This window comes from Papio anubis, chromosome 18 (genome assembly GCF_008728515.1).
Source record: "Papio anubis isolate 15944 chromosome 18, Panubis1.0, whole genome shotgun sequence".
Lineage (NCBI taxonomy): Eukaryota > Metazoa > Chordata > Mammalia > Primates > Cercopithecidae > Papio > Papio anubis.
Genome location: NC_044993.1, coordinates 54,963,262 through 55,035,350, shown reverse-complemented (window position 1 = coordinate 55,035,350; position 72,089 = coordinate 54,963,262). Strand labels below are relative to the sequence as shown.

The 72,089-nt window shown below is 43.5% G+C and overlaps 1 protein-coding gene across 1 annotated transcript; it reads right to left on the bottom strand.

Annotated features, from left to right (window-relative positions):
• Positions 1-12,210: 12,210 nt before the first annotated feature.
• Positions 12,211-54,351, bottom strand: GPR139 (G protein-coupled receptor 139). Its single transcript, XM_003916618.5, has 2 exons — positions 54,114-54,351; positions 12,211-13,407 (listed from the first exon to the last, which is right to left on the bottom strand). The coding sequence occupies exons 1-2, from the start codon at positions 54,238-54,240 to the stop codon at positions 12,473-12,475; spliced, it is 1,062 nt and encodes a 353-aa protein (XP_003916667.1). The 5' UTR covers positions 54,241-54,351; the 3' UTR covers positions 12,211-12,472.
• Positions 54,352-72,089: the final 17,738 nt, after the last annotated feature.

The window sequence follows — 72,089 nt, the reverse complement described above, 5'->3', positions numbered from 1 at the left end:
GTTAGTCATAGCATTGTTAAGTTTTCATGGGTATTTGTAAGCTAAAATATTGTTCCACAAATTTTGGGAGAGAATTGACAGTGGTTCTGAAGGATGTGTTCATAAGTGGTTAGTTAGGGAAGGGCAATGGAAGGAGGGACATTTCTCTGGGGTCTTTTCCAGCCACTTAGGAAAGTGACACATGGCTAGTCAATCTTGAAATCCAATGACCAAGAGTCACTGGATACATTTGGTAAAGCTTATCCATCTCAGAAGTATTTAAAAACTCTGTAAGATAATTCTCTCACTCTTGAGAGAGATAAGCCATTACATCTAAGGGTGCTCACAGGTAGAACCTTTTGAGGAAAGAGTGATGGCACCGTGGGGTCTAACCCTGTGCTGGATTCACTTTCCCTTTTGGGGGGTTCCCACTCCAAGGTTGTTTTGGTTTTGGTTGGGGATACCCTCTTATTTAATATTTCAGTTCAACCAGTAGAAGATGGATTTTTTTTTTTTTTGAGACAGAGTCTTGCTCAGTCACCCAAGCTGGAATACAGTGGAGCAATCACAGCTCACTGTGGCCTCGACTTCCTGGGCTCAGAGATCATCCTGCCTCTGCCTCTTGAGTATCTGGGACTACAGGCATGCACCACCATGCCCAGCCATTTAAAAAATATTTTAATTTCTTTCTGTAGAGACAGGGTCTTGCTATGTTTCCCAGGCTCGTCTTGAACTCCTTACCTTGAGCAATGCTCCTGCTGCTCCCAGCAAAATGCTGGGACTACAGATGTGAGTCACCACACCTGGCCCAAGATGGAATGTTTAAATAGGACTTTACTAAAGCTCTGGGTCTATGGCAGAAAACCAACAAAGAGAACCTTAAGGAGGCAGTCAAATGTAAAGTTGGGTTACCTCATCAGTAGGGTTTCAAGAAAAACAGTCAGTTTTCTTTCAGCACCACCTTTGTCTTATCCTCCCTAGGAAAACTGAAAGAAGCACAGCCCTCTCTCCTACCTTCCAAGGCTCATTTTCCTTTCCCTGTTTGATGACCTGCCTTTTCTCTTGATGACAGATGCTATGATGACCTCATTCTCTGGAAAAGACCCTGTACTTTCCCTCAGGGAGATGGCCTTTCCCTTGCAGACCTGGCTGGGACAGCCATGTCAGAGCATATCACCATGCCCCAGACAATCAAATATGCTGAGGCACACACATTTAGCAACAGGGGGTCATTTCCTTACAGCTTCTTAGAAATCAGATATTTACAAGATTAATTTACAATAACAAGAAGCCCTTGTCTGCAGCTGCAGAATATTTGTGGCCTCTCTCAGAGCCCTAGAGACACACTTGACATAGTGGGGACAGGTCACCTGTATCAACCCTCCCCCACCATTAGGTTGCTATTAGTTGACTCCAGGGATATCACTTAGCTCTATCTGATGAGATGGGCAAGTGGCCTTTATGCAGCTGCCATCACATCACCCTGAAGGCTGAAGTTTAGCTCCAGAGACTAGCAGTGGATGGAAATGGAGAGAGAGAACTAAGGTAAAATGGGGAACCACATTTCATAGTATTGAAATTGAATATGGAGTGACTGATGGTCTGCCTTCTTTATTCCAAATTCTTGATGTTCTGTCTTTTTCAGGGACTCTTACTAGATGACTGAAATGAGTGATATGCTTTCTCTACTTTGGAAAAGAGAGACAGCTGTGAGCATGACATTGCTAAACTCTTTCTTTCTGGGAGTGGTCTCATCATCTCAAAGTGGATGCAGTTTCTCAGAGAAATCCCAGAAGAGGCAAAGTTCTTCTTGCCCCTATTACAGAGAACCAAATAGTAAGAGAGTTTATTAATGTTTCAGATACTTAAAATTATTATAAATAATTCCCACCACCCTGTTTTGAAGTCAGTACTATTGTTACCTCCATTTTACAGATGATGCAATAGTAGCTCAGAGACTGGAAGTGACTTGTCCAACATCACTCAGGTGAAGAGTGGTGGCGTCAGGATTTGAACTCAGACCTGCATGACCCACATCCTTTTCATACCAGGAGCCTGGTTTCAGGAGCTGCAGTGCTTTGAATGTGTAACTACTTTGATTTTGGCACCAATTTTTTCACTTTTGGAAGTGCTATTTGGTGTCTGTATTTAGTCAGTTACAATTATTATTATTATTTTTTATTTCAGAGCCTTTAGAGAACTGTGTGACAGCTGGAAGAGATGAGTAGGCCAGGGCTGAAAATCTCTGATCCTGAAGATAGAAATATGCTTTTACAGGCACTCAACACCCCTACTTTGAGGACAGTGAGGTGCTGAGAGGACCAGGAGGATCTTTCCTTGCCTTGCTTCTTTAAGTATTTTAGTCGTACAGCACACCTGACTGTTTGCCTCCATGCAGGTTATAGAATTCCCTGAGCCACTTTTACAGATTCCCTAGGTCATGAGGAGGTGAATGTAGGGGGAACCATATTCTTTCTAGTAGTTCTATGTTAGTCCATTACTTAGGAATTCTTGTTCTTAATCTTTCAGAAGCATTTGGAAGGTAACTTCTCTCAACTTTCCTCTTTTACTGCACTCCCAATGGAGAATGAAGGTCTTGACTGATTTGTAGAATTGGGAGAAGGTACAGAATATATGTGAATAAGCCTCCCTCCCTCCCTATTTCTCAGGCCAGCCTGACCCTAGGAGGCCGGAAGTCTTCCTATGCTCCCATCTTCCCTGTAGGACCCCCTAAGTGGGTTGTGGTCCATGCCTGGCTTCCAAAGGAAGGTCTAGATGCCCATCGCTAACTGCCTTCACCAACAAGTCTTGACTTGGAGGCAGAAAATCTGCTTGCAACAGTCTGCACAACTTTTTTCTGTGAAGTCCCAGACTATCTCATGGGTGCCTGGCCGAAGACTGAAACTCATTGGGTGGGAAATCTGTTGGCCCTTGGTCAAGTTGAAGTTCTCCAATCCACCCTTACAGTAATAGAGCTTATAACTGATATTCACTAGCCAATTCCTTCATTTTATTCCTCAACTTGTTCCAAAGCCAGAGTGGGGGATAGATGGGTAGGATTTATCAGCACCCTAAAACCTCAACAGTGAGATGTGCACACACTGTGGACTCTCAAGCAATTGTGAAGAGTCTGAATTTGTGAAATGGCCAAATGACGATTATTTTGGAGAGCTGTATTGTATTTTCCCAGTTAACCAAGTGTTACCAAGTAGCCAAGTGGTTCTCAATCCTGGCTGTGTGTCAGAATCACCTGGGAATGTTTTTTAAAATTATGATGACTTGGGTTCATTCCTGGAGGTTCTGACTTCCTTCATCTGGGAATAGTGTCTGAATATAGGTTTTGATAAAAACTCCAGGTGAGTCTAAAGTGCAGATAAGAGCTTCTGAAGCCTCCTTATTTAACAGATCAGTGTTTCCCAAAGTATAACGCTTGTAACACTGAGTGTGTGAGTCGGCTTAGATAGCACAAAGTTTGACTTTGATAACACTAAAACATGTTGTGAAAAAGTTTGCCTTTCTAATTTTCTATTAATTCTTCTGATTAGATTAAAAAGAATGTCTCAATGTGGTGGTAGTAGATGCCTAACACCTATCTTTTAGAAGAGAGTAGATATCAAGTTCACACAATAGTATGTATTGAGAATTATTGATAGTCTTTAATCTTTTTGTACAATTTCTGTCTATTTATGGTAGGTGATACTGGCTTTCCATTTATGGTAAGGATGTGAAGTTTTCTTTAAAAAAAATCAGTGGCTCTCCATCTTGACTTCACATTGAAATCATTTTAGGAGCTTTAAAACATAACGATACCTAGATTTCATCTTGGGCATTGGGATTTTCAAAAGCTCCCGAAAGGTGTAAAACTACAATTTTAAAGTGCATCAGTTTAGTGCTCCCCAAACTTTAATATGCATATGAATCACCTGAAGATCTTGTTAAAATTCAGATTCTGGTTCAGCAGGCTGGGGTGGGCACTGTGATTCTACATTTCTTGCAAGCTCCCAGGTGATGCTGATGCTGCTGATAGATGGGCCATGATTTGAGGAGCAAGGCCCTCGTGGAACTTGCTTCTGTACCTTAAATATTTTCATAAAGTAAACAATGCTGTCGCAATTTATTTTTTGTGGGAGGAGTGCAAATCTTCTTAAAATGGGTGTTAGTCTTCTTGTTCAGAAGTCATGGTCAAATAGTTTCAGCACCTTGGACAGAAGCACAGGCAATTATTTTAAAGAGCCAGTGCCTAAGCTGGAGAAGGAACAAGAGTTAAAAATCTCTTGTGTATTAAAAGCATTTGTAAAATAATGATGTTGAAAATATTATTGAAGATTGTGAAAGAAAGTTAAAAAATAATTATGCATCTTTTTAATGTCAACGCTGCTGGTAGACCCTGTATTATTTTATCTGCCATCTTGTAGGGCTAATGCTCTGCCAGATATCATCAGACACATGAGTTGGGTTATGAAATAGAACCATACAGTATTATGCACTGATGATTTCTGACTCCTCATTAATGGAACTAGAAGATGACTTTAGCCTAAATATCAAGCTTGGATGATGAAAAGGCTAATGGGGCCAAATTGCAAATTCAGGAGAGAGAGTGTGGAATGTCAACAACAGCATGTCAAAGTGGCCTGAACTGAAGTGGCTCTTGGAGTCAGACAGAACTGAACTTGAATACCAACTCATGAATCACTCACTGTGACCTTGAGTATATTTAATTTAATCCCCATGAGATTCAGTTTTCTCATCTGGGTAATGGAGGTAACAACACTGTCTTTAAAGAATTGTGAAGATTAAGTGATGTAAGACGATCACATCAGTTTCTTACTTCAAACTTTTCAATGGCTTCCCACCAAATTCCTTTTTAGAGACCACAAAGCTCTACATGTGATATGGTTTGGCTCTGTGTCCCCATTCGAATCTCATCTTGTAGCTCCCATAATTCTCGTATGTCATGGGAGGAACCCAGTGGGAGATGACTGAATTATGGGGCAAGTCTTTCCCATGCTGTTCTCATGATAGTGAATGGGTCCCACGAGACACAATGGTTTTAAAAACAGGAGTTGCCCTGCACAAGCTCTCTTTTTGCCTGCCACCATCCATGTAAGGTGTGACTTGCTCCTCCTTGCCTTCTGCCATGATTGTGAGGCTTCCCCAGCCATGTGGAACTGTGAGTTCTCTGTTAAACTTCTTTCCTTTGTAAATTGCCTAGTGTCAGATATGTCTTTATCAGTAGCATGAAAACTGACTAACACAACATGATTCAGCTCCTCCCTATCCCTTCCTTCTTTTGTTCCATACCACTCTATCCCTGGATCACTAGGTTTCAGCAATATTAATCTTCTAACTGTTCCATGGGCACCCAAGTTTATTCCAATCTCAAGGCTTTTGTACTCTCTGACCCCCTTGCCTAGCATGCTCTTTTTATGACTGTCTCCTTTTCATTTGGATTCCAGTTCTGTCATCACCTTCTCAAATAAACCTTCCTTGACGCATGTATCTAGGGTCATTTCTGCCTGACCTTAGTCACTTACAATTATTTATTTCCAGCACTTATCACTCCCTGAAATTATCTTATTTGCTTTCTTATGTACTATCTTTCTCATTACAATGTAAGCGCCAAAAGATCAGGGGTCTTATCTGTCTTGTTCATTAATGAATCACTATGCCTAGAATAGATCTTGACACATAGTGTATTTCAATAAATATTAGTCAAATAAATAAATGACTAGAGAAGTGCCTGGGACTTGTTAAATGAGTGCCTACTCTCTTGACTCTTTTCATCTCCACCCCTAAAGATGTTCAAGGTGACAGCCTGGTCATTGGAGATGCTAAGGAATAATATAAGAAACTTCTGGCCAGGTGCAGCGGCTCATGCCTGTAACCCTAGCACTTTGGGAGCTGAGATGGGTGGATCACTTGAGGTCAGGAGCTGGACACCAGCCTGGCCAATATGGTGAAACCCTGTCTCTACTAAAAAAAAAAAAAAATCAGCCGGGCGTGATGACACATGTCTGTAGTCCCAGCTACTTGGGAGGCTGAGGCAGGAGAATTGCTTGAACCTGGGAGGTGGAGGTTGCAGTGAGCTGTGAGCTGAGATCATGCCACTGCCCTCTAGCCTAGGCAACAGAGCAAGACTCTGTCTCAAAAATAATAATAATAAAAAAGAATAATATAAGAAGTTTCTAACCATGAAGGTTTAGAGCAAGCTTGCAGAGGTATATAATCTATTCTATATCTCTGGGAACTGTACAGAAAGATCATTGGAAAGAGGATCTACTAATGACTAGGTTGTGTAGCTTTGGATGAGGGGTTCTTTCGGGCCTTAGCTTTCTTTTTTGATCTTTGAGTGAAATAGTCTCTAAGATCCTCTGTGGCTTTCTAATGGTTCTGTGATAGTAAAAGAAGAATTTAACCTTTGTGGTTATTCTGCGATTGCTTCCTGTCTCACTTCATTATTCTTCACTGGCTTGTGCCCTGGGGTCTTCCCACTGTGGACTGCACCACCTGCTGTCTTTTACTGACTGGCTTCTGTTTGAACTTGACCAGTGGGCAGCATCAGCATGATATCAGAGGTAAGGAAGAGAGAGGCATTCCTTCCACTCTGGCATCGTATCTCTGACTGTAGTGTGGCCCCTTCTTGCTGGAAGGTCCCTCCTCCAAGGCTGTAGACCTCACTGAGGTCCACTAACATCCTTTCCTCTCATTGCTTCATTAGGAGAGGTAAAGCTTCCTGTTATTTCTAGTTCGAAGGTACATCAACAGCTAATGGAAAGCTTCCTCACAGGAAGCTTCACCTCTCACAAGTTCCGCTAATCTTGCTCAAGCCATTGTTAGCAGATTTTTTGTTAAAGTCAGTTCATGAAACCATCTGATTGAGATTTGGTTCCATGTAAGACTCTGATCGACAACCCATTTTGAAATATGTCCAGAAAAGCAGATTCTAAGAACTTCCACTGAAAATCATTTGTGGTGTTAATAGACATTTCCATAATGATTTCTTCTTTGGGTTTAATCTGGAACTCTCATACTGCAGTTGAAGTCTTACATTCTCTTGTTCCATCTCCAGTGGAGAGAAATGTCATTCTGCCATTCTCTCGGTAACAAAGCTCCAAAGGCATGGCAACTCCTCATGCAGAGTTGATGAGAAGACATCTCTCTTCCCTGTGGCCCTATTTACTCATTTTAAATCAGAACATTCCCCTCCTCTGCTTTTTTTTTTTTTTTTTTTTTTTTTGGCATGACAGTGGCACATTCTGCCAATAAGCCCAGGAAATTCACAGTATCTATCCCAGTAGACACGAGCCTCTTATCCCCCTTGTTGTGTCTGGCAAGTACATGGGATTAATTGCACAGTCTCCAAAGAGGCCGGACTATCACATTTAGCTGAGTGCACTAATAAAAGGATTATTATTTAATGGTTCAACCTCCTTCAACTCTCCTTTATCCTGCCTCCCTGAATTGGAGGACAAAATTAATGAGGCTGCTGTGACCATGCCCAACAGCTTCTGTTTGCCACCCTTTCAGCAAATTCTTTGCTTTTCTGCACTTCCCCCTCAACTCCGAAGTCACTTTTATTCTCCAAGTTGATGCAAAGATGGATTGTGACAATAGTTTGTGGGTGGCTGTCAGAATTGATGGTGGTTTGTGTGGGAAAATGCATAGCAAGTTTGAGAGCTATGGTTAGGATTCCACATAGAGTCAATTAAAAAAAAGTTCTACTCACAAGGAAAGGTCAAGCTGAGAGTTTTAATTATGAGGCTGTTATAATATATATATCATGCTTGAATGATCTGGGTTTGAAGAGTTGCAAAATTATGCAATATACTCAACTCTAAAATGGGCATAAAAACAATGTGATGTTTTGAGGGAATGACTTAGAATTTTGCAAAGAAGGTAATGAGGTGAAGTGAAAAGGATGGAGTGTTGAGTGTCCTGGGTTCCACTCAGGCCCAGCTCATTCACCTCTTTGGGCCTAGCATCCTCACCTGTAAAATAATGTACAATTGGAGGCTTTTAAAAAAACTCTGCTACTAATAATCACTTTATAAGTTACCTACTGGAATTGTAATTAGCTCCATTTTATGGAGAGAAAATTGAGACTCAGAGAGAGAGATTGAGAACATTGCTTAAGTTCACACAGCCAGCAAAGTTATAGCCTGTAATAACTGACTCCAATTCTTGGGTTCCAGACTATCAGAGTTTCTACATACCTTGAAGACAACTGGAAAAAATTTAAATTGTGCACCATTTTCTAGATGAGGATAGTCCTTAGGAAATCTCCAAGGACTTGCTCAAGGCCATTCATCTAGTAAATGGTGGAATGGGACATGAACTCGTGACTGTCTGACATCAAAGCCTAAGCTCTTAGACATGGTGCTGGATTTCCAGTTATGATTATTAATACATCCATCACTGTCTCAAAGATGTACAGAGGATATGATCAGAAGCGAATTCAGATTTATACCCAGTAAACTACCTAATTTAGGATTATAGGGAACAACGTTCAGTGGTCTTAAATTCTGAAGTATATCTGCTAACCAGGAGGCAGGTGGAACTCTGGTTTTATTCTAGCACCCAGCACAATGTATAAGAAAGATGTCCACTTAAATGTTAAATGTGTTAACCAGCATTGTGCAATTTGGAGGATATCATGCTTAGTGAAATGAACCAGGCACAGAAGGAAAAAATACTATATGATTTCACTTATATGTGGAATCCAAAAGAGTCAAACTCATAGAAGTAGAGAGTAAAATGATGGTTGCCAGAGGCTGGAAGTAGGTGAGAAGCAGGGAATGGGAGATGTTTGTCAAACGGCACAAAGTCTGTTAGATGGAAGAAATAAATTTTGAGATCTATTGCATAGCAGGGTGAGTGAGTCAGTAACAACGTATATTTCAAAATAACTAAGGTAATAAATTTCAAATTTCTCACCACAAAAAATGATAAGTGAAGTGACAGATGTGTTAATTTAGCATGATTTAATTATTCCACATTGTATACATATATCAAAACATCACATTGTATCCCATAAATGTATACAATTATGATTTATCAATTAAAAATAATAGTAATAAAAATCAGCATACTGCAATTGCTTGAACATAGATGCAAATACCAAACACCAAGTGCGCACCATATTAGAATTTATTATAATACAAACAAGTCCAAACACAATATATAATCTAATTAAGAAAATATGAACATTTGCTTTTTTTCTATGGTAACTTTCTATTCCATTCTTTGAACTGGAATAGCCAACATTAGAGTCTTTTATTCACGTCTGGTAGGCTCCCCATGTTGAACCAGGAGGTACCAACTGTGCAAAGTGATCTTTTCCAATAGCAGGGTGTTCGCAACACACAAGTTCATGCCCACTCCGGTCTGTCTTTTATGGTTTGTCTGTCATTCCCCTCATTTCCTTCCCCATGAGACATTTCAGCCATCAAGTTGTTCAATAAAAAGACACAGCATGGTGGTGCGTATCATCATTGCAATGTCCAACCAAGGACACAAATCATGTAGCAAGAGAGAAGCTAGTTAACCGTCTTTGAAAGAGGCACCACAAAAACCCAGGATAAGGCAATTGCTTTAGTGCCACCAGCAGCAGCCATTTACATGACAGGCTTCAAAATTCAAGGCTTTATTGTTAAAACTGGCCTGAAAGAAAAGGCTTACAGGTTTTTAAAGTTTTAAAGTCAAAAAAACCCATTACATGATGTCCAAAATTATTACTATAAATAATAACAAATTAAAAGTCCTTAGATAATTTGAAATAAATTTTAAGAGATATGTATCAACCTAACCCAATGGGCATTCATTTGCATTTTAAGCAGAAGACAGCAATTCACTAGAGTGCCTTCGAGAATTGGACCTCTTTTAAATATCATTTAGCAAAATATAAAACATATTCAGAGGAAAAGAGATCACAATACTACGTGGTAGAGCCTCTCTCGTCAAAAGAAGTAATAAATTAAAGTGTCAGAGGAAAATGTTCCCAATGCACACCCAGTTTCTACACATCAACAATTAATTGTTACATACAATTAAAAACATGGAGCAGAGAGCATGGAGAGTCACATACATAAATTTCATTTTATGTACGTTCTCAAAAAGGAATTGCTTAACCTTTGTAGATATTGCACTTTGACTCATTCATGTATAGCTCAGACTAGCATTTTTCAGAGCTAGGTGTTTAAAAAATAAATAAATAAATATATTTATATATATCTATATATATTCAGTATAGGTAGCCTTTGGTCAATGTCCATTCATGAGGGGGTGTGGTGGAATTGCATCATACACACATTTAATGAACACATGTCCAATTACACGTGCTTGGCAAAAAAGAGACAGAGAGAAATGCAATTTAAGGGAGGTGAGAGAATCTGCTTACCATTCCACTCAATGAGCATACGCCCTGGGGAGCGTGGGAGATGGGAGATCTGTCCCTCAGTCAGACGACTTCCATGAACTTCTTTCAGTGGAAGCATCTTGATGCACCAGGGTGGTCCTAATGTTCTCAGATACATTAGAATCACACAATATGGTCCCTAAATGAGAGCCAATTTTGCCTTGTCATCAACCAGATAAACAACAACTTGTTCCAGTGCTAGAGAAAAACTTAGCTGTGTTAGGTTTTGAAAGCAATGGAATATAATCTCCAACATGGCTGTTTTTTGAGGATCTTTTGCAAAGGTAACTTTGGCTCTGTAAGGTTTTATCTTTTGCACTGACTTTAGAATCTAATCCTTGGCTCTGATGAGATTCTATTGCAATCCTTTAAAAGGGGTAAGAATTAGGATCATCAGGACTAATATAACCTAAGTTTATATTGAACTAGTATTGACAGCATTGGCTGAAGTTTAGGGTCTGTGTTGCCATGGGGCCTTTTCTTACCCCATTCATTTATTGAAAATTCCCTTAAAAAAGATAGACATGTCTTTCAACTTAGGGACAAAATGCAGTAAAAATCCAGCCTGAGGAACTAAATATTTCAGGTGGACTGTCTGCTGTTTGTTTGGTCACCAAAAATATCATGTAATTTCAAAGTCATTTTGGCAGATTTATTCCAAAACAGGGATGAATTCGAATACTGGGAGTCAGAGAGAAGTTAAAAAAAAAAAAAAAAAAAAAAAGAAAAGCTAAATAAGAGGAATATAATCGTGTGCGTGCGTGTGTGTGTGTGTGTGTGTGTGTGTGGTGCACACATAAGTAGCAATTTCCAGGGATGCCCCTATTTATTACATCCTAGAAGTGTTCTTGCCTTGGACAGGCAAGGGTAGAATAAATAAACACACTTATATTTTATCATTTTACAAAGGATCTGGGTTAAATAGCTTTACCAAGAACTGGCACCACCCTTTTAAGCCATGTGCGTCAAAGGGCAGACTAGGCGTCAGCATGGGCACCTTTTGTGTCTGTGTTTGTGGCGAAATGGCAATGCCAGCTGGGCTGTGAGGCAGAGCTGAGAACACCTCCTCTCATACCCGCAGAGCTGCAGTTCCTGACCCTTGAATATTAAATTCAGTTCGGAAGTCACTTCAAATAAAACAATTTGGTGAGGGCCTCAGCAAGCAAGGAGGCAGGGTTGGCAACTCGACAGGCTTGAGCTTCTCTAGGAAGCTTGAGTGATACCATAACAAGAAGCAATTTTGAGTAACGGGATTGTATGCAGCTGACACAGGAATGGGTTGAAACAATGGCAAGTGTGGGCTTATTTTTTTGTTTTTCTGGGCTCAAGAATTCCTCCTTTCCCCCTGCGCACCAGGCAGGGTCTTTGTTTTGGAGGAGATAGAGAAAATCTATACATAATGATAAATAGAAAACTGCCTCTTAGACCCCAGGTTTGAGGTCACAGCTATGTGGGTTTGGAGATTTCCTGAAGCAGCTCTGGCCAGAGTTTGGGTGGGATCCAATACTCTTCTATTCCCACAGTGTCATTCTGAAGCTAGGAGTGCCAGGGCCACTTCAAGACCACAACCCTCTCTAGGACAAAGGGCACCTTGAAAAAAATCCTGAAACGGTCATTATTGTTAGCTCCTGGGAACAGCACAGGGAAGTGATGAATGACCTCAGCTCTTGGAAGAAGAGTGCAGGCTCAGCTATGTGCTACTGGGGTTTGGTAAGTCACATAAATGAAGGGTTCCCAGTGACTGTGGATGGTACCAGTGCAAAATCACAGACTATTTCTCTACTTTGTGTCCTAACTGGTCACAGGATGATGACACAAGCTCCAATGGCATCTTCAAACTGGTAGGAACTTTCGCTGTCAATGCGAATCTGTGGAAATAAATGCATAAGTAAAAACAAGCTTTATGCTCTCCTTTCTTCTCTTCCATCTCTTCTCATCTACCAGTCTGAGAATTGCCCAGTCTGCCAGAGACAGGAAATCGGATTAGCACTCTTAAGGAGAGCTGCTCAGCCGTAGGATGGGATACCTTCCCATCTGGAAATGGATTAGACAGAGGCAGTAGTTGCCACACCTAGGGAATCACGGGGATACTTTTATAGGTTTTCCATTTTTGTCATACTGGTACACCAGCATCTTGATGCAGTGTGAGTTTGCCGGTGAGATCCAGGGGCTACTTGTTATGGAAAAGTTATGATTGGTGTAGAACTGTACAGGTTGCTTCTGGCACTTGAAGAAGGCCTTGAGCGTGGCGGCTGCCATGGTGCGGAACCGCTTGCTGATGAAGCAATAGAGGAAGAAGTTGATGGCTGTGTTCAGAAGGGCTAGCATGTTGGCAATGTCGGACATGATGTGCACCAGCCAGCGGTTCTGGATGGGCGCCCCATACAGGTGGTAAAGAATCATGATGATGCGGGGGGCCCAAAGTGTGGCAAAGATGGAGGTAATGGTGAACAAGATGGCAGTGGTCTTCCCCGTGGAGTAGCCACGGAGACGAAAATTGCTCTTCCTCCTGAGCTTGTACACAATGATTGAGTTCAAGATGAAGAAGATGGAGCAGGGCACCAGGTAGACGGTGAAGCAGTGGATCCAGATGAGGACGTGATGCACAGAGGTGCTGATGTAGTCTTCAGTCCAGATGTTGGGCCACCAGTAATAGGGGATGCTGGTCAGGAAGCAGGTGATGTAAACACTTACAATGACTTTCCGGGTGCGTGCTGGGTATGAGACCGTGTGGTACTTGAGTGGGTGGCAGACAGCGATATACCTGTCAATGGTCAATGGAACAGTAATCCATATGGAGGTGTGGATGGATGAGAATTCCAGCACTTCTATGATCTTGTCGGGGACTTGAGGCATCTGCATGTTCAAGATGAAATCTTCCAACAGGAAGTCCACAAACACTATGAAAAAGAGGACCAAGATGTCGGCAGCAGCGAGTGCCAAGAGATAGTTGTAGGAGGATTTCTGCCTTCTTGCCACCAGCTGGGAGAGGATAATCACTGTCAAGATATTTGCTGTGGAGAGAAGAAAAACTGGTTTAGGTCTGAAGCAAAGATGACTTCATTGGCTCCTATTGGGGCCCTAGGCATATGTTTATTGTTCACTCCCATGGAAGTCAAAATGATTGAATCAATGCTTTTGAGGGACAACCTCGGCATTACAAATAGCACCTCATACAAACACGTGGATACTATTTTAAAGTTGTGCTTATATTCTAACACAACCATGAGAGGAGGTGCCCCCATTCCCCTCATCTTAGAAATGAAACTGGGGCTCTGAGAGCCTCACACAGCCATGAGAGGAGGTGCCGCCATTCTCCTCACACAGCCATGAGTGGTGTTGCCGCCATTTTCCTCACACAACAATGGGAGGTGGTGCCACCATTCTCTTCACACGACTGTGAGAGGTGGTGCTGCCATTATCCTCATCTTAGGAATGAAGCTGGGGCTCTGAGAGACTCACACAACCATGAGAGGTGGTGTTGCCATTCTCCTCACACAACCATGAGAGGTGGAGTCGCCATTCTCCTCACACAACCATGAGAGGTGATGCTGGAGTTCTCTTTACGCAACCGTGAGAGGTGAAGCCGCCATTCTCTTCACACAACCGTGAGAGGTGGTGCCGCCATTATCCTCATCTTAGGAATGAAACTGGGGCTCTGAGAGTTTAAGCAACTTGCTTAGAACCACACAGTTGATAATTCATGGTAATAGGATCTCCTGATCCCACATCTCATGCTCTTTCTTGTGTTCAGTTGCATGAAGAATTTGGGGCTGAGGTGGCATTTCTTGCTATATGTGTTCGGGAAACAGACTGGACCATATAACCTCTTAAGAACCTCTTCAGAGCTTGGATTTTAGGATCTTTCCTTTTTAAGTAGATTTAAAATTGGAGGTGCAGAGAAGATTGTGACCTTCAGATTAATTTAAAAATAAATTGCATTTATTTTTGGAATAGGTAATCTACATACACACACATAATCAAAAGTAATAACAAGGAAAAGTACATCTTCCTTCTACTCTTGTTCTCCAATCATCAAAATTCCCCTCCCTCAGGGAAACTACAGTTAATAAATAATCTATGCTTATATATGTCCATACAATGTGCATGTATCAGGTTGGTGCAAAAGTAACGGGCAAAACCGCAATTACTTTTGCAAACCTCATATATAGTTTTTGCACAAAGAGCAGCAATGTATTATTTTTTGTGGGGTCATATTTGTTTTGAAAATACATCTATATAGTTTCTGATCAGTTTTTTAAAAAAAGTCTCCCTGAATTAAGCATGTTTAGAAAGTCATTAGGGACTCACTCCAAAATGATATTCCAATGAATAATATCTAGAAGTCATTCTACACATTTATTTTCATTCATTCTCACAATCAACCCTGAAATTTGAACACTGATAATGCTATTTTGCAAGCTAAGTTCTCAGAAAGCTTATATTCCTTGTCTGAAGTCCAATGGCAGAGCTAGAATCCAGATCTTTCTCTCAGTCTCTCTCTGTCTCTCTTCCTTTCTTGGTAGCCGTTTAAAATGTTATACAATGGTTCCCATGTAAAAATGTCTTATAATAAACACACCTGCAAAACCTGGTGTACTCATCACTCAGATTTAACAAATTTTAACATTTTGCCATATTTACTTCAGCTTTCTTTAAAGAAAGAAATGACACTATAGATACAGTCGAAGTCTCCTCTGAAGAAGCTCTGTTCTCATTCTTTTCCATCTTCTTTCTCTAGATGCAACCACCATGCTGCAGGCTGTGTGCAGTGACCAGTGCCACGTCTACATAGTCTTTCTTTCTTTCTTTTTTAGATACAGGGTCTTGCTATGTTGCCCAGATTGGAGTGCAGTGGCTATTCACAGGTGCAATCATGGTGCTTTACAGCTTTGAACTCCAGGGCTCAAGTGACTCTCGCACCTTAACCTCCTAAGTAGCTGGGACTACAGGTGCACATCACTGTGCCCAGCCTTTTGCTTTCTTTTATACTGAAACTGCCATTCTATACACTGATTTTGTCATTCAACATTGTATTTCTGAGACCCATTTTTGTTGCTACATGAAGAACTAGTTCACCCATTTGAATGCCTACATAGCATTCTGCTGTAGGAACTTACTGATTGATTTATTTATTTATAATTTATTATATTAAATATGTTCATTCTTTTAAATTGGTTACAGGATTTTGCTGTTATAAACCAAAGTTAATGTCTTGACATGACTTTCCATGAGAAGTACTTATATATGAAAGTTTATCTGGGGGAATGTATACATGGAAGTGTATTTATTATGTGTTAGAGTATGTGCCTCCTCATCTTTAACAGATACTGATGAATTGCTTTGTAAAATTTTACTAATTTAGATTCCCAACAGCAGAATATGAGAATTCTAGTTGCTCCATATCCTCTCAGTATTACCAGTTTTTTTTTTTTTAAAGTCTATGCTGTTCTCATTCTTGTCCAAAGCACTTTGAAACAACATTTTGAAGTGGTAGAGAGTTAAGATACTGATTATATTAATTAGCCAGGATTCAAACCCAGGACCAACATCCATGCTCAAAATCAATCTGCAGTATTGGTACTTATTCCCAGTGGGGTGGGGGTACCATGAAGATATGCTATACTGCACACAATGTAGAGAAAAATGGTGAATATGTCCTACTTAAGTCACTACTTAAGAAAAAATGCCCACTAAAGCAAAGGTCCTTATATTTGTAAACTTGATATTTCAAAACTGCATTCATGCATTATGTACCTATTCTGAGCTGTGTCCTGGAAGGGGATGGTGAACAAAATAGACATGGTCTGTTTAGCCTGCATGGAGCTTAGATTCTGTTAGGCAAGAAGAACATCAGCTGAAGAACCATGGAAGAAAATGCATTAACTGCAAGCTCTAGTGAATGCTATGAAGGAATGTCTTGGAGTAGGAATCAGAAAAATCTTTACTGAGATTTGGAAGACCAGGAAGAGGTTAAAAGGCAGAAAGCTTGGAAGGAGCAAGTGTTTCAAGCAAAGGAAACAGCAAGTGCAAAGGTTCTGAGGGGGAGAAATATGAAGAGTTTGGTTTATTAAGACAAAGAATATTTATATTGAATTCTGCTTGCTTTGTAAGCATTCTTGCATTTTATAGCTCTCTTTTATTAAACAGCCTTGCTGTGTTCTGTTGAAAAGCATTTCAAAATGTTTTATTCATCCAGAACTTTTTCCAAAAAGTATTTAGCATCTACTTTCTGTGGGCAAATGCCTGTACATAGGCCTAAGGTGGATATACATTAGGTACTCTGGTGGATACCCGTAAAGTCTCTACTCAGAGAGTGGAGAAACATCATATAAGTGGTAAGTATTAAAGAGATAAATGAGAACACAGTATACAGGAGCTGCTGGTGAATAGATAAAGAAAGGACAAAAGCTTTGGTGAAGGGTTCTGATTAAAGGCTTGGCTTGCAATCCCTGCTCCTCTGACCTAATCATATATAGTCAGAGCTTCATGGAACCCAAGCTGTAAAGAGGTTGAGGTCTAAAGATCTATTGTATCAAGGGTATGGGAATCCAGTTGCTAAGAGTGTGGGATCTGGGGCTGGGCTGCCTGGGTATTATTACCACCTTGTCTTTAGACAAGTTTATTCAATATTTCTGTGCCTCAGTTCCCTTCTTTATGAAATGGAGTGTATTAGTCTGTTCTTACACTGCCAATAAAGACATTTCCAAGACTGGATAATTTGCAAAGGAAAGGGGTTTAATTGACTCACAGTTCCACCTGGCTGGGGAGGCTTCACAATCATGGCAGAAGGCTCATGAGGAGCAAAGTCACATCTGACATGGTGGCCAGCAAGAGCTTGTGCAGGGGAACTCCCCATTATAAAACCATCAGATCTCATGAGACTTATTCACTATCATGAGAACAGCATGGCAAAGACACAGCCCCATGATTCAACTACCTCCCACTGGGTCCCTTCTATGATACATGGGGATTATGGGAGCTACATTTCAAGATGAGATTTGGGTGGGAATACAGTCAAACCATATCATGGGGTTAATAAGACTATCCACCTCATAGGATTGTTCTGAGGGTTAAGTGAGATAATTTCAATAAAGTGGTTAAAACAGTGTCTGGCATGTGGGAAGTGCTTAATGGATGGTAGCTATTGCCTGAGAGCCCATTCATGCAGCAAATATCAACTGGGCATTGACTATGCCAGGCATTGGATGAGGCATTGGAGATACAGGTATTAACAAAGTGGACAGATTCCCTTTTGCCATGGAGTTTATAGTACAATGAGGGAGACAGACAATAAATAAACACACACACAAATGCACAACAGAATGTCAGATGTGATACTAGGAAGAATAACATCAAGGGATGAGACAGATTCATGGGGTAGTAACTTTTAGATTAAAAGCAACATTTCAGTCCAATCAAGGATGAAGAGAAGGGAGGCGAGATGCTGTGGCTCATGCCTGTAATCCTAGCACTTTGGGAGGCCGAGGGTGGTGGATCGCTTGAGGTCAGTAGTTCCAGACCAGCCTGGCCAACATGGTGAAACCCCATCTCTACTAAAAATACAAAAATTAGCCAGATGCGGTGGTGGGTGCCTATAATCGCAGCTACTCGGGAGGCTGAGGCAGGAGAATCACTTGGATTAGGGAGGCGGAGGTTACAGTGAGCCGAGATCGCACCACTGCACTCCAGCCTGGATTACAGAGTGACATTCTGTCTCAGAAAAAAAAAAAAAAAGAAAGAAAAGGAAAAAAGGGATCTAGGGATCTGTCATACAAATACTTGTGGGAAAAAGATTCTAGGCAGTGGGATTGGCAAGTGCAACAGCCTTGTGGTGAGAATCAGCTTGTTATATTCATAGAACAGAGAGACATGAGAATGATTTCCCATTTTAGAGATGAGGAAACCAAGGCTGGCATTTTTAGATAATTTGTTCAAAGTCACAAACAGAACAAGTAAGGGAGGCAGAGAAAAATGAAAATGGAGACCCCCAGCTCTGTCTGACTTTCTGGCTTATTAGATTCTGCTTTGTTTATTTTTGGTCATAGAAAAGGGTTCTCAACATAAATAATGCGATTCCTGTTCCTTAGGTTGCCCCTGACTTAGAAAAGTGCCATAATTTCTTGCAACCTCTTTTTTTCTTTTTGTTGAGACTGAGTTTTGCTCTTGTCTGCCAGGCTAGAGTGCAGTGATGCGATCTCGGCTCACTGCAACCTCCGCCTCCCAGGTTCAAGCGATTCTCCTGCCTCAGCCTCCCGAGTAGCTGGGATTAGAGGCACGTGCCACCATGCCCAGCTAATTTTTTTTTTTTTTTTTAAGTAGAGATGGGGTTTCACCATGTTGGCCAGGCTGGTCTTGAACTCTTGACCCCACGTGATCCACCGGCCTCAGCCTCCCAAAGTGCTGTACTTACAGGCGTGAGTCATCATGCTCAGCCACAACCTCTTTTTTCCGCCCCCATCCATTAAACAATGCCTGCTTTCCCTTTCACATCCCTGCTTCCCAAGGAGGCAGGATGTATAAATGGCAGGGTGTCCCCAGAAAAAGTGCTATATATATATAATCTATATATATATATTCTATATATATGTAAAAGTGCTATATATATATATATATTCTATGAAAAGTGACTCTCCCACTTTTTCTTCCTCCCCAGCTGAACCCTGTTTGAAGTGTGGTGCTAAAAATTCTCCATATTGAAGCTCTTTAAAAGTATTCCAGCCCCATCTAATTAATGCTTTAAGTCAGGCAAGTCATCAACTCCAAGTGAAATTGCTAGGTATTCATATTTGACATTTCCTTAAGTTTCTAGTGATTGCCTCTCTTGAGAAACTAACCCGCAGACAGTGAGTTTCCCATTTCTTTTGTACAGGTAGATTTTCCCCCAAGGCAACATCAAGAACATGTAGGAGATCTTTGGGGTGGGAGAAAGAAGTGTGAGCTGAGGAGACCCAGAGGGGAATGGTGCGGTGCCTGTGTATTGATTTTCTGAAAAAGAAATGAAAAGGTAGAGTCTTCAACTCTTAAAAGCTTGACATTTGCTGTAACTCTCCATATTTAAAAATTCTTTCATTTCTACAGTGGCACATTTTCCCCAAAGGGAAAGAGTGGTGTTGACAGGGTCTGTGTGTATTTATAAGGAGTGAGTAAATGAAGAAACCGAAGTTCTCACTGCCTGAAATTCCATTTCTGAGCTTTCCTGTCAAACTGAGCCAGTGATTCCATTGTTGAGGAAACCCAACCAATCCCATCCAAGCAAGCCCCGCTGAACTTCACCACCAAAATGTCAATGCTTCTAAAAAGCAAATCCTTTCTGTCAATGGTGTCGTCGGACAGGTTTAAGTTCCTGGATAATAAAAAGCCCATGTTTTGTGACTGCAAAGCTTCTTGGTTATATTCTTGAGGGAATTCATTTCCCGTATTTTGCAGCTTACTGTGCTCAAGCTTGGGAGGATTGGGGGAGTGGCTGAGAGAACAACGCAGGTTTTGTCGTCAGACCACACCACTGAATTGTCTGCTGGCCCAGAGGGAAAGGGTCAAGGTCTTCTAGAGGTATTTTCTGTGTCTGTGATGACTAAGGGGTCTCTGCAGGTTCCTTGGAAGAAGCAGCTCAACTGGGAGTTCTGAGTTTATATCTTTTAGTTCTGCTACATTGCCTTTTTCTTGTCTTTAAAAACTATTTTTTCAATTACAAAAGTAATATGCGCCTGTCAAAAATTAAACATTATATCAGTGTCTAATAATAATAGTAATAGAATTTGGCTACTTTTATTGTGTATCCACTGTGCTCAGGGCACTTCTAAGCATCTTACATACAATATCTCACTTAATCTTCACAACTACCTTGTGTAGTGTAGTGGGTACCATGATTTAAAAGCCCTGAGGTTCAGAGAGGTTAAGTAACTTGTTTGAGATCACACAGCTAGGTGGTGAGCCAGGACATTAAACCAAACTGTTAAATGTATAAACTCTCCTGAGTTTATACATTTAATGACTACATTAGAAATTAGAAGGGGAAAGTCTGTCAAAACCCCATCTTGCATGGATAATGTGTCAGCTAGCCTCATAGGCGGACCCTTGTGTACCATGCCCCCGGTAGACATTCCTCTATGTAGTCTCCATGCCTTGAGTTGGAGCTGGCACTGTAATTTACTTTTGACCAATACATTATGTCAGGACTGATACTGCGTGATTTCTGAGGCTAGGTCATAAGTGGGTCTTTTGAACACATGCTCTCGGTATGCTCCTTCTTGGAACCCAGTCGCCTTTCTGTGAGAGGCACATGCCACTTAGGCCATGTGTAGGGCCTCTGGTTGAAAGCCTCAGTAAAGCTCATGGCCAATATTGAGCATCCACTGTCATCCATGGGAATGAGCCATCATGGATATCCAGCTCAATAAAGTTCCTAAGTGAGTATAGTCCCACTGCTCACTGGCTGCAAATGCATGAGAGGCCAGAAGCAAGAACCACCCAGCAGAGCCCAGTCAGCCCAGGAACAATGACAAATAATCATAAATTGTTGCTTCTAGCCTCTTAAGTTTTGGGGTTTGCCATGCTGCAATAGATAACCAGAAGTTTGTTGGACGCTTGGTGTTTATATCTCCAGGATGCTTATATGCCCACAATAATAGCACAACTAGTAATAATAATTATCCCCACAAAATCAGATTTTACAATAATGTTGTGCAACTTGATTTTTTCACTTAGACATAAATAATAGATTTTTCCATATGTCAATGATATTCATGAAATATTCACCTATTGCTGGACATTACTTATTATGACTATTTTTGTTACTATAAGCATTAAGTTCATGAAGCATTTTTGTGCATTTCTTTTGGATAAATTCCCAAAAGTAGAAATGCTGGTTTAAAGAGTAACACACTTTTCTTCCCTCTTTCCCTCCTTTCTTCCACTTTCCTCGTATTCTCACTCCCTCTCTCCCTCCCTCCTAAAGGCAGCTAAAAGAATTTGCAAGATGGAAAAGAGCTCAAGTTGGAGGCTACAAAAGGATTTAAGTTAGATATCAAGAAGAACTTTTTTGATTGCAATGGCAGTTATGTGAAGAAGAGCAGGCCACTCTTGAGCACAGTTGCTCAGTCCACAGGGGTCTTAAGAATAGGAAAGAGAATTGCCTCTTTGGGATCATTAGATTCCTGGAGTGACCTTTTACAAATCCTAGTTCTCTGCATCCTAAATTTCCAAAAAAAGAAGCCACTCACCCCTTTCAGTCACCATCCCCTGTGACTTAAAAGCATCTCTTCCTTTGCTTGAACCAGGGAGGCAGAGGTTGCAGTGAGCCGAGATCATGCCCCTGCACTCCAGCCTGGGCGACAGAGTGAGACTCTGACTCGAAAAGAAAAGAAAGAAAAGAGGAAAGAGAAGAAAAGAAAAGAAAAGCATCTCTCTCTGACAAAGTTGCCATCTTTTGCATCAGAAGAGTCAGCGCTCATGTTAGGCAGACTCCTGGCATTGTGGACAATTGCAGCGGTGTTATTTTACCTGCTTCTGGGAGGTGCTCCAAGGATGGATTTTTAGGAAGATCAATTTCTAAGACTCCTACATAAGAAGTCAGCAATGCCCTTATTTGGATCAGCTGAGGGGTAGAGACCGAATCGTATGATGGGGCACTGCCTCTGGTGGCTGCCACCTCCCTCACTGTTACCTGCCCCACTCTGGACCCTGGGATGGAAGAAGGGTAAATAAAAAGATGATGCTGACAAGACTTGGTAGTCAGTCTTTTAGCTTCTGAAAAAGGTGCTGGGAGGTCTCCAGGAGGTTCGGTGTTGAGTGGTCCCCTAGGAGAGAAGCAGGAAAAAGTTCCCCAGGGCTGCTGTCCCACCATATGTCTCCAGTATCAGGCACTGACAGCTGGCCAGTGGCCATCCTTGTTTCCTGTTGTTCCCCTTGCCCCAAGGCAGAAAACTGGGAATGTGGAGCTTTCTTCCCGCAGTTGGTTAGTAGAGGCATGAAACTGGTTGTAGACTAGGGAGGTGGAGGTTAGGCAGTGGCACCCTCCTACCATAGGAAAGACAACCCCTTGGGGGGATGGCTTTCTGGTTCCCCAAAGGGCTATTTTTACTTTTTTGCAGGCTGACTCTTACCCAAAATATTTGGGTACCAAAGAACCTATCCTAGTTGGGAGCATAGTGGTTAAGAGTAGACTCTCTGGAGGCAGCCAGCCCAGGTTCAAATCCCAAGACAGCCATTTACTACCTGTGTGATGGTAAGCAAGTGAGCTAATGTCTCTGAGCCTCAGTGCTTACATCTGTGAAATGGGCATCGCAATAAATAGTACCCACATAGGATATTATGAGAATATATAAAATAATATAGGCACAATACTTAGCACAGTTCCTGGCCCATAGCACTCAGAAAACATTAGCTATTTTTACGTGTTAACATTTGGCTAGTTCAGCTCAGCAGACAATTACTGAGCATCTTCTGGAGGTGGGAACCTGCACTAGAAGCAAAGATGAGTGAGAGAGAGTCAAGCTCTCAAGGAATGCCAGCAAAGATTCTAGCTTCTCCCCATGAATCATCCCAGGCACTAACAACCCTGTTAACCTATCAGGAAATGCTTCATTGCTTCTACCGTAAGCCCTCTAGTTGCAGTTGTATTCCAAACCTTACCCTCAACTTTGTTTCTCTGCTTGGTGGAGAATAACATTGGTCATTATCTGTAGAATCAAACCCTTAAAAGCCATTATTGCATGATGATTCAGTTGTCTCTTGCATCCTCTGAAATAGCCTTGGTTCTCTTAAAATTTTAGTTCCCATTTTGATAGCTCTTTAATTTTCTTTGTAGCTTCACTATCATCTCCTATTATTTTTCTTGTGAAGACCTCTTTTTTGTGTTTTTCTTTTTATTTTTTTTAAACTACATTTTAGCACTTGAATGGATTCTTTTCAAAGCTAGAATCAGCATTTTCTGTTGTTTTTTTTTTTTTGTATCTCCCTTTATAAGGGATCATGTTTCATCTTCTAAACTAAAAGTGAAAGAATGAACCTTCCATCAACTTAGATGGGAAGGGGTTGTTGGAAAAGCAAATCTGGGCATAAGACTGGAAGTTCAATTTTGGACATGTTGAATTTAAGATATTTTTTAGACTTCTTCATGAAAATGTTGAACAAGCAGTCTGGAGTTTCAGGGTAAGATCTACAGTGAAGAATAAATGTGGGATTCATCACAAGATGGTATTTAAAGGCACTATAGTGGAATGCCAGAGGAGCAAGCTGAAGAGGTCAACAGGATCAAATCATAAATGATCATGTGTGGCATGCAAGGAGTTTGAACTTTATCCTGTAGGAAACTGGGAACCTATTGGAACCAAGTCTATTGGTAATGGCTGTCTGGGTGCCATGTTGAAAAGTATTCTAACACCATCCCTGGCCTTAGTGGTGCTTTGATGGATTGGTGATGTCTGCCAAGGTGGAACATATATTGTGAATTTGTCCTTGGGGTCTTGGGCCCTGGATCCATGGTGCAGCCTCCCTGGCTTCTCCTAGAAATTAGCAAAGCGATGGTTTCCAATGTAGACCAGAACAGTTGAGACCTAGCAAGTCTCTTCCTTGCTGATGAGTAGGCAGCAAGAGATAAGATGGCTGCTATCCCAGGACAGTCTGACTCAGGGCAATGGAGAAAAGGTGAGTCAGCAGCCAGGCTGCAGGGCTGGAGTCAGCCTTGCCAACCAATTGACCTCCTCTTGACAGCAGAATTGGTTCTGGCTTTTTGACCAGGGACAGCTTCATTGGGTAACCATAATAAGTGCTAGACCTCAATCATGAAGCCACATCCAAGCCAGCCAATAGACCCAATGGTTTTCAAACTGTATATCTCAGTACCAAAGTTCATTTTCTAATGACTGTCCTATGTTGAGCAGCACCTACTATGTGCTGGGTGGCTTTGCATAGATGAGATGATTTTATATGATTCACTGATGAACATATTTATTTTTAAAATTATGCATTTAGTTTTAATGGTATTAGAGGAATGTTATTTCTCCGTGTAAGGTAGTGATAAAGACCTGCTTATATAATAAGGTCGGTTTATTTAAAAAGTGAGTTGATTAAAAAAAAAAACTACAAGGAGATGGCAGTGCAGGTAAAATATAGGCTTCTGGTCTTCATTTTACAAATGAGGAAACTGGTATTCAGAGAGGGTAAGCCACCTGCTGAAGATGGCACAGCTGGTAAGATGAAGTATCTTGAAAGGACTCGATGGCACGATCTTGGGTCAAGTTTCATACCAAGTGATGAACGCAGTGGTGTTTTCTCAGTTCCGGGAGTTTGTCACAAAGATAGATGGGGTCAGGGCTTTACAAGAACAAGTCCTGAACATGCAGGTGGCTCTCCAGCAAACAATGAGCAGAGGAGTTACCAGAGAGGAGAGGATACTTAAAACCAGAGACATGCATTTTGGAGCATGTCTGGCATGCAGACATGCTGATCCAGATGAGCCTTCTAGATCTGCACGTTTCTAGCTGGTGCTTTGGGACAAGTTGTGTAAACACAATGAACTTCGGATTCCTTACCAATAAAATGGTAGTAAAAATGGTACCTGTTTCAAAGGGATGCTGTGAGGATTAGAGAGAATTGTGCACACAGACCTCTTAGCACGGATCCTGGCCTAAAGAAACCATTCAATAGTTATTAAGGACACATAACAATCAGTCCTGCTAAGGTGACAAATTGAACCAGGCAAAGGCTCAATGAGAGGGAAGAAGCACTGGCAATTCTAGGAACAGTCTTCTGGTATATTTCTTGATTTGTGGGAACTAGCTCTAGAAAGGACCCTATTTCTCAGACTCAATCGATGAAAATGTCCTTAGACTTCCCAAGTTTGTCAGGAGAATCTACACTGTTAGGTTGGGCTCTGATATAGACTCCTATCTGCTAATGGACAAGCCACCTTCCTTCTTTAAGCCCTCAGTTTCCATATCTGTAAAATGAACGAGTTCATAATAGGCAATAATAATGGTAATGACAGCATCGTGGCTCACATCTAGGGCAGATGAGTAGGAGTTTAACAGGCAGATAAGACACAAGAGGGCTCTCCAGGGAGAGTGAACGGCAATGTGCAAAGGTAAAGAGGCATGAAAGAAGAGATCCCCACTGTTCCCTCAGAGCAGCTAATAACTATTGAGTGCTTATCTCGTGTTAGGCACTGAGCTCACATCTTCATATACGCCAAGTATACTGCATATCTATAATACGATATATTACCTAACATTATAATATCAGGCAATACCTAATACCTACTGTTAAATATTTAGTACTTAATCCTTACTAGTAAGCTAGGCACTATTTTCATCCTCTTATGGATAAAAAAGACTCAGGCTTGAAAGGGTTAGGAAGTTGACTAAAGTTGTATGCAATGGTATCAAATGCCTCTTCCAGCTTTCCCACTCTCCAACACCTGAGCAAGGCTGGTACATTTAACAATAACAGTTCCCTTTATTGAGCACTGACTGTGTTTGGCTCACTTGCCAGAGGTTTCACTTGCACTCATTTTTTTTTTTTTTTTTAAACTGAGTCTTGCTCTGTCATTCAGGCTGAAGAGCCATGGTGCAATCTCGGCTCACTGCAACCTCCGCCTCCCGGGGTCAAGCAATTCTCCTGCCTCAGCCTCCCAAGTAGCTGGGATTACACGCATCTGCCACCACACCCAACTAATTTTTGTATTTTTAGTAGAGACGGGGTTTCACCATGTTGGCCAGGCTGGTCTCGAACTCCTGACCTCAAGTGATCCACCAGCCTCGGCCTCCCAAGTGCTGGGATTACAGGTGTGAGACACTGCGCCTGGCTACTTGCACTACATTTTATCCTCATACATCATGAGATAGCTACTACTAATATCCCTATTTTAAAGACAAGAACACTGTGGCTCAGTGAGGTTAAGGAATTGGCCCAGATCACACAGTAAGTGTGTGCTAGACCCAGGGTTCAGAAACAATTTGTTAGACTCTAGAGTGCATTTGGTGCACTTACTTGTCCAGATACCTCCATAATCAGCTCAGGGAACTGACTATTAACTAGAAATGGGCCAGTTGTTTTCTTTTGTAACATTAGTATTTTTAAACAGTGTCCATCAGCTGGCACATATGAGGCATGAGGGAAGTTGAGAGAAGAATCAGTTTCAGAGCAGTCGTATGGCCTTTGAGAATGCTTGCCACTCCCAGCCCCTGGGAATCAGTGGGGATAAGCTAATCACCTCCTCGAAATCCAGGGCATACAACTGAGCTCCTGCCCATCGCCCCTTTTCAAAAGCGAATAATGCTCCCCACTGGCTGATTCTCCATTGTTTTGGCCCCATGTGCTGAGCTTCTGCCAGTCCTACCCATCTACTGACTTCCAGCTAGTGACTGCCTTGGCCAGGGGATGCTTGTTAGTTTTTGCTGTTTTGTGGACACAGGGGTGATGGTTATTGGGTGTGAGGGGACCAACAGGAAATCAGAGGCATCTGTGCTCTTCATCTGGAGTTCACTGGGGTGTCAGAGGCTAATTGAGGCTCTGCCTGGGTTGTCGCTGTTTGATTAAACATCTTGTGCTAAGCATCATCCATCTGCTTCTCCCAATGGCTGCCAGGGGTAGGTATTTTTAGCTGTGGGCAAATAGCTTATCAATTGTGCATACAAAATAGAGCCAACACAAAGCCATCATTTTCCATTACCCTGCCTCATTCTCCCATGAAGACAAGGACAAAGGAAGAATTAAATAAGATGGGCATTCACTTATTCATTCAACAAATGTTTACTGAGCTGCCCACTGTGAATCAGGCACTGTTCCAGACACAGGGATGCAGCGATACACAAACACACAAGTGGTTTGCATCCACAGGGAGCTTACAGTCCATTCTGACCCAGTAGAAATCTGCTCTGCCACCAACCAACTCTGTGGCTTGGGCAAGTCGCTCATCAATCTGAGACTTCTTTTATTCCCATAGCATGTGCTGAGGGTGTATTACGTGTCATTTTCTGCGCTGGGGCTGCAGGTGAGGGATGGCAGATCTATTTCACCCTCTAGTGAGGGAGGCAGAGAGGGAAAGAGGCTACATTTGGTATGCGTAAGCCAGGAGACCGAGGCATTTTCTTGGGCACTTGGAGAGGAAGCAGCAATGAGTTCTTGGTTCTGAGTTTATGGCAAGGGAAGGCTTCAGAGAAACATGCAGGGGGAGATTGAGGAGAATGGCACTCGAGGATCTGGAAATGGTAGGGACTGTGAGTGACAGTGAAGAAAGAGAAGCAGTAAAAAAAAAAAAAATGGCCAGGCTCAGTGGCTCACACCTGTAATCCCAACACTTTGGGAGGCCGAAGTGGGAGAATTTCTTGAGGCCAAGAGTTTGAGACCAGCCTGGGCAACAATGTGAGACCCCATATCTCTTAAAGTTAAAAAATCAGTTGAGGGTGGTGGTGCAAGCCTGTAGTCTCAGCTACTTGGGAGACTGAAGCAGGAGGATCGCTTGAGCTCAGGAATTGGAGGCTGCAGTGAGCTATGATCATGCAGAACAAAGCAAAAACAAAACAAACTTTAGTCAGGGACTCAAGCTGTCTTTCTAGTCTTAAAGTTTCTCTTCTTAGGGATTTTTTTTTTTTTTTGAGGTTGAGTCTCACTTTGTCGCCCAGGCTGGAGTGTAGTGGCACCATCTCGGCTCACTGCAGGCTCCATCTCCCAGGTTCAAGCGATTCTCCTGCCTCAGCCTCCCACGTAGTTGGGATTACAGGCACCCACCACCATGCCTGGCTAAATTTTGTATTTTTAATAGAGATACGGTTTCACCATGTTGGCCAGGCTGGTCTCAAACTCCTGACCTGGGAGGCCTGGCTTGGCTTTCCAAAGTGCTGAGATTACAGGCGTGAGCCACTGCACCCAGCCTTTAGGGATCATTTTTAAGGGATCGCTGACCTGCATGCCCTGCAGCTAAGGCATATATAAACTGCAACCAGCAACTATTGACTTTGCATCCTCTAGCTCCTTCCTCGTATAAGGTCTGCGTCCAGTGTCTCCAACTTAAAAGAAGAAAAAGCAATAACACGTGACATCAGGGGGAAAAATGAAGTAGCCTATACCAAGGTTCTAGAGCATGATTTGTGGTTCATTTACATACCCAGGGTTCCATGGCAGCAGGTGTCATGAAAGCTGACCACAATTATAATGACCACCACTTTAAGGATTCAGAAGGTGTGTCAGGGGCTCCTAGCATCATCTCAGAAAGACAGGTGGTGGAGTACAGATTCCGGAGCCAGATTGCTGGGATTCAAACTTGCCCCTGCAGCCTTCAAGCTGTGTGACCTTGGGCAATTTACTTAACCTCTCTGGGCCTTCAGTTTGCTCATCTATGAAAAGTGTGCTGACACAGCACCTATCACAGGCTTTTATGAGGATTAAATAAATTAATACGGGGAAAGTGCCTGGTACTAGGCGCGCTATACACTTTTTATCATCATCACTATTAAACAGGGTAAAAGTTTGGAAGGGCAGGAAGTGCGCTTGCTTTGCTGATTATTATTAATATATTGCCAAGTTCTTACACAGTTCCTGGCATACAGTAGGTTCTCAATAAACACCTGTTGAATGAATAAATGAAGGAATAACTATGAGTATAGATTAACCTAACATTGCAGACAAGCAAAAGGCTGGTTAACAGTTTTGAATGTACTTAGGGTTTACTGCAGAAAATGAATCAGGTGATGTAATCCAGGGTAATTGGAAATTAATTTGGTGTTCAGTGTGTGGGAGAGATCTTTTTGGGACCATTAGCTCCCTGAGAAGAGGGTTTGTGCCAGAATTTTCTACATGAATCCAATTCAGTTCAACATAAATTTAGTGATGCCCAACAGTGTGCCAGAGCCTGAGTCAGGCTCCCAGAGTACAAGATCCGTTCCTTAGGCTCAAGGTGCTGAGAACTCACTAAATAGTTCATCCCAAGGCAGCATGAGGTGTCATTTCAAACTCCCTGCTTCCTTCAATGGCACCGCGTTAGGTCTTGCAAACTCGAATGATGACAGGGCCTGGGCAGGAAATATAAATGTGTGGAGAGGGCATGCCACGTGGGCACCTCCGGTGAGCAGGATATTGCATGCCCCATTGCAGGAGGGTGGTCACCGTTTAGCTCCTCTTGGTAGTTTCCCATAAGGGAATGACAGCCAACTGTGGTCAGGTCTTCCAATGTTTCCAGAGAGGCTTGCAAGCAACACACTTACACACCCCATCCCAATACACAGTGTGGTCCATGGGTTGTTGGTTTGAGACCTGTGCTTTATCAGCCAACATCCAAAATCTTTGCACAACCCACAAGGTACCTCCTGCACCATCAGCTCCCTTCTGCAACCCCTGCAAATGCACCTTGCCACTTCATGTTAGCAGCCATTGCCTGAACGTGCAACACACTTTCTTACCTCCAAAGCATTGCATGGGCTATTTCTTCTGCCTGAAATACCTTCCCCATCCACAACCCTTTGCCTAGAAGACTATTTTTAAAACCTTCTCTGATCTCAATGCATTGAGTTAAGCACCTCACTGGCCAGAGTATTTAACACATTTTTATGATGATATCCTTCAAGATCTTTATCACCCATTCACTGGGTGCCTCTGGAAAGCAGGGACTGTATCTCTTTACTCTAAACCTTGAGGACTTATCACAGGGCTGTCAAAGAGTATGCACTCCATCAGTGTTTGTGGGATGAAAGAATGATGGATGGATGGATGAACGGATGGTTAGACGAATGGATGGACTCCCCAAGGTTCTGTCTGTGTGACATCCATCTGTTTGCTGTCATTTTCATGGTATTCCTTTATATGTGTGATGACTGATCTCACTACTTACCTCTACTTTTTTCTCTCTAAATCCAGTGTCTATGCAGCTTCTTGGGCACTTCTTTCTGTTACTTTCTATAATAGCTATTGAATCAAATTCCCCATTAACTGACTTGGGCATAACCCTTAACTCAGTTTTCTCATCTGTGCAATGGCGACATCTTTCCAAAGGGCTGTTAAGAAGACTGAATAACTTAATGTGCAAAATCATCTGTACCATGCTTGGCATGGAGTAGATGCTCAGAAATAGAATTAATTTCCCTATTGAATGTGATTGACAGTTTCGCTCTTAGAACACTTTTCCCTCGTTGAAACAAGGAAAGGTTAAGAGCTCCGAGAGTGAAACCGACTTCATGGGGTTGAATTCCAGGTTTGCCGATTCCTAGTCTTGTGATTGTGACTGAGTTGCTTAAACACTCCATGGCTCCATGTTCTTCATTTGTAAAGTGGGGATAGTCATGCCTACTTCATATGATTCTTGTGGGAATTAAATACATTAACACAAATAAAGTGCTTAGAAGAGCACCTGGCACATGGTGATGGTCAATAAATGTTATTTTGGTTGTTCACTGACCCAACCCAAGTGAGGAGGATTTTGCATTTTCATCAAGCCCACTCAGGCCAGTTTCCTTCGCTTTCCTTCCGTCACAAATAGTGACTCCCTAATGTGTTCAGGCACCTTGCCACAGGTTGCAGATGTCAGTAAACCTGAAGAACCAGTTTCTGCCCTCCTGGAGGCTACAGCCTGGCAGAGAAGCCAGATAGATACTCAGAGAGAAGCTCCATGATGGAAGAAGACAGTATGCTATGGGAGCACTTAGGAAGAGGGAAGAAATCTAATATAGAGGATCATGGAAGGCTTCCTGGAGGAAGCAGCATGTGTGCAGTGATGGGAGTGGGAAATAGGAGCCAATCAAGTGACTGGGAAGCAAAGCATGCCAATAGGAGGGAATGAAATGTGCAAAGGACAAGAAGCAAGAGACAGGATGGCTGTTGAGCAGGTAGAAGTTCAGCATAGAATAGAGGTCACAGACTGACAGCTTGTGGGGTGGATTCTCGGCAGCGGTGGGTGGGGGTGGGGGGCAGATGCATCTATAAGGTTTCTGAATTAGTTGCTGTATTTATAAACTGGAGTATTTCATGTTCAATCCTGGATTTGAGCTTCTTTTGAAAATCAGAAGGGAAGGCCATGCTAGACTCACATTTCCACGTATGGCTTCCCTCCAGTTCACATTCCCATGAGGCTTCTCTCTTTTATGTCATCTGCTCACCCTCACCCAAGAGAGAGTAGGGAGGGAGGTCTGGCTGGAGACAAGGTAGAGAAGTAACAGTCCTCGATTTCAAGGGCTTTGCAGCACTATTTGAGTTGGATCTGTTGGGAGGCAATAGGGAGTCATCAAGGGGCATTAAACATTAAAAGGTTTTACTAATAAGAAACTTATTATTTGCCAAGTGCAGTGGCTCACGCCTGTAATTCCAGCACTTTGGGAGGCTGAGGTGGGCAGATAGCTTGAGTCCAGGAGTTCAAGACCAGCCTGGGCAACATGGGGAGACTCCATCTCTACAAAAATACAAAAAAATTAGCCAGGTGCTGTGGCACGTGCCTGTTGTCCCAGCTACCTGGGAGTCTGAGGTGGGTGTATTGTTCGAGCCCAAGAGGTCAAGGCTACAGTGAGTGGAGATTGTGCCACTGCTCTCCAGCCTGGGCAACAGAGCAAGATCCTGTTTCAAAAAAAAAAAAAAAAAAAAAAAAAAAGGAAAGTAAGAGAAAGGAAGGAAAGAAGGAAAGAAGGAAGGAAGAAAGAAAGAAACTTAGTATGTTTTCCCCCAAACCACAGACATCCCTGAAGGTACAAGAGGTGGGAGGTGAAGAACAGAGGGTCCTGTATACCTCAGTGAAACTCTCAAATAGGGATTGGTATTGGAGCTTTTTCATCTATACAATTTGACAAGAGACAGCAGAAATGCTGAGAGGTAACAACCTCCCACACAATGCACACCCTCCTCCGCATCGTGGGTTAGCAGAGGGAAGGTCCCACGGGATCTGGATGTCCAAGAACATTAGAAAATTCTTTGGTGCAAATGGCTCAGCTGCCCGTTCCCCAAGGCCACCTCTCTAATGGACATTCTGTTCCACCATGGGACCCGCGTTCTCTCGGCAGATGCAGTGTTGAAGTGGCAGCATCTGTACCAGAAGATGTGGACAGGCAGGGAACAGGCCATGCCCAGAGGACAATGTCTAATTACCCAGGGGCCTCGGGAAGCAATTTTCTGTGGTTGGAGAAATTGTTTTTTGTACCTCCAGCCCAAGCACACAGCCAAATGACATGTAGGTCAAGGAGGCGTAATTATATGGAAATGGAAATGGTTTTATGTTTGGGAACTTCTGAAAACCCACCTCTGCACCCTGGGAGGAGGCACAGAGAAAGCGGCTTCCAACCTGCTCCAGCTGAGTTCAGCGGGTGAAGGTAGTTTGCTTCCTCATGACTCTGGAGGAGTTTGCTTCTTTTCTGGTTTCAGGACACGTGCTTGCGTGTCACAGAGAAAAAGAAGCAATGCCTTCTCTGCTCAGTGGTAATGAATGTGGGTGCTGGATCCAGAGCTGATACATACTTGCTGTGTGACGTTGGGCAAGTTACCGACCTTCTCTGTGCCTCTGTTTCCTCACCTCTAAAATGAGACTAGTATTGGGGCACATAACAAGCACCACTGGAATCTTGGCCCCTGTGCCAGTCTCCATCCCATTTTACTCGCCCCTCCTGCCCACCATATGTGGGCTGAAAGAAACCAGTGTCTTTCAAGTTCCCTAAACAAACCACACTCACTCCAGCCTCTGGGCCTTTGCCTATGCAGTTCTCTCCTCTTCTAACACTTCCCCCATCTACTCTGTCTGGATGACTCTTGTCCGTCATTCATGAACCAGCTTGTCCAGCCACCAGTGATGATAGGTTGATGCCGCCAGCCTTTGCCTGTAATCTTGTCTATGACAAAACACACTAACTTCCTTTTTCCTCTGGAATACCGTTTCCAAGACAGGACAGAGAAAGTGTCAGTAGAAAAAGCCAGCAGTTGTCTGCCCCACCTTAGAAATAAGAGAACATGGAAATCCTAATAGCAGAGGCAGCAGTGAGGATGCTGCTGCTGCTGCTGATGATACACGATTCTATAACTTTTTCTTCCAGAAGGGAAGTAATCTTCATAATAAAAAATAATAGCTTCCATTTAACAATCTCTTATTATAAGCTAGAAATGGGAATAAGTGTTTTTAAGAATTATTAATTTTAAGTTCCAGAGTACATGAGCAGGATGTGCAGGTTTGTTGCACAGATAAATGGTGCGTCATGGTGGTTTGCTGCACCTATCAATCCATCACCTAGGTATTAAGCCCAGTATGCATTAGCTATTTTTCCCAATGCTCTCTCTCCCCCAGGTGTTTTATAAGTAATAGTCATGGCAGCTCCCCTCACTTTGAAGGTAGGTATTAATGGACTCTATTTAGGAGGGTTAGGATTGGGTTTAGAGACTTGCCCAAGGTTATATAGCTGGTAAATTGAAGAGGTGAAATTTGAAGCCAGGTCTGCTCAACTCTAATGGGTCACTTGTTAGATTTCTTTAAGAGAAGACATGGGGACCATTGTTTTCACTGACAGCCAAATCAGATGCAGGACAGAACTTATGCCCGTCGGCCTGCAGGTCTACCCGTGACATGGGCATCATTGTTGGGTGCTCTGTACTTCAAGGTGCCCGGACCTTCCTAGCTGCCCCAGGAGGAAGAAAATCTTCCCTGCCTGCCTAGGGTTTCCTTCAATGAATAGGATACTCCTTGGATGGGCAAGGATGGGTTTCTTTCTTGGCAGAGGGAGCCGCAAGTGCAAAATCAAGGAAGTGTGAAAGTATGCTGTGTTTGCAGAACTGTAAAACGACAGGCTTGGCTGGCGTGTGGACCGCAGGGAAATGAGGGATGAGAATTCAAGAATCCAATGTGATAACCTCAGTGAAATTGCTTTGCAAACTCCCAAGGTTGTTGTGGGGACCTAAGGAGATAACACATGTGAAGCGGTTTTGCAGAGTGGATAAGCATTAGACAAATGTTAATTATCACGAGATATTTCAGAGGTAGCCTGATTGGTATTGAGAGCGAGATAGCAGAAAATTAAAATATCTGCTAATTTCTCTTCAATCCGCATTCTCAAAAGCATTCCTAGATGAAGAATTCTAATTTCATTGCTCTCATCTTTTTTTTTTCAGATGAATAGATTGTAATAGATTTCAGAAGCTAATAAAAATTCAGCCAATTTCCTGGTCATCATCAATTACACCACCAGGTTTTGAGACGTGGAGTAATATTTTGTTGCCTGCCTGTAAGATCACATCCAGGAAATTCTTCATCAAATTACCTCTCAGACCCATTTTGTCTTATTTTTTTCTGTGGTCATCCTGACACTGGGGGCTTTGGGAGGGCAGATATGTGTCTGTCTTGTTTAGGGCCACATTCTTAGTCCCTAGCACGGTACCTGACACACAGCAGGAACTTGACAAATATTTGTTTAATGCAGCACCTGAGTCTAGATGTCATCATTTTATACTTGAGTCACTGCTGGGACTTCTTAGCTCTGTGTTACCAAAGTCATTCTGTTTGTGCTGAAAAACTCAGTATGTATTCCTTATTCTAGTAAAATACTATCGGTGAAATTAACTAATCCCAAATACTAATGCTACTAGTAAAGAATCCAAACCTGCAGGTTAGCCAAAGTCATCAGGTAGGAAACTAAAATAAGAGGTGTAGCAATTGGAGAAGGCACGATTGTTCTTATCAGTTTTTTTTTTCCAGGCAATATAATCACATGCTTAGAAAACCCAAGAGAATTAACTGAAAAGTTATTAGAGCCAGCAAAAGCATCATCAAGAGGACCAAAGTGCAAACGTATCAGTAATAGTTAGAAAATAGAATGGGAAAAATATTCCATTTAACAATGTTCTTTTTTTTTTTTTTAACTTTTATTTTAAGTTCAGGGGTACATCATGTGTGGGGTTTGTTACATAGGTAAACTTGTCATGGAGGGTTTGTTGTACAGATTTCCTTCCTTCCTTCCTTCCTTCCTTCCTTCCTTCCTTCCTTCCTTCCTTCCTTCCTCTTTCTTTACTTTCCTTCTTTTTTTTTTTTGACAGAGTCTTGCTCTGTTGCCCAGGCTGGAGTGCAGTAGTGTGATCTTGGCTCACTGTAGCCTTGACCTCCCAGGTTCCAGTGATTCTTGTGCCTCTGCTTCCCAAGTAGCTGGGACTACAGATTCACACCACTATGCCTGGCTAATTTTTTTTATTTTTAGTAGAGATGGGGTTTTGCCATGTTGGCCAGGCTGGTCTTGAACTCCTGGCCTCAAGCGATCCACCCACCTGAATTTCCCAAAGTGCTGGGATTACAGGTGTGAACCACTGTGCCCAGCCCCAGATTATTTTATCATCCAGGTATTAAGCCTAGTACCTATTAGTTATTTTTTCTGATCCCCTACATCCTCCCACCCTCCACCCTCTGACAGGCCCCAATGTGTGTTGTTCCGTTCTATGTGTCAATGTGTTCTCATCATTTAGCTCCCACTTAGAAGCACGAACATGCAGTATTTGGTTTTCTGTTCCTGTGTTAGTTTGCTAAGGATGATGGTCTCTTCTTCGCAGGGACATGGATAGAGCTGAAGGCCATTATCCTTAGCAAACTAACATAGGAAGATTTACAACATTATTCATGCCCATAACCAAGGCGGGCTACACTTGGAGCAGAGGTGGGGAGAATTGCCTCCTTTCCAGCTCTGGGCTGTGCACTGTGTCTCCTGGGTCCCCAAAAGGCTCTACATGTGTCCAGAGTCTCACAAGACCTCCCACACAACTGTTCTGCCAATTTCTGGCCCTTTCCAATGTACAAAACAGAGCTCGAACCTAGTCCACCCGATGGGAGAATTAGATGCCACCCTCATTAACAATTTCAACCTCCTCTTAGAAAAAAAAACGACCTGGTTTGTGAAGATGTACCTTTGTCTCCAACATGGACAGCCTTTATCATTCTATCTACCACAAGTGGGTGTCTCAACCCCACGTCTCCATTTCCAAAGACAGGGATGACTGTTTCATGAAAATACTCACTTGACTGAGCTTAGAACCAGACAACTTCCTTCCCAAAAACACTATTAAAATTCTCACCTCTTGCCGCTGTTCAGCAGATGGGAGCACAGGCTCTAGCGCCTGCTGCCTGGGTCTGAAGCTTGGCTTTGAGCCATTTAGGAATTTGTCATGTGCCTCAGTTTTCTCATCTGTAGAATAGGGTAATAGCATCTACTTCATAGGGTTAGAAGGATTAAATTAGTTAATTTGGGTAATGTGTTTAAAACAGTATCTAACATGTAGTAGGAACTCAATGTTAATTATGACTGTGGTAAATGACTATTAGTTTAGTGTCCACCATTAAGAAGTCAGCAATCTTACTATCCATGTTTCAGCCGTGGATACTGTGAAATGAGGGGATGTGGTGGTGGAAAGGCATGAATGCAGTATTTGGCCACCGTTCTGAGGCTATGCCATCATGCTGTCAACCCCACACTTTCCCCAGCACTGCTCCCCAACCCAAGACTGGGGTTAATGCACTTCCATTTTTGTTCCATGGTACACTGGGCTTTCTTTTTGCACATCACACATCGGTCTTCACAGTAATGTGATTTACTTCTGCATCTCTCCAACTAGACTCTGCCCTTCCTTAGGGTAGGAACCCAGATTTATTTGCCTTTGTGGCACCAGTAGCTATCACACAATTTACAAACGAAAGAACAATGGAAGGTCCTAGTAGAATTCAGAGGCGTGACTTCATTTTGGAGGTCATTCCCGCCTTCGATAGCTTTGTGTCTGTATGGGAATGATGAGCTCTGGGTGTGAGATCCAAGAATGTAGCTTTGGTTTTCAGTCCTGCCTACTAGCAGTAGCTTAGGAGAGTCTCTTAACTCTTCTGAGCTTTCAGTTTCATAATGGATGAGCTCTTTGTAAATTTTAATTCACTTTGCACATTGGTCAGCACTTTATTAACATTAATGGTTATAATTGATGACTCATTTTAAGCATTAGGAATAGAGTCTGGCACATAATAGGTGGTCAATAAACATTCACTACGTGAACTGGATTCGGAATTCTAAGTACTTGACTGAAATTGAGCCCACTTGAGGTTGAGAAAGCAAACCTTAGAAGGAAGGATCTGGAAGAGGAGAAATTGTTTTCAGGGGGATTGTTTTATCACAATATTCTTTTTAAGGAAGAGGGAACTCAATTTCCATTTTGTAGGTTAGGTGTGGGGTGTAGAGGAAATTCACCTACCTGTCCTTGCTTAAAAATAATCTCAAGTAATTAAAACATCTGCTTGGGAAGAGGGTAATGGGGATGATGTCAGGAGAATCTTCAATCGGGAAGGAAGACACAGTTCCTCAAAACAGCTGCAAAGTCCATGCTGGGAGGACGAACCAAGACAGAGAGGTCTGTAGACACAGCATTTTTCTTGTCCTGTGCCCTGAATACCAATGTCTGCAGTGGGCCCAATGGCAAGCACAGAACGTAAGCAGTGACATGCAGGCTGGTTGCATCTCAGCTCTGCTGCTCACTGGCTGAATTACCTTGGGCAGGCCACTTTACTTCTCAGAGCCAAATGGGCATGATGGAAGTACCAGTCTCACCGGCACTGCTGTAAAGATTAAATACGGCAACACGGAGCAACATTTTGGTCTAGTGCTTGGCTCAGAGTAAGTACTCAAATGGTAATGGTGGTGATGATGATGATGAAGATAGTTATGATCAAGACATTGTCTTCAGTATTCTTGGAGGCTAGTATGAAGATTACATTTATGGGATTAAGAAGGTAGTCATCTATCCATCTACTCCATCCATCCCTCCCTCCCTCCCTCCATCCATCCCTCCATCCATCTATAAATCCACCCACCCATCCATCCAATATCTACCAGGCCCCCTACCCTGTGCCAAGGCCCACCAGAGGACACTGGAGCCAAGGGTTGACTTAGACTCCATGCCTACTGTCAAGGGTACACAGTCTAATTCAGCATCTTTTCAATGTTCCTATGCAGAGATAAGCCCTTCCCCCAGTCCCCACAGGAATTTAAATGCCCTCATCCCTCACCATCCTCACCCCATTGTAGAACTAGTCTCATTTTATTATGATGATCAATTTTCCCTTCTACCTAACTAGAGCGTGACTTGTTTTAGGACAAAGGCCATTTCATGGGCATCTCTGTCTTTCCCTGCATCATTATCCCCTGTAGTCCCTGGCACAAAGTAGGGCCTCATGAAATGAAACCTGGTCCTTGATAATGCAGCCTAAAGAGTCCCGGTGAGGATCCACTAGGAAATTCTTGTCAGTTTTTATAAAAGGGACTCTTCTATTGGTTAAATGCCTACTGTGTGCCAAGCACTCTATGTATATTATATTACATATTCCCTTCAATAAGATGGGCACTCATCCTTATTTTACAGGTATGTAGCGGTTAAGAGGATTTATACCCAGCAAGAAAGTCCAAACGGAACTCAAATCCAGGTGGTACAGCCCTTCTTTCTTGCAGGAAAGGCATTTAGAATGGCTGGAGAGGAGATAAGGCAAATAATGTGATGTTGTAAATGGATGTGGAGTGTGTGTGTGTGTGTGTGTGTGTGTGTGTGTGTGTGTATCATATACATAGTCAAATCTGAGGAAGGCATCAACATAGTTAAATTCCTACAGGGGCAAGGCAGGGAACAGACGTGAGAGAAACAGATTAGGTGTAAGAAAAATCTTTGTGTTGTGGGAGGGAATAGGGAGAGGCAGAGCCATCCTTCTCTGGCCCGAAGGTCTATTTTGAGAAGATCCAAGAAGCAACCACCTCTTTCTTCCCTCTTCCACGAGCTATGTCTGCTGTTTTCAAGATGTCCTTGGAATCTTCACCTTGGTCTTGGGGTCATTATTCCCTTTTCCCTGCTGGACACTATGTTATGAGCACTGAATGCAGTCCCAGGGACAATATCCCTCCGTCACATTGGCCAGAACTCAATCCCTTTTATTTGTCAAATGACAGTGCTGAAGGTGACCTTTTGCTTCTTGTTCGCCTCTGTCGGACAGCAGCTCAGCCCAGGACCTTGTTTTCTCTCTGTTCAGGATTCTTACAGCTGACAGCTGGGTCATTAGCAGGATTCGCCCACTGCCACGACCGGGAGGATTGCTCTCCACTGAGCCGCGGGCGCTTCCCACAGCCCTCGAGAGCCGGGCACAGACGTCCTTGCTGTCTGAGGACATCATTATCCTGCTCATTTCTCTGGGCTGTCTGTATTTTGTGTGGAGACTGAAAGTGATGGTGGCTGGGGTGGGAGGAGGATGAGAGAGGGTGGATGTGAACATGACCTCTGAGCTGCACTCCTATTGGGTGCCAGGCCCTGTGCTGGGCACCCTGGTGATGCTCCTCTCTCTGCCCAGCACCCGTTAGAGCCTTCCTACTGCCACGGCCACCTCCCTCTCCTTGCTAAGCCCCTCTCACCTCTACCCACTTACTCTTTGCATAGCAGCCAGAGAGACTTTTGGAAAACCCAAATTAGATCACATCAACCCTTCAAAGGGCTCCTGTGCCTTCTTGCAGCATGTAAGAAGTCAAATCTCAATTCCCCACCATCACCCACCTAGACCAGCCTGTGCCTCTCTCTTCCCCGTCATCTCCTGCCCCTTCTCCCACTTTTTCATTGTACTCTAGCCCCACTGGTCTTTTGTGCCAGCTCATTCTCACCTCTGGGTTACCCTGGCTGTTCCCTCTGCCTGGTATTTCCTTCCCCTTAGGCCTCCCCTGGCTGATTCCACCTCATTATACAGGTCTCTGCTCGAACATCACCACTTTGGAACACCCTTTCTTGACCACCCAACCTAATGGAGCTCCCTATCACCTTACTCCGTATGATCTCCATGGCACATGTCAGTATCTGAAATGGTTTTGTGTGTGCATTGACTTCCCTGCCTGCTGCTTGTCTCCCTGCTTATGCAGAGACTTCTTCATATTTTCCTTTGCTTTTCTCCCACTGCCTAGAAGAATGCTCGGCATGTGACGGGCTCATGCACATGAGCTAAGTGAACACAGTTGATCTTATCACCCTCATTCCCAGATGAGGAAACTGAGGCTCGAAGAAAGGGAAATGACCTGCTCACAGTCTTGCAGCTAATCAAGTTGCAGCACTGAACTGAAGCCCAGCTGTGTCCTATCCCTAAACCATTGTTGTCTCCATGACGTCCTCTGCCAGGAAGAAGGGGTGTTCTGGAAGGGTTGTGGGTGTGGAGGGAGGACACAAGGCAGAACCGCAGTCTGTGAGGGCCAGGAGTGTGGGTCCCTGATTTCTTTAAGGGATGCCCACCCCGACCCTCCTTATGACACCACCCATCTTGTGCTCTCTCTCCAACCACTGCCCCTTCCACCGCATTCCAGGGAAGACATTGCTTCCTTTCAGGAGGCAGATGATGGATCTTGTCAGCAGCTCTGTGGAGCTGAACTGTGGTGAGGCTGGAATGCTAAAAGTTAAAAGCTGCAGCTAGAATAGAACCATGGCCATTCTACACCTTTGGCTGCAGGGTGTGTGTGTGTGTGTGTGTGTGTGTGTGTGTGTGTGGTGTATGTGTGCATCTGTGTGTCTATATGTTTGCGCATCTCTGTGTGTGATGTGTATCTGCACGTATGTCTCTGTGTGTGCATCTCTATGTGTGCATGCTGATGTGTGCTTCTGTGTGTCTATATGTGCGTGTGTCTCTGCATGTGGTGTGTGTCTGCATGTGTGTCTGTGGGGGTCTGCATCTGTGTGTCTGGGTGTGCATGCTTGTGTGTGTGTCTGTGAGTCTGAGTAGAGTCCCACCACTGAAATGATGAGGCTGATCGCTTGCTTTGCACTTAGCTGAAAATAAGAAATGTCTGTGGCTGAAAAGCAATTTCCCCCAGCTGTATCCGTGGTTGCCAAACAAGCAGGGAAAGAAAAGAAGTCACAGTGGACATGTCAGTTCATACTCTGTAGAATGTGTTGTCCTAACTCAGGGTCAATTTACCTGCTTCTGTAAGGTGCTGACCTCCTGTTTCACTCTGCTTGCATCTGACACCATGCATCCCCCTTCTCCTTTTTTGGTCACTCCAGACACTCTGGCCTTCTTGCTGTCCTGATATGTGTGTACCAGTCCCCTCCTGCCTCAGGGTCATGGCATAGCCTGCTCCCTTTGCTCCCTCCATTCCACTCTTCCCTTCTGTGTCCTTCAGATTTTGATCACTTCTTCTTGAGGGGAGTTTTCCTTGAGTTCTCTTGTCGGGGTCAAGTTCTTCAGTGATAAGCTGTCATAGCACCAAGTAGCTCTCTTTCATGACATTTTCTCTGTTGCACTTTTATATTTATTTGGGTTTCTGATCATGCCGGTCTTTCCCGGGTGTGTGTGTGTGTGTGTGTTGTGCGTAAAGGCTACGAGGGCAAAAAATGGGTCTTTTTTGGCTCACCATGTACCTCACATGGTGCCTGGTATCTAGCAATACCAGGCCTAGAATGGATGGATGGACATGTGGATGGATGGATGGATGAATGGATGTGTGGATGGATGGATGGATGGATGGATGGATGGATGGATGGATGTGTGGACAGATGGATGGATAGATGCATGGACATATGGATGGATAGATGCATGGATGGATAGATGGATCGATGGGTGGATAGATGGACGGATGTGTGGGCGGATGTATGTATGTATGAATGTATGAATGGATGGATGTGTGGGCGGATGTATCTATGCATGAATGGATGGCTGGATAAATGAATCAATGAATGCAGGTGCATTGTCTGATTGTGCTCTCTGGTTTATCTTCGCATCCCTCTTTGCCATGGGGCAAAATGAAAACACACATTCGAGGTTAAAATTCCTAGCTTCCTCTCAATGCAGTCCAGCAGGTCATGACCATCACTTAAGGAAAGCACAAGCCATTCTGCTTCCACTTTACAGAAAAGCAATGGTCTTGGGTCACTCATACAGTAAAATTCCCTCCCTTTGAATTGTACTAGGATCTAAGGTAGTCACCTCCTCACATGCCTGACCCTACCATCTTTATATTTCCCTTGGTAGAGGTGGAGGCAGGAGGGTTATTCATGCTGCTGCAATGGCCAAAGCACACTGGATTTGGAATCCCAGAGATTTGGGGTCAAGGCCCAGCTCTGCTGCTAATTAGCTATGTATGCGTCCCTGGGGAACTTCCTTTCCCTCTCAGCCTCAGTTTTTCCATCAAGGGCATTGTAGGCCAGGTGCAGGGTCTTGTGCCTATAATCCCAGAGCTTTGGGAGACTAAGGCAGGAGGATTACTTAAGGCCAGGAGTTCGAGACCAGCCTGGGCAACATAGTGAGAACCGCCCCCCATCTCTAAATTAAATATACTTTTTAAAAAGGACATTATATTAGAACAGTGTTCCCCAGACTTTAGTGATTGTCCTACTGCAAAGGATTGAATGTGTTCCCCACTGAACTTGTATTTTGAAGTCCTAACCCCCAATGTGATGAGATTAGGAAATGGGGCTTTTGGGAATTGATTAGGTCCTGAGATGGAGCCTTTATGAATGGAATTAGTGCCTTTATAAAAGGGACTCCAGAGGGCTCTCTTCCTCTCTTTCCCCCGTAAGAGGATACAACAAGAAGTCAGGAATCTGCAACCTGGAAGAGGGCCTTTCCCAGAGCCTGACTGCTGTGGCTCCCAGATCTCAGACTTTGAGCTTTCAGAACTGCGAGATGTAAATTTCTGTGGTATATAAGCACCCTAGTCTATGGTACTTTGTTACAGCAGCCCAAACAGACGAAGACACCCATCAACTTTGTGATTTTTGCTGCGTTCTTGTGTCACCAGTACTATCATTTTATTTAGCATTTTGTTTGAAAGTGATTTGCCTTTTTTCCCTTAAATTTACACTTTATATAATTTTGCTGCCCAATATAAATATGAGTCACATATGCAATTAAAATTTTCCTAGTAGCCACATTAATAAAGTAAAAAGAAGCAGAAGGTAATTTTAACAATATATTTTATTTAACTATGTACATCCAAAATGTAATTTATGTAAATTATCGATGAGATATTTCACTTTTTTTCATGCTAAATCTTAAAAATCTAATGTGCATTTCACGCTTCCAGCACATATCTCTATGGATGATAAATTTTCATTGGAAGTCTCTGACTTCTATTTAGATGTCATAAAATGTATGATTGAAATAGTAGATTCACATACTCAAATTGTTCCAAGTATACAGTCATTTTCTGCTAACTGAATTGAGTATGCGATTTTAGTTGTAAATTAATTGAAGTGAAATGAAATAAAAAATAAAAATTTCAGTTCCACAGTTGCACTAGTGAAATGTCAAATGCTCACTAGCTACATGCAGCTAGTGGTTATTCTATTGGACGGTACATGTATATAACCACCCCAGATCAAAAATCAGCCTCCTTTCCCCGTTGTAAACAGGAGGTAGCCTTAAACAGAAATACAATGACAATACAAGAGTCACATTAAACTCCAGCTAGGTGCTGCTGCCTGCCAAGGTCTGAGCCCAAGGCTTGCTCTGTGTCTATTCAAAAGAGAGATTTAAACTGAGTGCAGTGGAATGTGCCTGTAGTCCTAGCTACTCAGGAGGCTGAGATGGGAGGATCACTTGAGCCCAGGAGTTCAAGGCTGCAGTGAGCTATGAGTGAGCCACTGCACTCCAGCCTGGGCAACAGAGTGAGCCCCTGTCTGAAAAAAAAGAAAAAGAGGGAGATTTAGCACATATTTAAAAAGGTGTTAAACATACACTAGCACCAAGCTGAACCTTTCCCTTTCATGGAATCAGAAGGATTAAGACAGCTGAAAAGAGATTCAATGCTACAGACTTGTACCACCTAAAATAATCCTATATACCAACAAAACAAACCAAAAATATCTAGACAATCATTCTGAGCTCTCAAATCTCCCAGCCTCTTTTTCCTTTACTCCTATTCTTTTGCTTCCTCCTAAGAGACTGCTAGCAGTGTGATTTCGTGAAAAGTGAACTGAGACTTGGGAAAAGTAAGTTCTGGTTAAGACTCTGCCATTCTGTATTAGTCCATTCTCACACTGCTACAAAGACATACCTGAGACTAGGTAATTTATAAAGGAAAGAGATTTAATTGACTCACAGTTCCACATGGCTGAGGAGGCCTCAGGAAACTTACAATCATGGTGGAAGGCGAAGGGGAAGCAAAGACCTACTTCACATGGCGGCAGGAAAGAGAGAGCTAGCAAGAGCAGGGAAAACTGTGTTATAAAACCGTTGGATCTTATGATAACTCACTTTCTATCATGAGAAAAGCATGGGGGAAACCACCCCTTAATCTAATAATTTTCCGTCAGGTCTCTCCCTAAACACCTGGAGATTACAATTCAAGATGAGATTTGGGTGGGGACACAAACTTCAACCATATCACACTCCTAGCTCTGCAGATTCCTCATTTCATAAAATGGGGATGTTTGGGCTCATAGAAAACACGGCAGCCATTACTGCTCACACCTGTAATCCCAGTACTCTGGGAAGCCGAGGTGGGTGGATCACTTGAGACCGGGAGTTCAAGACCAGCCTGGCCAACATGGTGAAACCCTGTCTCTACCAAAAACACAAAAAATTAGCTGGGGATGGTGACTGTAATTCCAGCTACTTGGGAGGCTGAGGCAGGAGAATCACTTGAACCTGGGAGGTGGAGCTTGCAGTGAACTGAAATGGCACCACTGCACTCCACACTCCAGCCTAGGCAACACACTGGGACTCTGTCTCAAAGAACAACAAAAAAAGTTAAATAAGTTAATGCATTTGAAGTGTTTTGAAGAATTCTTAGCACATAGTAATGGCTAGTACCAGACATTGTGCCCCACGCAACGCTGAATTTTCTCATTTCAGCCACACCATGAATCCTGTGAGAAAGGAACTGCAGATAGGAACACTGAGGCTCAGAAAGGGTGAAGCCACTTGCCAGAGCCCCATTAATAGGAAACGATGAGGCTGGAATTTGAACGCAGGTCTGGGGACCACGGAGCCTACATCCTGATCCACCATGCTGGCAGGTTGTAAGGACACTTCCTGTTCCCCCCGCAAAATGGTGGATTTGTGTTTCAAGGTGTTGTTAGCATGCAATTTGTGGTATTTTTTGGAGTTCTTTATTCCAGGTTATCCCAAATCCCTGGTTTCATGGGTTGGCATGCTTTTCCACTTTAGCCACATATTTCTCTGTGTCTCCATCCCTGTTTTTCCTCAGTCCTCCCTCTAGATTCTTCTTCTTTTTTTTCTCCACCCCTGTAACTCCATTGGTGTTTTTTGGTGCTTCTTGCAGCTTTTCCAACCCCTGAGTTTGTGAATTGGCAGCGTGGTGGGCCATATCAAGTCTGCAGATATGTTTGGTTTGGCTCACAAAGTGTTGGCTCACATAGTGTTTTTGAAATTTTTGAATTAGTTGCCAACATGTGAAACAACGGACATTTCATATGAAAATCTAGATTTCTAGATTTTTTTGAACAACTTGGCAACACCGAACCACTGGCTGGAAAGCGGAGTGGCAGTGGCACTTTCTAGCTCCCTCAGTCCCTAGCTTTCCTGTTGTGGTCACTCCCACTTCTCTCTACCTGGTCTGAATGTTGGTTATCATTGAGGAGCATTTGCTGCTGCTTTCTGATATGAAAGCTGAGAAGCAGTACTGAATACTGCCCTCTCATTTCTTCCCTGTGTGACCTTGGGGAAGTGTCTCAAAGTTCTCACCTGAAAAACGGGTGTAATGTATATATGCCTCAAAGAATCGTCAAAGAATCATTATAAGTTAAATGAGGCCAGGCGCAGAGGCTCACACCTGTAATCCCAGCACTGTGGGAAGCCGGGGTGGGCGGATCACTTGAGGCCAGGAGTTTGAGATCAGCCTGGCCAAAATGGTGAAACCCCATCTCTACTAAAAACGCAAAGAATAAGCCGGGCATGGTTGCGCACGGCTGTAATTCCGGCTGCTTGGGAGGCTGAGACGGGAATCGCTTGAACCTGAGAGATGGAGCTTGCAGTGAGCTGAAATCGTGCCACTGCACTCCACACTCCAGTATGGGCGACACAGTGAGACTGTCTCAAAAAAAAGTTAAATAAGTTAATGCATTTGAAGTGTTTTGAAGAATGCTTAGTACATAGTAAGCACTATAAGTGTGTTAGCAATTATTAAGAGGAATAGTTTGGGGTTTTTTAGTTTGTTTTGTACATCTGTTTCTATAACTGAGAGAAAATAAGAGATGAGGAGAGCCACAAGCTCTCAGAAAAACAGCAGAGAAGCATGATTCTTTGGGTAAGTGAAGCATTTCTTAAAAACTAGACTACTTTGTTCATTTGCATTATCTGATTGCTCCGTTTAAATATTTGAATTCAAGACACCTGGCCACTATCATTTCATGGTGCCCTCTGTGGGGCTGGCACTGGCTATCACCATTTGCCAATACGTTTCAGATCCACATGGAGGTTCAGAGGCAGGACCCTTTCTGTTCATGATTCTGACTGCAGTATCCAGGACAACCTTGCTGGTGGTGCTTGTCAGTCTCTGCCAGCTGTAGCTGAAGGCCATTTCATGTTCTGCACTGATATTATTTCTGGGCGTTTCACTGAATCACAGGCAACTCTTTTAGGGGGACAAATTCCCTAGGCTTATGATGGAATTGATTGCTTAATCCATTGGATCATTCTCTTCTAGTTTGTCAGGGTATGTTATTTCATTTCCACTTTGAGTGAAATCGTGGATTCATGGAAAAGACCTATGTACAGAGTGATGTGTGGCTACAGGGCATTTACAAGGCTTGAGCATGTGGACATGTTAGACAATAAAACAATGCGAGTTACTATTCGCCGAGCTCCTACAATGTGGAAGGCACTGTGAGAAGCCTTTTCATATTTTATTTCTAATCGCCACAGCAACCAATCCAGGGCACAGAAGGTTAATAGCATTTACTGAACTCTTACTTTATGTGAGAGTGAACACGTGCCAAGAATAGTGCTAAGCATTTTATAATTTCATTTAACCCCCAAAACAGCCCAATGAGAGAAGTATTGTTATTCCATCTCACAGCCAAAGAAACTGAGGCTCAGAGAGGGTGAAAAATGTGCCCAAGGTCACAGATTCGTAGTCAGGGGAGCAGGATTCAAAGCCAGTCAGTTTGACTTCAGAGACCACTGCTTAACTGCTAAACTCAACTGCCCACTTTCTTGCGGATGGGAAAACCGGGGCTCAGAGAGGTGAAGTGTTATACCTGCGATCACATAGCAAACACGGTTAAGATACAGAATTTAAATCCACGACCAGTTCCGAAGCAATATATTTTACACTCAACCTCACAAAACAAAACTAACATGATCGTTACAAAAACTAAGCAGGAGCGAAAACTACAAAAGTGCTGTACTGGACCCCAGACCAAAGCCAGCCCAGGCAGCCTCCAGCATAGCTACATCATTGGTCTATGCTCATGTCCTGTCCATAGGGCCATGTCTCCAACTACGGCAACACAGCAGAACCTGGCTCTCCTGGGCCTTTGAGAGACCCATTGAGAATAACTTGGCCGAGGTCACATAGTGAATTATTGCCAGAGCAAACCTGGAATAATGAAGTGCTCTTTTTCTCACTGCTATAATAGGATTCCTATAGTCAAATGTGCGTAAGGATGAGTCATACAGGTTACAGAGGTCAATTAGGCACACCTTTAGGGACTATTCAGAATTGGAGTGCCGAGGTCGGGAGTTCGAGACCAGCCTGACCAATGTGGAGAAACCCCGTCTCTACTAAAAATACAAAATTAGCCAGGCGTGGTGGTGCATGCCTGTAATCTCAGCTACTCGGGAGGCTGAGGAAGAAGAATTGCTTGAACCCAGGAGGTAGAGGTTGCGGTGAGCCAAGATTATGCCATTGCACTCCAGCCTGGGCAACTAAAGCAAAACTCCATCTCAAAAAAAAAAAAAAAAAAAAAAAAAAAAGGAATTGGAGTGCCTATGTGCCTTTGAAAGGGGGGCAGCCAACCAAGAAACTATGATTCAAATACACAATGGAATACAATACAGCTGTGTAAAAGAATGTGAAAGCTTTATATAGACCATCATGGATGATTAATATATTAAGAGGAAAAAGAGTAAATGTAGGACAATGTGTATAATGTGCTCATTTTGGGGACAGTGAAAAAAAGGGAGAGTTGAAGTCCATAATTCATATTTTCTTTGATATGCATGAAGATACCCTGAAAGAATACATAAGAAACTAAAACACTAATAACAGTGGTTACCTCTTTGGTGGTGGATTTGAGAAGTGGTGAACAGGAGAAAGTGATGGAAGGGAGACTTTCCAATGTGTACCTTTTTATATTTTTAGGGTTTTTTTTTTTTTTTTTTTTTTTTTTTTTTTTTTTCCTTTTTGTGGAGAACGGGGTCTCGCTATATTACCCAGGCAGGTCTCGAACTCCTGGGCTCAAGCTATCCTCCCGCCTCTGCCTCCCTGAGAGCTGGGATTACAGGCGTGAGCCACCGTGCCCGGCCTATTTTTAGGTTTTGAGTCACATGAATATCATTATCTATTCGATGCAAAAAAAAAAAAAAAAAAAGAAGAAGAAAGGAAAAATAAAATAAAGCAAGCAGCTATTCCTTAGCTTCAGAAAATTGCTGCCTTCCGGGCATGTGAATCTAATGTCAGTTCTTCTGGTGTTTTTAAGGGAACTTGGAAATCTATTTTATAAAATTTCCAATTTTTGATTTCAAATTGTTCATTGGTAGTATATAAAAATACAATAGGTTTTTACATACTAACCATGTATCCTGCAAACATGCTGAACTCACTTATTAGTTCTTAGGAGTTTTTTTGGTATGGAGTCTTTGTGATTTTCTAGGAAGGCCATTGTATCATCTGTGAACCAAAACTAGTTAATTTCTTTCTTTCTGTATAAATTTTATTTCTTTTTCTTGCCTTATTGCACTGGCTAGGACTTCTTCCAGTATGATGTTTAATAGTAGTGGTGAGAGCAGTCATCCTTGCCTTGTTCTAGATCTTAGGGAAAAAGCATTCAGTTTTTTTTATCTTTAAATGTGTTGTAACATGTAAATTATTTATACATGCCCTTTATCAAGTTAAATAGGTTGTTTTTCTCTTTCTAGTTTGATGAGTTTTTATCACAAATGGATGTTAAATTTTGTCAAATGCTTCTTCTGCATCTATTGAGATGGATCATATGGCTTTAAATTTTTTTTTAGTTTGTTAATATGATTAGTTATACTGAGTGATTTTCACATGTCGAGCCAGTGTTGTATTCCTGGGATAAACTCAAGTTGATTCTGATTTGTTATTCCTCTTATATATTGCTGGATTCAAATTGCTAATATTTTGTTGATGATTTTCGTGTCTATGTTCATGAGGAACATTTGGTTGTAGTTTTCTTTTTTTGTAATGTCTTTGTCTGGTTTTGATAAAGCTGGTGTCACAAAGTGAGCTGGGACTTTTTCCTAATTTTTAAATGATGAAAAAATAACTTATAGAGTGCTTACCATATTCCAGGCATTGCGCTCAGTGCTCAGCCCGTTTAATCTTCACAGCAACCCTATGAAGTGTAGACTATTCTTATAATCACCCCCAGTTTAAACAGAGAAACTGAGGCACAAACTTGTTAAAGTCACTAGCCCGAGGTCACATAACTTGTAAGCAGCACAGCCAGGACTCAGACCCCAGAGGTTCGGCTCCAGAGTGTGTCCCTTTAACCTGTTTATTCCATTTTCTCTCATTAAAAATGTTTACACGGTAAAGAAAACATATCTGCAGGCCTCAGTCCAGCTGACAGGTCACCAGTTTTCTACTTCTAGTGAACAACAATGGTAACTACCATGCGTCAGGCTTATTTACTATCTGCCAGGCTACAGACTCATCATCTGCCTTCATCTTGCACCAACCCTCAAAGGCAGATGTTACAGATGTTATCATCCTCACTTGGCAGTGGCAGAAATGCATCCTTCTGCTGGGCAGCATTCAGTTTCAAACCATCATCTCTTTCCTCACCTTGTCTTTCTGCACATCCATGGCACTCTTTAGAAGGTAATTTTAAAAAAATCTCTCAAGTCTCAGTTTAATTTCACGCTGCTCCTTCCTTATCAAGCTGGTTCACCTATCCTCCCTCTTACTCTCTTCCCCCAGGGGCTCAAGTTCATCATTTTCTCCTGCATTGCTGTCTCTTTTGCACTGTCTCATTCCAGTTGGCCCAATGAGTGTCCCAATCCTTCCTTTTTGGCTCTGCTGACTTATTTTGTGTGTCTCAAGAAGTGAGAAACATCTCGCTTACTTAGAAAGGAGGAGGAAAGAGGGAAAGAGGTGGAGTTTTAGGAACAGGTGGGACACCGATTTTCTCCACGGAGCACAGAAATGAGGGACCGAGGTTAGTTCAAACAACTGCCTGGCGGTAATGAAGGCAAAGCCACACAATGAAATTGCACTGCTTGCTTTATTGCACTATTTAATAAGACAGTATGTTTGCATGCTGACCTGACTGTGCGACCATAGATAAGATGCTCCGTTTTTCTGAGTCTCAGTTTGTTCACTGTAAAATGAGTTCGAAGACAGGCATAGGTCACAGAGGTGTGGCAGGGATTAAGTGCAATAATATAGGTGACAGAGATCCGGTATGGAGAACTCACTGAGTGAGGAATAAGTGCTTTTCTCAGACAAGGCACTGTGCTAAGTCATTTTTACGTAGATGATCTTATTTAATATATACCACCTGTGTGGGTAACAGGTACTGCTGTTACCCCCATTTTGCAGATGGGGAAAATTATGGTGAAGAGAGGTGGAGAGTTCTTAAGTGGTGAAGCTGTACCCATATTTTGCATTAGAATTCCTTCGATCCTACACCAACCAGTTAAAAATTAGACTGTCTGGGGCAATCCCCTAGCTCTACCTCCCAACCTAGAGACTGAAGGTAGTCAGAGACATCCACCACGTTCCTGTGATACTAGCTCTGCTGTTGCTAAACATTCAGGCGCTCCCCATCCATCCCTTAGTCCCCACCCACGTCTCCAACCACTACTGCGAGAATTTGGGAAACTTGGGGTGAGTCCACTGCCAGGAATAGTGATTCATTTAAAATCTCAGTTTTCAACAATATGAGCAAGGCCTGCGGTCTGTTACTCCACACCCAGCAAAGCTGCGTCTCCCAGTCAGTGGTGGAGTAATGAGAGTTTGCTAATTGCTGGTGGCTGGGGAGGGGAGGTGATGGGTGGGGACCACTGTGGTAAGCTCAACACGCGGAGTTACATGCTGACCTGAATGCTTTATTCTGTGTATCTCAGTCCCTCCTCTGGTCACTGGTGGGGCTGATCAAGCAGACCCCCCTCCTTACGACCTGATCGGCTTCATAATAACTATGACTGCAGCCGTGCAGTGTCAATCAATGAATGTCAGGCACCAAGGCGAGCGTTTCACTTGTGCCATCATCTCCAGCAACATCCTTACTTCTCAACACCACTCCAGGGGATAGCTATTCTCCTAATTCCCACTTTACAGTTGTGGAAACTGAGGCACAGAGACATTAAAAGCCTGCAACCTAACCCCAGCAGAACCCGGATTAACACTCACTCTTCATTGCCAGGACATACTTGTCTCCCCTTATGGTTTTAAGAGAATGACTTAAAGAATTCACCTTTGAACCAGCCTTGTGGGCTGTTAACGAAACTGCTAACAGACCAAGGCTTTTGGATAAGCCTGGCCTCCCCAACCATTCTTCTCTAGATTGCTAGGTCCTTATGCATCCATCTTTTGCCTCTGGAATCATGTGCTTCCATCTGGGAGCTCCTGGAACTCAGAGACTGCATCCTAGGAGTCTTTGTGTCCTTTTGACACCCAGTTAATACTTGGCATACCACAGTGGCCAAAACTATTAGTTGAGGATATGAAGACGTCAACAACAGCCAAATCCTAACCCTAGCTTCATGCTTTTAAGTTCTCAAGCTCTGGGCTAAGCCTGTGGCTAGCACAGTGCCTGGCATACGGTAGATGTCAATGCTATGTGTTAGGAAGGCCCTAACTGGCATAGGAGTTGGGACGTGAAGGTGTGAGGTACCTTGGCTTCCACCTTGAGGTCTTTGAAGGTCTAAGCTTTTCTTCATTTTCTTCATCCTCTTGTCCCTGCTTTGAACTCTTGAAGGGTCAACCTCTGCTTGTCTTTGTCTCTGTCCCTTAAATGGTTTCATTAGAAAAGCCTGGGATAGTGAGTGAGTGGCTACCTCACTCGGTAGAAGAGGTGCAAGGGTGGGTGGATTGTGGGGTGGGGGCGTTCTGATGGGAATGCTGAGGGGGAAAGAGGTTCTGACACTTTTCCGGTTCAGCAAGCATCACCAAATAACCAACCTTCTCAAAAACTCATTTCCCAAAGCAGTGCTCTGGGGAGAGAAGCTCCGAAGGGCTGAAGAGGGGAGGTAGAACCTGGACTGAAATCAATCCCAGCTCAAGGTAATTACAGGACATGTGCTACCACCCTGGCAGGGCAAATCAGAGGCTGAGCTGCTCTCCTAGGGCAGTCGGGGCGATTAGTTAGGAATAAAAGCCTCATCAGGGACTGGGGGAGAGAGGCTCACACATTAGTAAACTTGCTCTTTCTCATGCCTGCCAAATTCGAGAGGGGGGATTTATTGAAGCAATCTCATCAGGGGCCCTGACTGCCAAGTTGAATGTTTTGGAAAGGAAATCTCAGCCAGGGTCTCAGAAATCCAGCTCCCAAGTTCCCAGGATAGCAAGATGCTAAGGTTCGCAGACTAAGAGATGACTAGCGAGATGATGCTAAGATTTTAGGGTGTACACTGGATTTTTTTCCTCTCTTTATCTCCGCTTCTTTCAGTCCCTCTCTCCTCTCTGCAGGCAAGTAATCTTTAGGAATCTATCTGCCACCGAGACTGCCTGTGAGGTGGGTCCACCCAAAGCTGGAGCCCCAGGAAAAAACCTGTCTCTCTCCCTCTCTCTTGCACACAGCCCAGGCAAGCACTCCCTCCTTCTCGGCAGCTCAGCTCTCTTCAGGAATTCAGCACAAGTCTCAGCCACACTTTGAAAAGGACATTAAGATGTGAGACCAGCCAGACATCCGCAGCAGCGTGAGCTGCCCAGGGTGGGTAAACCTGGAGGCCAAGCCAGGGGGCCAGCCATGTCCTCAAGGAGACTGTGACCCCCTGAGGTGGCAGTCACCGCAGGCTGCCCTGTGTGTCTCTGCACCCTTGCCCTGGCCAGGGCACGGTCCCAGAGCCAACTCCTGGTTCTCCTTAGCCAGCTGGGAGACCCTTTTCTTGCTAGGCATCCTTTCTCCATCTCAGTGCCCCCCCACCTCCCCGAGCAAGAGAGTGCTCAGTGTCAGGGTCTCCAGCTTCATTTCGTGTCAGGCAGAGAGGCAGAGGTGCCCCAAGTGGGGTGGACGTGCCGGGGCTACGGGAGAAGGGAAGCCTCCGCGAAGCCTTCTGTCCAGAACATGCAGTCAAGCCAAACACACACACAGCCCTCTACGCGCCGACCCCATGAAAACCGCCCCCTCCAGACGCGCGCACAAATGCACCTTCGAATCCGCGCTCACACGCCAAGCCCATCGCCCGCCGTCACAGTCATGAAACACACACACACACACACACACACACACACACACACACACGGTCCCCAGCCAGGGCACGCAACTTCCTCCCCCCATGTGGAAATCTCCGCAGTTGACCTTAAAGCTTAAACTTTTTCCGAGTGGGTGCCAGGGAACGCACGGGGGAGGACGGGGGATTCTGGGCAGGGTTACCTGGCACTTGGGGTTCCTGACTTCCCTCCCTCTCCCCCACGCCCCTCACCTGGTAAACCGAGGCACAGCAAGAGGCTGTAGTAGACCACGGGCACGAAGCCCAGGCCGCAGGCCGAGCCGGGGGACCACCAAGACAGCGAGCTGTTGGCTGCGAGGTGGGCGTGCGTGTGCTCCATGAGCGCGCCCCTCGCTCCCCTCGCCGCTTCGCGCCCGGCCTGCCAGCCCGACTCTGGTCGCCGGCTCGGTGGCGGCGGCGGCGGAGGCAGCAGCTGGAGCAGCAGCGCCTCTCTCACCGCAGGACTGGCTCCTACCCTTGGCTGTGATCCCCTCTCCTCGCTCCGCACCTGCCCGCCTGGAGTCCCGGCTCAGCCCTCCCGCAGGGCGCGGGGCGCAGGGTGCGGGGCGCGCGGCGCGGGGCCTCGGGAGGGGCTCCCGGAGCCCGTCTGTGCGCCTCCCACCTCGGACCCGCTCCACTCCCGCCTCAAAGCCGGGGGGCTGGGACGCCGCTCCCCGCAGCCAATCAGCGGCTGCCTGGACGCGGAGTCTGTGTGGGGTGGGAGGGATGCGGGAGAGGAGGGGGTCCCAGCCGCCTCGCTTGGCTCCAGTTTCAGGGGAGAAGATGCAGTTAGACCTGGGAACCCCGAAGGAAGACCGGGGTGGAAAATAGGCTACCCCCATCTCCAACCCCGAGGGAGGGGCGTGGTGTGGGTGGGATCTGCCTCTCCCGCAGCGGCTCTTCACTCCTCCAGCGTGTCCTCAGTTTGCCTTTCTCCACTCTCCTCGCAGCCACCTCTCTTGCCCCTTGCCAATGCTTCCAGTCCATCTCCAGAGAGAGGATTCGACACCTAGGGCAAAGAACGGGGGAAGGGGTGGGGCTGTTGGAGCAGCGAGGATGCTAAAGGGTTGACGGTTTTCCTGGACCAGTGGAGCTGAGCTTGCTGGCTCTGGAAAGAGGGGTGCGTGCATCCCTGTGCGTGTGTGTGGCGACTCTGGGGGTGGCCGCCGGTGGACTGTCCCCTAACTGGAGTGCGTTTGAAGAGGATACAGACTGGCTAAGAGAAGCCCCTCCTGCATGCCGCCCTTCAGTCAGGGATAAGGATGTTGCAGCCACTCAAACACGCACTCGCCCACGCTCACACAAAGACACACAATACCCAGGCATGCGGTGTACTCACACTCTCACTCATGCACGCGGATGCCCTCCCATCCCACACCCAGATCCTTGAAAACACGCAGGCATCCTCATCACCGTGCACAAGACCACACTCACAGGGCACTCCAAACTTGCACAAACGCACGTGGGAGACATGGGGGCTTGTCTAGAGTGCTTGAAGGTTGTGTGAAGGGTAGCATTGGTAAAGCAGGTGGGATCCAAGCAATGTGTGGGTGGGTGGTCATTTTTCCTCAGGGCAGGCAGGTGGAGGGTTCCCTGTGTGGCCACCACAGACTTTAGGAGAGAGGGGAGACAGACAGACAGACAGAGAGAGAGAGAGAGAGAGAGAGAGAGATCTGTCTGGGGCTCAAGACAGTGAGTGTGAGAGAGTTAAAGATTCTGCAGGAGTACCCAGGCCAGGCATCCCCAGGAGCAGACTGTAGCAGCTGCCTATGCAAAGAGCTGTGATGGGTCTGAGAAGCCTAAGACCCCGCCCCCACTGCTTCCCAACGCCCCTCACCCCTCTATCACATCCATTCCTGGAGAGAAGTAACTGGCTGAGCTTTCCCCAGCCTCTTCCAGGTCTCCCAACGTGGAGCGGACCCCTGGCCCTCAAGACTAGCAAAGAGCATGTATCTAGTTCTTGTCTTTATTAGGGGTTACCCTAGGCAGGGATGGAGGACACTCTAGGGCAGAGTGGAAATCTCCAAAGCATACAGAGCCAGACAGTCTGCATAAGGGGGGCATCTACTGGATCTAGCTGGGTCTGTAGTAAGCAAGGAGGCACGTGGCCCCACAAAAGGGCAGATTACAGAGTCACATGGACCCAGCCCAGTGAGGCCAGGGCTGAGATTTCAGACCCCATTAGATGCTGAAATTTTATTGTGACCTCTCTCGATTAAATATGACTACTGCAAACACAAAGAAAACAAGAACACCGCTGCAATGATGAATAAAGCAGTGGCTGGCCATTGTAGAAGCTCAATAAATAATTGTTCAAAAACCTATAGATTGGATTGGTCTGCAGGCGGTTAGACTGAGATGAGAAGCTGGGGCTAGCCAGGGGCGGGGGGAAATGTATGTGATCTGACAAAGCCCTCCTAGTCTCTTCAGAGATGCCCTCTGCATTGTGAATGATGGATAAGGCTTCCGGGCTTTTGCACTGGCCATTCCCTTTGCCTGGGATGCTCTTCCTCTGCACAGCTGCAGGAAGCTGTTTCCTCACCTTCTTAGGGTCTTTGCTTATGTGTCCTTTTCTCTTTGAAGCTTTCCCTTATAATCCTATTTACCATTGAAATCTCTACACTCCTCCCTGTTGAAATCTCCATTCCTCTCCCACCTCAAAGTATTCACATCCTCTGTCCCTCCCTGCTTAATTCTTCTGCATAGTGTATAGCACCATCAGCAGACCATACACATTGTATTTATTTATTTTACTTTCTCTTAGAAAGGCAGGGCCTTTTGTCTGTGTTGTTCCTGGTTGCATCTCAGCTTCACACGGTGCCTGCATGCTGCAGACTCTCAATAGACGTTGAAAGAATGAAAGGACTCAGCACTCAGGGCCTGCGGGGAGATGAGTTTACCTTTGCTTGTCCTTGCAGGCCAGGGTCTCAGAATGCTGTTGGGGTTGGGGGGATTTAGCATATAATGATCATATATGACTAGTCACTCCAAAAACGATTTGAGTGGTTTGAATTCTGGGGCTCTAGTTAGAGACTCTTCACAGAACTACAGACTTAACTAGGCAGAGGGACTGGGTTGCATGGGAAATCTTGATGGACCTTATTGTGTCCGAGCCTTTATTTCTCCATCTGTAAAATGGGGATGAAAGAAACCAGGTATGCCTTTGTCCTGGGAATGCTGAGCTGGGAGAAAAAGAGGGGCGTGGTGTGAACGGTGCAGACTGCGGTTCTGGAGAATGGGGAATTGGATTGGGTCCTCTGCTGGCTCCATCAGGAACACTAGCAGTTTGTCAAGGTCCAAGCTTCCTGGAAAATGGATAGTTTGGATGAGAAGTTTTTTTTTTTTTTTTTTTAAGAGATGGGTCTCACTCTATGGCGCGGACTTGTTTCAAACTCCTGCCTCAGCCTCTTAAAGTGCTGGGATTATGGTCATGAGCCAATGCACCTGGCCTGGATGAGATCTTCAAAGACTTAGGTCAAGCTTTGAGTGTTCCTAAGTCCCAGGGAATGGGCAGGATGAGTTAACAACAAAAGTCTTTTAATTTTGCTCAAGGGGCTGATCCACTTGATTGGTTCTGTATGACAATGGCAGACTCAGTTCAACAACAGTGGTTGGCTGAATTCATTCACTTACTCATTCTTTCAACATAATTTTACTGGACACATAACATACTCTGGTCAGGACCAACCACATAATTTGCAAGTCCCAATGCAAAATAAAAATGCAAGGTCTCTTGTTCAAAAATTATTAAGAATTTCAAGACACCAAGAGTAGAGCATTAAACCAAGCATGGAGCCCTTCCAAGCATAGGGCCTTCAGTGACTACATAGGTCACACATCCAGGAAGCCAGTTCAGCTTAGGAGACAGAGGTGAGTGATAAGAGTTAACATTTACTGAGGGTTTGTTAAGAGACAGCCACGACTTAACTCATTGCATCTTCATTATCACAATGGAAGGAAGGTACAATTATTAGCCCCATTTCACAGATGAGAAAACCAAAGCAGAGAAGTTTAGTAATTTGCCCAAGACCACCCGGTTGGAATTGAATCCAAGGCAGTTGGCTCCAGAGCCTGTGCTGAAACCACCAGGAGCTCAGACTAGTGGAAGGATAGGTAAGTGATAGGAAACGTTACACACTGTCATGTAGGCGCTTTGTAACATGAAGGCAGGATCTTCATCTGTCTTACCCTTCACTGTATCCCAAGTACAAAGAGCAGTGCCAGGTCGGTGTCCAGAAATAAATCTTAGATGAATTAATAAATAAATATAATAGAAATATATACAGAATATTAGAGGAGGAGTTTCACACTTGAATACCTGTGAGCCTGGGCACGTAATAAATATTCTTCACTTTCTTTTTCTTCTTTTTTTTTTTTTTGAGACATAGTCTTGCTCTTGTCATCCAGGCTGGAATGCAGTGTGCCATTTTGGCTCACTGCAACCTCTGCTTCCCGGGTTCAAGAGATTCTCCTGCCTCAGCCTCCCAAGTAGCTGGGATTGCAGTCACCCGCCACCACGCCTGGCTAATTTTTGTATTTTTAGTAGAGATGAGGTTTCACCATATTGGTCAGGATGGTCTCAAACTCTTGACCTCAAGTGATCCACCCACCTCGGCCTCCCAAAGTGCTGGGATTACAGGCATGAGCCACCCCACCCGTCTGCATTCTTCACTTTCATGGGAAATATGCTATTCCCATTTTTCCTGGAAACTCTTGGTCCTCTTGGTCTAGATTCTGTTTCTCCACCCTTTGATAGAGGCAGCGGTATGAAGGGATAATTCTTTAAGATAAACAGCAACATAAACATAACTTAAATTGCAACTAACACTTTACTCAGAGTTGGGAACGCAATAGGGAGTAGTGGGGACTGTAACAAACCGTAAGTGTTTATGCTAGTCACTGTATGAGATTCTGGGTATACAATTGTTTTTAAAAGTTAATATGATCTCTGCTTTCCTGGATCTTTAAGTCAAGTGCAAGATATAGGCATGAATCAATTCATACACACACACACATACACACACACACACACACACAGATAATTTGCTCAAGGGGCTGATCCACTTGATTGGTTGTGTATGACAATGACGCACTCAAGCCAACTGTGGTTGGGGCTTGGATAAGGGTTATAAAAAAAGTGAAAGCAATGAGCCAGCATGCACCAGGGAGTCAAGGAAAACTCTATGTAGTCTGGCAGTCAGGGAAGGCTTCTCTGAGGAAGTGATATTTGAGCTGAATGTGAAGGATAAGTAAGGATTAAGGGATGAAGGATAAGTAGGTGAAGGGATGTTGGTCTAGGGGTGAGGGGAGCATCCCAGGTAGAAGAAAGAGGCAGTGCAGAGGCCCTGGGGTGGGAGTGAGAAGAACTCTTTGAGGAGGTGGGAGACCAGGAGGGGAGAGAGAGAGAGAGAGAGAGAGAGTGTGTGTGTGTGTGTGTGTGTATAGGTGCAGTACAAGGAGATCCATGCATTTAGAGAGTGGGTGAAGTCTTGTAGGCTATGGGGAGAAGTTTGGTCTTTATCCGAGGTCTTAAGCAGGGGAGTGCTCTGATTATACTTGCATTTTCAAATACTTGCTATGTCAGGGAGGTGGAGAATTGATGGAAAAGAGGCAAGAATAGAAGTGGGAAGACGAGTTTTGAGATTGTCATGTTGGATATGTGAGAAATGATAGTGGCTTGGACTAGGGTGGTGGTGATGATGGAGAGGGCTGCATTCCAGAAGTTAGGAGAGTGTATGTGCAAAGAAAGAGGGAGAGGGAAAGGCAAAGTGAGAAAGGGAGTTAGGAGGGAAGGAGAGTAAAGGGTCAGCTAGAGAAACAGGGAGAGACAGAGATGTGAAGAGAGACACAGAGAGATGGAGACAGATGAATAGACAGATAGATTGATAGGAAGTGAAACGCAAACACACAGTGATTATGATTAAGGTTGTTCTAGTTGGAAGGGCTGATGAAATGGGGCTTGTAGCACACTGGGTTTACTTGGCTGAATCCTCTGTCCTCCCACTTCCCACAGGCTGCCCTCTGGTTTCTCCCTGCTTTTCAGGACTCCTTTAAAGGATAACCTTGACCTCAAAGTCTTTCCTGACCTGCACATCCCCGTTTACCTCCCACATGGACAGTCTTTCTCCTGAAACATCCTCTTACCACATTGTGTTGACACTCAAAGGTTATCTGTTATCTGCCTTTCCTGCATTTAGATCACCTCCTGGCAGGGGAACTGTCCATCCTGGAATGTTCAATGCAGAACCTAATTGCAGTGCAAGTAGTGTAACTGTCAACTGTTGAGGCTTAAATCCAGACCTGGGTTTGAATCCCAGCTCAGCTCCCTTAGTAACCGTGTATTCCCCAGGACTCTTTTTATTGAGATTGTTGAAGAAAAACTTAAACTAGTTTTATTTTTAAAAAGGAATGTATTGGCTCTTATAACTGAAAAGTATAGAAGTTTGCCGGACTGCAGGCCTGGCTGATCCAGGTGCAAAAGCATACCTGGCTGTTTCCATCAATGGCTTCTGCTTTGCCTTGATTAACTGCATTCTTAAGCAGGTTTTTGCAATATAATAAAAAGATGCACACCATCATCCCTAGATTTATCCTATCAGCTTAATAACCAGAACGAAAAGAGAATTGGAACAAAAGTCCTGGGAACGACCCCTGGTGAACCAACCTGGGTCAGGGGCTCATCTCAACTAAACTCACAAGTTTGAGTTAAATTTCTGTAGCCAACAAAAAATATATGTACTGATTGCAATGTGTGTCTCATGTGTCCAGTGACAAAGCCAAGAGAAGGGGTAAGTTCTTCCCAAACCAAATTGACTGTGAGAGGACGTGGACCATTTATTGAAAGAAAAGTTGGGATTCCACAATGGGAGGAATGGAAATCAACGACAGGCAGGCTGCATGTTTGTGAGCTGAATTCAGCCCAAGGGATACCAGTTTACTAGTCCTGTCAGATTTACGTTGTATGTTTTATTTTAAAAAATTAAATAGACTTTGGTTCTTAGAGTTGTTTTAGATTCACTGCAATATTGAGTTGAAGGTACAGAGATTTTCCAAATGCCCTCCGTCCCCACACAGGCATAGCCTCCCCTATTATCAATATCCTGCACAAGAGCAGTCCATTTCTTACAACCGATGAGCCTACGTGAACACATCACTATCACCTAAAGTCCATAGTTTATATTACCATTAGTTTTCGGTGTTGTACATTCTATGGGTTTGGACAAATGTATAATGACATGTACCCGCCATTATAGTATCATCCAGAGTAGTTTCACTGTCCTAAAAATCCTCCATGCCTCACCTGTAGATCTCTTTCTCTGTCACCCAACCGATGTGTTTTATTTCTGGGAGTCAAAAATATCTCCTGCATGAACTGTAAACAAATCTAGTTCATGCTGAGGTTCTGGGTTGAAGTGTACGAATGCCTGCCACTTTAAAATGTGACAAAAAATAGGCTGGGCGCGGTGGCTCACGCCTGTAATCCCGGCACTTTGGGAGGCTGAGGTGGGTGGATCATGAGGTCAGAAGTTCAAGACCAGCCTGGCCAACATGGTGAAACTCCATCTCTACAAAAATTAGCTTGGCATGGTGGTGCGTGCCTGTAATCCCAGCTACTCAGGAGGCTGAGGCAGGAGAATTGCTTGAACTGGGACCCAGGAGATAGAGGTTGCAGTGAACTGAGATCATGCCACTGCACTCCAGCCTGGGCTACAGAGCGAGACTCCGTCTCAAAAAAACAAAAACAAAAACAAAAAAAATCAAAAAATTAAAAGGATTGATGGGTGGCTAGAAGAATGGATAGGGGGTAGATATACCTTAAAGCAAGGAGATGTTAGTGGTAGAATCTAGGTCAGTGGTAGATGGGTTTTCAGTGGAAACATTATGTCTGCTTGAAAATTATCATAATAAAATGTAGGAAAACGTGTCTTGTGCAGTGTGTCTTGGCCAAGTATGTTATTACAAGCAATTGTTGACACTAACATCTCCTGGTGGTGTTGCAATTCTTTAGAAGCTCAGCCTTTGGAGTTGGCGCGGAAGACAATTGCTTCCCTGCGATTAGGCTGTCAAAGTGGCACCTGATATTTTCCTCTGATGCTCCCAGCTCTCCACTGACCTTGGCCTGCTCTGCTAGAGCTTTTACCAGTTTATCTTTGATGGCGAGCTCTTGTTTGCTTTCCAATAAGAACTAGAGCGTTGTGTTTTTCTGCTGTTTGTTTTACTCCACACGTGTGGCTTCTTGTTGAGGATGTCTTGGTGAACAGCTGAGCATCTCTTGTAGCAATCGCTCACAACAGTTCTTTGAGGTGCACGTCAATTCTTACCGAGTTTGGATAGAGCCTTTTGTTACTTGTCACTGACTTTTCAAGGTGGTCAGGGGCAGCCACAGAGCAGGATGGGAATACCTCCACAGTTGCTTGCCTATCTGCCTCCTAAAGCCCGGCAAGGGGGAAAGGACAAAGAATCCAATCTGCACCTGGGTAAATTTCATCAGGATATGAAGAATGATCGTAGATGAAGTGAAGGAAATGGGATCCTGAGAGGAAGGGGAAGGCAAGAGTTAGGGGTATGTGTGTATGTATATGTTCATGTGCATGTATGTGTATGTATATGTATGAATATGTTTGCACACTTGTGCATGCATGTGTGTGCATGTGTGTATGTATGGTAGAATAAAATAGGATGGTGAGGACCAGGAGGTTGATGTAACAGGAAAAGCCTTTTCTTTCTGGTTCAGAGAGATGTGAGAGGCCTCTGTGTATCCCTTAAGACTCACTTTGCTCTGGAAAGTAACAGGAGTTGGGTGGGGAAGAAAGAAAAAAGGGGAGGGTTATAAGGGGAGAAGAGAGGAGGGAAAAGAGAGGAAAGAAAGGAGAGAAGGGAGAATAAGAAAGGAGAAGGGGAGAAGGGGGACTAGAAGAGGAAGAAGAAGAGGAAATAAAAGACACAGCAATATGTGTCACCAAATTACCTGCTTCCCATTGGGTGGGGAAACAGTAATGATGAAGAGAAAAACAAACAAAAACCTTGTCTGAGGGTGACACATTATGATTATTTAGCATTTAATAGGTCTCTGGGTAGTAGTTATTTTGCATGTAGGGATTGCCCAGAATCTTCTTCCTAACAGATTGTGGTTTCCCTTTGGAGAGGGATTCTTCCCCACTGGGTATGGTTTTGGACAAAGAGTATATTCAGGTGCCTGCCACCCCATTACAGAAGCCAAAGGGGAGAGATCCCTTGGCCCAGGGCAGTCAGAGGTGGATGAGCAAGTGTCCTGAGCTTGGTCAATTACAGGCTTTTTTCTTTTCTTTTCTTTTCTTTTCTTTCTTTCTTTCTTTCTTTTTTTTTTTTTTGAGACGGAGTTTCGTTCTTGTTGCCCAGGTTGGAGCACAATGGCGCAATCTCAGCTCACCACAACCTCCGCCTCCTGGGTTCAAGCGATTCGTCTGCCTCCGCCTCCTCCCAAGTAGCTGGGATTACAGGCGTGTGCCACTGCGCCTGGCTAATTTTGTATTTTCAGTAGAGACAGGGTTTCTCCGTGTTGCTCAGGCTGGTCTTGAACTCCTGACCTCAGGTGATCCAACCACATCAGCCTCCCAAAGTGCTGGAATTACAGGCGTGAGCCACTGCGCCTGGCCCAGGCTGTCATTTTGAACTTAGAACCTTGAGTGAAGGACGAGGGCAGCAGAAGAGTTTGGATTTCCTTCATCTTGGTGGGGATGGCTGCACAGGACTCATTTGCTCCGGGGCTATCGCTGTGGTTCTTGCTTCCTGAGCATTTCTAAATCCATGGCTTCCTGTTCCTCTATGAGCCCCATGTCCTCACTCCACATTCACTGCAGCACAATGCACAATAGCCAAGACCCAGAAACAACCTAAATGTCCAGCAGTGGAAGAATGGATAAAGGAAATGTGGTATAGACATACTGTGGAAAATTATTCACCTTTCAAGAAGAAATAAATCCTGCCATGTGCAACAATGCGGGTGAATCTGGAGGACATCACGCCATGTGAAACAAGACAGTCACATAAAGATGAATATTGCATGATTCCACTTATATGAGGTATCTAACATATCCAAACTCGTAGAAGCAGAGAGTGGAATGGTGGTTGCCACGGGTTAGTAGGAGAAGGAAATGAATGGGTGATTGCTAGTCAACAGGCATACAATTTCAGTTATGCAAGATAAATAAGTTCTATTATTTAGATAATATGTTGTACAACATTGTATCCAAAGTCAATAATACTGTATTGTACACTAAAAAATTTGTTCAAAGGATATATCTCAAGTTAAATGTCCTTACTACAATTTTTAAAAATCCATAAAATGAAAACACATAAGGACTGTCCAGAAAAGGATCTATAGAGATTTGAAGGTTACTTAAAAAACAATCCATTTGTTTACATCAGTCAGGTCAGAGAAGGTTTCTGTTACCAGCAATCAAGGACATGCATTGATCAGCCAGTGATCCTGGCTCCATAGTAATACGTCACGATTGATAGAACTTTACTCTGAACGAAGTATAGCCATGTACACCATTTAATTTTAATCCTCATTGTTACCCATGTGAAGTGGCCAGGGCTGGCATCATAAGCCTGTTTTATAGATGAGAAATATACAGCACAGAAAAAGCAAGCCATGTGTCCATTATTTCCTAGTGTTGAAGAAATGGGGACTCACAGAGATTCCATTCAATCCCCCCGTTTTACAGGTAAGATAATTGAGTCCAAGAACTTGAAGTGAAAAGTCTAAGGTCACACGCAGTGTCAAACTGGAATGCAAATGCAGCTTTTTATAACTCAAAGTCTAATGCCATCCATTACATACATGAGAATTGGCCCCAAAAGAGATAATAACAGTAACTTGTAGTTGACATCAGATCCGTGTTTGAATAAATAGTTATCAGATGTCATTTTTCCCTTAATTTGTACAGCATCAGAGGCCAAGATTCTCACATTCTGTGTATTACACCTTAGAGCATTCCAGGTACTAAAGTTGTCAAGCCAGAAAAAGAGAGAAGGTTTGAATATTCTTTCCAACTAGATAATCATGAGAACATTTCCCCCATCCCTGAGCCTTTTTTTTTTCCAACCACTGTACTCCAACTGCCCAAAAGTTCAATTTTCTTTAAGAGCCTCAGAAATAGTCCTAAGAGGGCGGCATGAGGAATTAAGACCGATGGGAGTGAAGGTACTTACCAGAATCCTCCCTGCAGGGATAAAACATTGAAATGTACAGAAAGCATGACTCATCAATGTACAGATAAGGCTGGTTCCGCCAAGCAGCAACGATGACAAAAGCAGAATATCCAGGAAGACCAGCAGGTAGGCAATCCAATGGCTGAGCCAGGCTAAGTGAGGCAGAGCAATGAGCTGTCCTGCTCAGGAAAGTTCCAGAGTGTCCCTAATACCTGAGCACTGAAGGCTTCACTCTCTTTGTATCACTGGTCTAAGAGACCAATTTACTGTACAACGTGGGGTTATAGTACCACTCTGCCTCGCTCTGAAGCCAGCATTGTCAGGGGAGAAGCTGTAGGAAACTTAGAAAGAGGCTTTAGGGCTTTGCTCAATGTTTGCAGGTGAAGGTTAACCATACACGTGGCAGCAAATTTCTAAAGCCAGCAGGTCATTGGAGCCTTCTTAAGTGAGGCACATAAAGATTTTTAAAGTTGGATATTTTCAAATCTGGAAACAAACACGATGATTTGTCAGCATAAGATTCCGAACTCTGGAGCCTTGGGTTAAGAGGCCCGTGTGACCTTGATCAAGTCTCTTCTTGTCTCTGTGTCAATGTTTCCTGCCCGTAAACTAGAGATAAAAGTGGCATCTACCTCTTAGGGTTGCTATTAGAATAAAAAAATGAACGGTTCCTGAAGTTTAGCCATTTTGGTACCATATGCATGATTTTTGTCACTTGTACTATTATTTAGTACTATTTAAACTGCTTCATGTAAAAATCCCTCTTTTTAAAAAATTGCATATTTAACATTTGTTTAAAAATTAAAATTTACCATATATATGCAAACTAGTGTATCTTGCTGTATAAAGAAGGAAACCATTTAAAAAATTATAGGGGAGGTCAGGCATGGTGGCTCATGCCTGTAATCCCAGCACTTTGGGAGGCTGAAGTGGGCGGATCATCTGAGGTTGGGAGTTCGAGACCAGCCTGACCAACACAGAGAAACCCCGTCTCTACTAAAAATACAAAATTAGCCAGGCATGGTGGCGCATGCCTGTAATCCCAGCTACTCAGGAGGTTGAGGCAGGATAATCACTTGAACCTGGGAGGCGGAGGTTGTGGTAAGCCAAGATTGTGCCATTGCACTCCAACCTGGGCAACAAGAGTGAAACGCTGTCTCAAAAAAAAAAAAAAAAAAAAAAAAAAAAAAAAAATCGGGGGCGGGGGAAGCCAATGCCATTAAAATTCTAGCTGGTGCTGTTGCCTGCCAAGGCTCTGAGAGTGAGGCAGGTTCATTCTTTGCTGAAAGGAGGAATTAGACAGTGTTAGAGAGGCGTTAACGACATGCTAGCACCCCCCTGAGACTTTCCCTTGATGTTTTTAGAATGATGGGAAGGAGATGAACTCTTTCACCAACTGCTTCAATATTATTTCATATAGGGTCTGAGAACTCTAAAAACAATCTTCTCTATGGTCACATTTGGAGAGACATTGCATTATTGTATTACACAGTACTTGGCCCATTGAACACAATCAACGTGTATTTTTTTTTCCCTCTTCTCTTTTTTGCTGCTTTTTGAGGGACAGCTGGAGGTTTAAACCTGGTAGCAACATCTCCACTGGGGACTACATTTGTTTTTAATCAACTGCCAAGGCTGGTTTGGTTTGTGGACGGTGTATGGGAAATTTGTTCTCAGTTTAAAATGCAGGTCAACACCCATCTGTTATAGTGTGTTTTGTGGTCCAAATGTGGCTTTAGAGGTCAAAATGTGTTGGAGCAGAAATGAGAAAGAATTAACACTTTTGAGGATTTCCTACATTTTCTATCCTTTCTGCATATCGTATAATTTATTTCTCACAACTCTTCATAATAGAAAGCATTGCCCTCATCTTAGAGGTAATAGATATCAATTATGGAGAGCTTGTTTTGTGATATAGACACTCTGGTAAGAACTGCTCTGTTGAAAAACAATACCTTCCCTTCTGAAGTAGAGAAAAATAAAAATACCAACAAGGGTGACAAGGCCTCCCAGGATCTAGTCCCTGATTGGCTCTGGGACTATCCCTTCATTTGTTTAGTATGTCCAGACACACTGGCCTTTTATTTGCTCCATGAACACAAAAAACTCTTTTTTTTTTTTTTTTCCCTCAGGGCCTTTGCACTTGCCATTTTCCCTGCTCAACCATCATGCCAATCTCTGCTCAAACTTCACCATCTGCCTCCAAAGCAGCTCTAGTTTGATCACTGCTTGACATTATTTTGTGATTTTAATAATCTGTCTTTCCTCTATTTCTTCCTACTTTACTGCGAGGTCCATGACAACAGGGACCTTGTCTGTCTTGTCACCATCAGAACATGCCTGGCTTATGGAAGGTTCTTAGTAATGATTCATTGAATATATGACCTATATCATTTCATTTCCACCATCCTAACAGGTAGGTAAAACTGCCTTCTGCATGTTACAGATGAGGGGACAGAGCCTCAGAGAGCTTATAAGTAGCTTACGTTAGGTTACACAGCTAATAAGTGGCAGACCCAAGATTTAAACCTGGGTAGTCTGACTCCAGAGCCATTATACTGAGGTCCCAATATTGAAGTTGTATGCTAAGGTCACCTAGAAACTAAGCATTCTGGGCCAGCCCTGTCTGATCCCGAATTTCCTACTGTAGCCACTAGATCATGTTGTTTCCTGGAATAAGAGAATCTGGGATTTCAGAGCGTTGATTGCTCAAATGCTTGAGGTCAGTTGGTGCCCATGTTAGTTGATGAGGAGGTGATTGAACTGCAACCCCTAGTCACACCCCATAGATTTTTGGTGACAAATGTGCACAAGACAAGCCCTATTAGTTATCATTAATGAGACTACCTAGGTTGGCAATCCTATAGCTAACCTCTGAGGGTTTGTCCCCAGAACCTAGTTGCATTTTTGTCCATTGAGTTTCACCCCCCTTGCAATCCCACCTTCTCTTGTTCCCTACTGCCAACTCTAGACCATGCTGTAGCGTCAACCTACCGATGTTAGTTTTTTTTCTTCCACTCTATTACATATCCATAAACTAGCATTAATAATAGTATCTACCTTATGGGTTTTTTTTTTTTTTTTTTTTTTTTTTTTTGAGACGGAGTCTCGCGCTGTCGCCCAGGCTGGAGTGCAGTGGCGCGATCTCGGCTCACTGCAAGCTCCGCCTCCCGGGTTCACGCCATTCTCCTGCCTCAGCCTCCTGAGTAGCTGGGACTACAGGCGCCCACCACCGCGCCCGGCTAATTTTTTGTATTTTTAGTAGAGACGGGGTTTCACTGTGGTCTCGATCTCCTGACCTTGTGATCCGCCCGCCTCGGCCTCCCAAAGTGCTGGGATTACAGGCGTGAGCCACCGCGCCTGGCCTTACCTTATGGGTTTGTTGTAGGAATAAATTATCAAATAAATTTCACTTTGACTGACATGTTCCTCCTGTTTCTTGGCAAAGCACAAAGAGCTCTTTATAATTTGGCCTTAATTCATTCTTCCATATCTCTGTCCCAGCCCCTGACCCAAATGGCCTAATTCTTTGTCAACTCTTTGAAACTCAAAGAAACATAGTTAGATTTGAATCCCAGAAGCCCTGCTTACTAACTGCAAGGAGTTTGGCAAGTAGTTTAACCTCTTTACACCTTAGTTTCCTCCTTTATAAAAAATGGTGGTAGTATTTCCTAACTTTGCAAAATTATGAGTATTATATTAAATCATGCACACAATATGTATTGATTGAATGATCTAATTTCATCTCGATGAGATGGGTGGATGCAGTTATCATGTCTATTTTAAAGATAAGGAAATGCCAAAAATTAAATCAATTGAGCTCATGGGCATAGAGCGTAGAAGGATGGTTACTCGAGGCTGGGAAGGGTAGTGGGGAGCTGTCGGGGAGGTGGGATGGTTAATAGGTACAAAAACTTAGAGGGAATGAATAAGACCTACTATTTGATAGCACAATAAGGTGACTATAATCAATAATAACTTAACTATATATTTTAAAATAGCTTAAAAAATATAATTGGAGTCCAGACGCAGTGGCTCATGCCTGTAATCCCAGTACTTTGGGAGGCTGAGGTGGGCAGATCACCTGAGGTCGGGAGTTCAAGACCAGCCTGGCCAACATGGTGAAACCCCATATCTACCAAAAAATACAAAAATTAGCTGGGCGTGGTGGCACACGCCTGTAATCCCAGTTTTTCGGGAGGCTAAGGCAGGAGAATCACTTGAACCCAGGAGGTGGAGGTTGCAGTGAGCCGAGATCAGTGCTACTGCACTCCAGACTGGGCAACAGAGGGAGACTCTGGATTATTTATAACTTAAACAATAAATGCTTGAGGAGAGGGATACCCCATTCTTTATGATGTGATTATTTCACATTGCATGCCTGTTTCAAAACATCTCATGTATCCCATAAATACATAAGCCTACGTACCCCCCAAAATTTTAAAAATTAAAAAATGAGGAAATGGAGGTTCAAAGAGAATGTCTTTAAGTACTTGCTTGAGGTTGCATGGACGATGGCAAAACTAGATTTGAGCATAGACAGTCTGACTCAAGAGGCTGCACTCTGAGCCATTTCATTGATGTGCCAAGAAGTTAAATATCATCAAGCTACAAATGTTAGCTTTCTTTCTTCTACTCTATCATTCATCTGTAAAATGGAATTAATAATAGTATCTACCATACGGGTTTATTGTAGGGATAAAATATGAAATGAAATATCAAATCTAAAGAGCTTAGAGTTATTTGGAATGTAGTAATTATACAATGAGTCCTATTAGTAGTAGTAATGGTATTACCATGCTTGACTGAATCAAGATGCATTTGACTGCAAGTAACAGAAAATCTGATTCAGATGGATGAAACAAAAAGGAAATTTATTTTTCACGTGACAAGAAGTCCTGAGGTTGGGCTGCTTAGGGTGTTCAATCAGTGATTGAGTGTTAAAGGCATAGATTTTTTTTTTTTCTGTCTTCTGCTCTGTTATCTTTGCTGTTTCAGTTTTCCTTTCTATCTTGTTTTTCTCATGGTTGCAAGATTGTGGCAGCTACTTTGTGCATATTGCATAGAAAAAAGGCCATTTCTTCTCTTGTTCATCTTTATTTATTTATTTTTCACTGTAGAGAAGTTTCCCCCAAAGCTCCCCTATTCCCTAAGACTTCTTAGATTTTTACGGCCAGTGTTATGTCACCATCCCACACCTCAACCAGTCACTAGAATTGCACAAGAATGAGTGGTAGAATTTCACGACACAAAACCAGTAGTCCAACTCTGTTCTTAATCTGAGTGATGGTGGGCGAGTGACTCTCTAAGTCTCAGATTTTTTTCATCGGTGAACTGGAGATACCATTGACTAATTCTCAATATTATAGTGAGATTAAGTAAGACAATGGCAAGTACCAGACATCTTAGTTGGTAATCCTCTTTGTCACTCTCAGTCCTTACAGAATGGTTAAATGGTACTGAATATTCAAATGTTGAATTTAAAGACCTGCCTCAGCATTTACTCGCTGTGAGTTTGTGATTACATTGCTTAATTTTAATTTTTTTCTTAGAATTGAAGTGATAACGGGGATTACTATAACAATACTTGTTGCCTTTTACTGTGTGCTTGCTAAGTGATAAGTAGCATAATAGTTAATTTACATGCATTCGGCAATGTAATTCTTGTGAAAACTTATATTACTTAAGCATTGACTCTATTTTACAGGTAAAGGGTTAAGTAACATGACAAGATCAAATAACCAGTAAGTGGCAAAGCCAAGAATTGAAGCATGATTTATCTGTATTAAAATCCCCACACTTTTAATGCCTATATGATAGTGTCTCTATTTCCTATTATGGATCTCAGTTTCTTCATCTGTAAGTGGGCATAGTAAGATCTTTTCTTGCCCCCTTCACAAGGTTTGGAAGACAATCAGATAATATTGAGTCTGCGAAATCCCAGAAAAATAACTGTATAACTAGAGATCCCTCTTGTTAGTGTGGATAACAACTGGTGCTTTACCAAAGAAGCACAGTCCAGCACCCTCAGGTTATAGCCACTGATGCTGAATTACCACCATCCACCTTCTCTCTTAAAGAGTCTGAATTCTTAGTCTCTCCTTCCCTTTCCACACTCTGAGGTATCCATATGTCTCATTCTGTTTCATATGCCCTGGGGCTCTAGCTCTTCTTCCAAGGTGAAAACGAGATAATATGGTAAATTAATCAGTGCCAAGGGGCTAATGGGAGGATGATATAGGAGGTGCTGGAGGAACTATTAATACCATCTCTACCCCTCTCTCCCTCCCTCTCTTCCTCTATGTTTTTCTGCTTATGCCTGGCACTCCTCAAGATGTCTACTTTGGTAATAGTTTCTGGATAAATGCCTTCTGTTCTCCCATCTCATCTTCCTCCACTGCAGTGGCTCTCAATCACGATCAATTTTGCTCCCGAGGTGACAATGTCTGGAGATATTTTTGATCATTATAGCTGGGAGATGGAGCACTGCTACTGGCATCTAGTGGACAGAGACTGGGGTGCTGCTCAACACCCTACGATGCACAGGACACACCCTTATGACAAAGAATTATCTGATCTATAATGTCAGTAGTGCTGAAGTTGAGAAATCCTATTATTAGATTCCTTAAGGATTCTGTGTTATAAAGATTAAGTCATTGGAAGGAGATCAGTCAAGGCTTATTTTGGTTTTATGTTTTAAAAGCAGATTCATGGGCATAAAGCATTGTTTTCCCAGGATCCAAGACTCTCTTTTGCTAATAGATTCCACCCCTGATCATAGGAATGAATATATAGTATCTCACTCATACACCTGGTTTCAGAAATTGGTCAAAGGAGAAGAAAAGACCCACATGTGACCAATCAGAGTTCTTCCTGGGGATTTTTTTCAAATGGGAGGTAGAGGAGAAAATTTGTTTTCTATTCTGCACCCAAGGCTGTTAGAATGGAAACTTAGGGATACATGTAGCAGAAAAAGCCTAGATAGGAGATCAT

What these genes read in the sequence shown, in the direction of transcription:
- GPR139 (XM_003916618.5), bottom strand. Translation starts at nt 54,240, where the DNA reads ATGGAGCACACGCACGCCCACCTCGCAGCCAACAGCTCGCTGTCTTGG. An exon ending in GCTGTGCCTCGGTTTACCAG is followed by an intron (nt 13,408 to 54,113) that starts GTGAGGGGCGTG and finishes TTCTCTCCACAG; the next exon opens with CAAATATCTTGACAGTGATT.